The following is a 72,089-nucleotide window of genomic DNA, read 5'->3' on the forward strand; positions in this document are numbered from 1 at the left end:
TCTCTTGATCTTCTCCTTCTGGAAGACCACAAAATCCTTCTTGGCACTCCAACGGAACTTAAACTACTGTTCGTCTCAGTGTAAACCACGGGAAGCTCTCGGTCTCCAGCCCTCCTGGCACCATTAAACCTACCCACCGCAAAACCACCACCAGGAAGCCTCCAAATCGTGAGTCCAGCCGAGTTATCCTCATTGCCCATCAAAGCCTGCCCTGTAACATCCCCGCCCCTTCTTTCAACATCAGTAGGCAGTTCGTGCCGGCAAACAGGACAAGAGTTCTTCAACGACAGCCATGGAAGAATGCAATCTTGGTGAAAGATATGTTTGCAAGGAAGCTCCTGAGCTTCGTCCCCGAGCTCTAGCGCCTCCGTGCAAATTGCACAGTAGGAATCCGTGACGATGTGGTTATCAGTGATCGTAATTGTGGGTAATGATTCAATGGCCGACTTTGATGCCGGAGTGTTCTCGTAGCTCCTCCCACCACCCATAGGACTGTTTTCGATCTGCGTCAATTGATCAAGAAGCTCATCAAAGCCGGATCCCATGAGAAAATTTGACATGCTCTGGGGCAGCGGGCGGAGTCCCGTGCCTGCGCCATCATCATAGAAAAACTCAAAACTGTTGCTACCATCGTTGGAGTGCGAAGCGTCAACGTCGGCAACCGAGCCCCGGAGCACAATGACGGGATTGAACGGAGAGCCGTGGCCAACGGAGGCACGGCGGTTACGCCGAGACCCCAAATCGACACGGCGAGCGGTGGGGAAGGACTCATCGCTGGAGGAAGTTGTGCGGTTGCGGCGGAGAGCGCCGCTTGGAGCTCCGGTACGAGCCGGAAGAGCATTGCCGATCACTTCAAGGAATCCGCCGTGGCAGTCGGGGCATGAGATGGATTCACTGGGCGAAGCCCTAACGAAGCGGCTGCAGCTGTAGCACCAATACGACGTTGCCATCGCCGTCGGAATCGGAGAAGACATGGAAAATAAAGTGTAGGAGGTGGAGAGGAAGGGGATGATTCCCTAAATCTGGCACTAAAATGGCGAAACCCTAAGCCAAACTACAATGGAAAATCTAAAAAAAAAAACAAAAATTGTTGGAAATTTCAGCGGGGATTTCCGCTGTTTAACCAAAAGTTCTCGTAATTAAAGAAAAAAAAAAAACAAAATTAAGGGCAAGCCGGCGGGTTTCCCACGATCCGGTGAGCACGAAGAAGTGAGAGGAACATTACTCAGAGAATTTGGCCATGTCCAATGAGGAATGGAGAGGGTTTTATTGAGCTCTTCAACTGCGGAGCCGTCGCATGCGACTGCTTTCGTAAGAGAGTGCATTGTCGTTTATGTTATTTTGGAGGGAAAATTATCTAAATTTAATTATTATAACTTTTTTATTTATTAGGTTTATTTAAAAATAAATATAACATATGAGTTACTGAGTAAGCTCTGTTTATTCTTTTTTTTTTTATTTTTTGAATATTTTTTTTTGAATATAATTAATCAATATATGTAGAAACGAGACAGTCGAAGAGTTGCTGTTGGCATGTTTGCTACCGTATCAGAAATGGGAGGACTGCAGTGTCGCCTGATGTTTTGGTTTATTACTGAAATACCCTTAGTCCTTAAGACTTAGCCACATGGGTAATTATGCTTCGCGATGGTACTTGGACATTGCGAACCGGCCTAGGGACGGCAGTTTGAAAACAATTTCAGAGAGCAAATAATCAGAGAGTGCCTAACTTACGATAGATTATTCTGTGTAGATGTTGAATATAGATTTACATTCATATAACAATCAGAATGAGTCATATCAGTGATACCGATCGAGCCTGGTACTGAGCCGCGGGCTTAGTTATTCGAACGGAATTCAACTTCCGCATAGAATAATTTTTCCTAACTAACATAGCGGTGTAAGTGAGATAAGCCATGATAACCTAATGAGTCAAGTATGAGCTCGTCCTAATTCTACTCATAAGGTCACGAGTTAGCTTGTTTAAAAAATATTAATATAAAATGTATTTAAAATATATTAGCATTTTATATATATATAAGCAAGATTTCAAAATAAATTTGCCTCAAGAATTTTAAATTTATAAGATAGAGCCTTGCATATGGATATGTTTATTTTATATTCATATGTTCACATAAATCATCTTAGCCACTCACATTTGGATGGTGGTGCTTTCCTTTTATTGTTTTAGTGTACCTTTGAACTAACATAGTGTTGATTGATAAAGAAGACAAATTGAATAAATGATAATGCTAAAATAAATATATAGCAAAGTAGGATGGGTTGAAGCATAATTATATTAAAGAGGTTAATATAGAACAATGATACAAATTTTAGGTCATCATATTTATGAAAAAAAAAAATATCTACTATATATCAATCTTCTATAAATTTCATTGATTAAGAGAAGAATTGTATATTATCAACTAATGAAGGAATAATATAATTATATTGAGGCTTTGTTTGTGATAGCTTTCTTACGTTTTAGATATATGCTTTAATGCTTTAAGAAGCAGTAAGAAAGTTGTCCCAAGTAAAGTCTGAGTAAGATATCATCAAGATTTTATGTCATTCAGTGAAAAATTCAAGCGTGACCTAGCGATATGAGAAGAATTTTAAGAAATTTAGCATTTTGGCTCTCCTTCACAAAAGGATGATGCCTCTGCTCTTTTGAAATGACTTTACTAAGCATAATAATTTTGACCAAGGGGTTTCCTATCTTTCCTCCCTAATTAGTTGATTTTTATAAATTAAGAAATGGTTTGAAATTAAGAAAGTTGTAGCTAGTTGGAATCAAGGAGGAAGGTCCACAAATAATATAATTTTAAATTAAAAATTAAATAATAATGCAAGGCCTAATTAGTTAAAGAAAATGTATACTAATTAGTAGATGTAATTTAAAATTTAAAATTTTATACTAAATAATGCTCTTCCCTTAAAGCAAGGCTTAAACTAAGGGGGAGATATACCAATTATTAGAAGTAATTATAAAATTGAAATTAAATAATAATATATCATTTGATGCATAGCTTGAATTAAGAAAGAGTTGCACCAATGATGCATTATGGGATGCCATTTTAAATTTCAATTTTTAAATAGGATATGATTGGCCCTTTGAAGAAATTTATTGAATGTTTTTTGTTGTTGTAATTATTATATAATGACTATAAGTATGTAGTTGTATTTTAATAGAAAATAAGATGGGATGATATGATATTTAATACTTTGGATATTTTCTTAGGTGGTTCTTAGATGGCTTTTTTTTATATAAGAATATTGATGAGTTGTCCATAAAATATTATTTGTACCTTATTTCAATCATGAATGAATTATGCATTTCTCTTTCTTCTATAGATAGTTTTTTCCTAAAGTTCATAAAATTATTATCTTCACTCTTCGCGGATCTATTTCCTATAAATTTAGGCTTCACTTTCACCCTTATTCCATAATGACTAAGGCTTCGTTTGGGACGACTTTCTTACTACTTCTTAAAGCAGCTTTCTAGTAATTTTTGTACTAAAAAGTTGCTTTAAGAGGCAGTCAGAAAGCCGTCCCAAACGAGGCTTAAGAGTCTAAGATCCACTCCTAATGCGATCATCCCTCCACCCCTACTTCCAATCACTTTATTATTTTGATAATAGAGCTAAAATAGACCCATCTTATTGGAGGTGAAAGTCGTTTGCGACTTAGGTTTTGTTTTGGACAGCTTTCTTGCTGCTTTCTAAAGTAGCTTTCAAATATAAAAAAATTTAGTTCAAAAAACTTTTGTAATTAAAAATTACTTTAAAAAATAGTAAGAAAGTTATCTCAAACGAAGTCTTATTGTGTCACTCGTTACTTTGATGACATAGATGAAACCCTTTTTGAAAGATTATTATTAGATTCAAATTTTTTCTAGTGATAAAAAAAAAAAAAAAATTCACTAAACTTTCCCTAGTGGCTTCTTTTGCATTAATAATTTAATTTTTTCACCAATCACCCTTAAATAAATTAAGATATTTACATTCTCTTGTGTTTCTTCTTAATAGGGATATGATTTTAGCTCGAAGATTGAATACAACTTGAATATTGAATCAAATTTTGGTTTGAATCGATCCAGTTGAGATGAGAGTTGACATAGAATAATGAAGCAAGTTTTAAGCAACATATTTATGATGAAAGAGGGTTAAGCAATTATCATTATTATTTTAGTTTCCACAAAGTAAGAGAATATTTTAAATGATTCTCAAAAATGTTAAATTATGATTGAGAAGCAACAAAATTATCTTGAAATATCGTTAAGATTGGCTTCGTTTGGGATAGTTTTCTTACTACGTTCTAAAAAGTTTTTTAATGTGAAAATAATTTAAAAGTAGCGAAAAAAAAGGTCAAAAGTTGTCTCAAATGAAGCCTTTCTATGATTCTATCATTTAGGCCTAATCTCCTAATTTGGGACGGCTTTTTAACTGATTTCTAAAACAATTTTTTAGTATAAAATTTTTTTATTCGAGACATTTTTATGCTAGAAATATGTTTTAAAAATTAGTAAGAAAGCTATTCCAAACAAAGCCTTAGTGAAATAAATAAAAGCATGGTTTAACCTTGCTAGAGGAATTCCTACAAATTCTACATTTTTTTTCTACTCCACAATATGGACACCTCTCATCTTCTTGAATGGCAATTGTTGCATCATGGAGTATTCGCGTCGATAGAGAAATATAAAATTTAACGTCTTAACTTTGTATGAAAATCTGACGTGCAATCAGATAAGAGAGAGGGTGTAGCATTTATGAGACACCAAATTTTTTATGTGGAAAACCCTTGAAAACGAGAAAACCACGGAGCCTAGCCCAGTTTGAATGAATCCACTAATATTTGCAGTCGATTACAAATGAGGCCCTTCCTTAGGGGGGAAGGTCTTAGCTTGATGTACATTATATGTAGTACATGATGAGAATACAAAAAGTCACTGTTGACATGTTCGTTTGGTCGAAAAGACCGTAGTCGATGGGTGATGTAAGTCGGAAGGATCGTAGTCGGCGGGCGACGGAGGTCGGTAAGACCATTGTCTGACGATGGAGGTCAGAAGGATGGCGTTAGGGAGAAGTCCGACAATGGACAAAAATCCAGCATCAGATAGATGTCCGATGAAACTTCGATAACGGGCAGAAGTCTGACCTTGAGTAGAAATCTGATGACGAGCGGAGGTTAGGCGTCGAGTAGAAGTCTGACGTTAGTCAGCAACCGGGGAGAACTCTGACATTAGATGGTATTCAAGCAAAACTCCAGAGTTACTTGGATATCAGACAGAATTCTGGCGTCACTTGGAAATTGGGCGAAGTTTCGGCGTCACTTGAAAGTTGGACGGAACTCCGGTGTCACTTGAAAATCGGGCGGAACTCCGGCGGTGGTCGAGGAGTAGTTTCTTCCCTCCTCTTCTTCTCTTATCCTCCTCTCTTCTCTTCTTGCTTGGGTCCCCTCTTAAGAGAAATGAGGGGTTATTTATAATTTTGAGGATGGCATGACCCGTAAATAGGAGGAGGATCAAGGGCAAATGGGGAGTGATTTGGATAGACGGCCGATATTGAATCCCTTGATCATGGACCGTTCGTCAGACATTTGAATGTCTTAATAATATCGGAATTCAGCGATCTTGGGCTTGTTGGATTCGTCTAGTCAAGCCGCTCGATTCGACTATAAGCATGCCATGTTTGAAAACTGTTTGATAATCTAAATTGTGGATTGAACTTTCCAATAACGCTTCAGGTCTTAGATTCAGACACATTTGGGCTCAGATTGAGTTGAATTTGGTGTCGTTGGATTTGTATTTTCGAGACGCTCAGTTCAACTATAAGTTTACTAAAAACGGAGTACAAATGATCCCCGATTTAATTTTTGAAGTTTCCAACTTGATTTTTGCCTCGATATTCATGTCCAATCAAGATAATTTTTTTATGATATATCAGCAATATAAATCATGATTATTTTATCCAAGAGAGCTTTCTTTCCCTCATCCTAACTTGTTGGCATCTCATCTATGAAGAAAATGTTCAAACTTTAATAAATGCAATTTCAAATTTTAAATTTATAATTTCTAAATTAATGATCGTCACAAACATTTAATGACTAAACATCACATCAACCCACCATCAAATATTTAGCTCTCCTTAAAGAGAGTTTGAGGAGAAAGGTCCACAAATGATTTAATTTCAAATTAAACAATAATCTTTCTCTTGAACAAGGCTTAAATTAAGGAGAAGTTTTACAAATTATTAAAGATCATTTTAAATTTTAAATTAAACAATACATTGTCCTTTGAAGTAAAGGAGTACGTAGTTATATCAATTATTAGAGATAATTCTAATTTTTTAATTAAGCACAATCTCTCTCTCTCTCTCTCTTATAGCAAAGTTTAAATTAAGGAGTTATACAAATGATACATTATTGGAGATTATTTCAAATTTTAAATTTAAGGATGATATGGCCAATCCTATTGAGAAACTTATTTAGTTATCTTATTATTAAATTACCATGCAATGGCTATGTTGCAATATGCTCTGGCAAATATTTTAGGTAAAAATTGGTAGTTTTCTTCCATAAGAATTTTAGTGGGACGCAACTCACATTGGTGATCTGTTGTTTAAGAGCTTTGGCTACAACCAAGAGGTCTTGGGTATGAGACTTATGGATGTAACGTGTTTATGATTTTGTCTTAATTGGTCTAATTTATTCATTAATGTTGATAGCCTTATTTCCAACTCTGCTAATCTATTTCATACATATTTAAGTGAACTCCGTTCTTTATTCCACCATGAAAATGATCCACTTCAGTACCATCACTTAAGCAGATACGTGGAATAACTACAATCTACTCAAAATAAGACACTGAAAATTAGACTTAGGTTTCGTTTGGGATTACTTTTTTAAATTTTATACTAAAAGCTGCTTTAAGAAGCAATAAGCAGAGTTATTGCTTCTTAAAACAACTTTTTAATAAAAAAAAAATGTATACTAAAAAAGTTGTTTTAATAAGCAATAAGAAAATAGTCGTAGATGATACATTCATGCAATTATAAATATAATAATGCCAGCCATGCATTTAGATAAATATGCCAAACATGAGCCTTTGATGTTTGGTAACCATCACAAATAAAAGAAAGCTCCCTAATTGAGAGATATAATTAATAAAAAGTAGGGGTGTCAATATTTGACACGACATGAAAACCCGATCTGGATCCGACCCAAAAAATCCGGGTTGGACCCGACCCGATTTCAAAACGGGTCGGGTTCAGGTTCGCGTATTCGACCCGTTTGAACAAATGGGTTGAGTTCGGGTTGACCAGAAAACTCGTTTAATTTAAAAAATTTGGATTCACGCCCGCTGCCCCCGCCCGCGCTACCCGCGCCCCCCGCTGCTGCCCAGCGCCCGCTGCCCCGCGCTGCTGCCTCTGCCCTCACGTGTCGGGTCCGCCCCCTCGCCCGCCGTCCGCCCATCGCCGTTCCGACATTCTGGCGCCGACAGAACCCAAAACCGGATCGGGTCGGGTCAACCCGGCAACCCGCCGGGTCGGGTCCGGGTTCGGATTTCCGACCTGTTTGTCTACCCGGATCAGGTTATGGTCGACTTATTTGAACCCGGGTTAGTTCCGGGTTCAACCCAAACTCGACTCATGATCCGAAATTAACATCCCTAATAAAAAAGTAACATTAATTTGCATTTAGAGACCTTCGCAATATTAATTTCATCAGTCACTTGGAAGGAAGGCTCGTCATTTGGTTGTTTAAAGCATTTCGAATCAATAAATCTTCTTATTTTAAGACCAAAAAAAAAATGAAATAAAAAAATTAGAAAGCAGAAAGATGAAAAACTCATTACTCCTCCTGACTTCATCAATTGTCATTTCGAGGCGGAGGGAAAAAATATAATAATCTATCTAAATAAAAACTTTGTTCTCTTTCGTTAATAATATGTGCCTTACCTTGCGTACAGCAATTTCTCGAACAGTCTCCTCGGACGAAAATGGCTCTGTGTCGTCTGAAAATCAACTTTTGCAAATTCCACCTCGACTTTCTCTCTCCTCAAAAGATATTTTCGTTTTTATAAAAATTTTCTCTCTCTTCCAAATGACTGAAATCAGCTTTATAATTTTCAGATCGGCCCGGCCGATCGCCAAATCGTCCCAGGACGATCAGACCAAATTGGATCGTTCTGGACGGTTCCCAGAACTATTCTCAGGCCGACATTTTCTACAGTGCCAATCGTCCTGGACGATGTCCTCAATCGGCCTGGACGATATGTACAGAAAATCACCTGGAGCAAATCTGGGCACATTCTGGAGCAGATTCTCAACTGATCGTCCCAGGACGATCAAGATCGTCCTGGACGATCCTGGAGCAGATTTTTGATATTACATCAAACCACAATTTGAGTTACCAAACGGTCTCCGATTTTAACGAGATTATGCTCGAATCGAACAGCTCGATGAGACGAGTCCAACGAGCCCAAGATCATAGAATTCCGACATCATTAAGGCCTCCAAATGTCCAACGAACGGTGCACAATCGAAGGGTTCACTATCAGCCGTCCATTCAAACCACTCCCTATTCACCCTTGATCTCACACCTATTTACGGGCCATGCCACTACAGAAAATCTATAAATAGAGCCCTCATTCTTCACAAGAGAAAACTCAAGCAAGAAGAGAAGGAGGAAGAGGAGGAAGCTCCTCCTCGACGGCCGCCGGACCACCGCAGAAGTCCCGCCGAACCACCGCAAAAGTCCTGTCGGACCACCGCAGGAACCTCGCCGGACCACCGCAGGAACCTAGCCGGACCACCACCGAAGCATCGCCAGAGTTTCATTGCACCACTGCCTTAAGGTCCGACGTTCAATCCCTACGTCCTGTTGAAGACCCGACGTCCTGCTTAAGGCCCGACGTTCAGTCCCTACGTCCTGCTGAAGACTCGACGTCCCGCTTAAGGCCCGACGTTCAGTCCCTACGTCCCGCTGAAGACCCGACATCCTGCTTAAGGCCCGATGTTCAGACCCGACGTCCTACTCAAGGCCAGACCATCAACATCCGATCTTCCAAGTGACACTGGGTCTAACACCTGACTCCTTGTCTCCTTCCGCCTACTGTCCTTCTGATCCCTGTCGCCTACTACGGTTCGTCCGACCTCCATCACCAGACAACGGTCTTTCGGACTCTAGTCTCCTGCCGACTATGGTCCTCCCGACCTATGTCGCCTACTATGGTCACTCCAACCTCCATCACCAGACAACGGTCTTTCTAACCCCGGTCTCCTGTCGACTACGATCCTTTTGACCAAACAAACATGTATATGTAACTCCTACAATGTAATGCAATCTATACGATGTACCTTTGCTACATCAATCCAAGGCCTTCTCCCAAGGAAGTGCCTTATTTGTAATCAACTACAAATACTAGTGGATTCATTCAAACTTGGCCAGGCCCCGTGGTTTTTTCCCTTTTTAGGGGTTTTCCACGTAAAAACTCTGGTGTCTCTCATGAATGCTACACCCTCTCACTTATCTGCTTGTGTGCTGGATCTTCGTACAATGTTAAGACGTTAAACCATATATTTCTCTACCGCCGCGAATATTCCAGGACGCAACAATTTTATTTTTCTTAAGCAACATTGACAATAGCGACCAAATATGTTTGATGCTGTTAGGTTTTCTTTCTATCAATAAAATAAGTAAAATAGTTTGTCATCAAAGTCTTAAGGAAAATAAAGTAATATCAGCAGCTTAGATGGTTTCAAATTATACCATCAGACACTGGCTATCAACAACAACAGCAACAAACAGAGGGAAAAAAAAACTCTTAATGGCTCGTCATGAATGAGCTCAGATTTATTGACAACTAATTAAAAAAAAAAATTTCATATAATATTAAGAATGCGTCAATGTTGATGACATTAACTGCTGGAGAGATTTTTTAATTGATAATTAGGTCAATTTTAAGCCGGAACATTCACAGAGAAATTGGAATTTCAAGTGGCATCAGGGTTTTTATAGGAAAAATTCATAAAAGGGAAAAACTAGGAGGCTTGACATAGTTAAAATTATTAAACTAGTATTTGTTAATGATTATAAATGATATCATTCTTTTAAGGGAATGCATTGGTACATAACATATGACTTGATCCAAGTCGAAACCGTCCCATGCATGGGAGGGTAACCATCATTTATAGGTCATTTGCTTGTTGTTTTGATCATACTCTGAATTCAACGCAAATCCTAGTGCTGAACTTGGGAGTCAAAGTTGATATTGATGACATGCATCGATCTTATAAGTAACGACTTGCATTGACATTATTAGTGATGGTTGGTGATGAAGTTAGTAGATGACAAAGTAACCAAACAACATGTTATAAGATTACTGGTTGGAGGATTGTAGTTGAGTGAAGGCAATTTGAGGGCCTTAGCGGACAAGCGATAGAGATTTGAAGGATCGTAGTCGGGCCTGAGGATCACAATTATGAGACGGTAGTTTGAGGATTCTTATCAATTGACACTGGTGAGAGGATAGTAGTCAGCAAGCAATGGCAGTTGGAGGGTTGTAGTTGGAAGATGATGGAGGTCGGAATGACTATAGTTGGGTGACTGTTTTTGGAGGATTGTAGTTGAAGAGTGATAGAGGTCGAAAAGATCGTAGTTAGATGACAATGGTAGGATGACATTTATCTGAGGACTATAGTCGGGTGATAACATTCGAGGGCCGTCATCAAAGAGTGGCGATGGTTGGAGGGTTGTGGTGGTCAACTTGTGGAAGATCGACGACGACAGTTAGATGATGGCCTGGTAGTGGTGCTTCAGGATCCTTAAAGTCTCATATCTCTTTTGAATCTAAACACCAAGTCTAAGATCTCAACCCAAGCTCCTCCCCCTCCATGTAGAGAGTGAGCACCTATTTATAAATTTTTGAGATGACATGCCTATAAATATCGATAAAATCTGGAACACTCTATCAAACGACCTATATTGATTCTCTTGATTATAAAGCATTCATTCAACATTTAAGATTCATAATGATGCCATAATAAAATGATGCTGTGATAGTTGGATTCATCTCGTCAAGCCACTCGATTTGACTATAAACATGTCAAATTTGAAGAGCATTAGGTCATCTAATCAATATCCTGAAGTTTTGAACTACTTTTTAAGCCTTTAATTTGGGTTGATTCATGCTCAAAATGGAAACATTTTCATATCTTTGTGTTCATATTATCAATGTGTTCATTTTGACTATAAGTTTATTGAAATAACTATTCATTGTTCTAAGTTTAGAAGTTTTCAATTAAAATATGCTTCATGATTAATGTCTGCAGACCGGGATTTCTGCCGGCCTACTAATATCCATGAAATTAAAAACATTTTCATAAATTTAAATTATATTTGATTATTTTTAGTACTAAAATATATAAATAAGATAAAATTTTAAGTATATGCATATATTTGTAAAGTAGATAAACAATTGTATATATTGAGCCCTTATTGAATCAACTATAATATAGTTGACTCTTGTTCATGTTCAGTAAATTAAGTAGACTATCTGGAATTTTTTTTTTTAAAGCGCAGTTTCTGCGAATTTCTTGCAGGGTTTGCATAGTTTTAGAAGAACAAGCCTTACATATATTAATATGGTTTAGATATTATGATGATATACATATAAATATAAATATTTAAATATCTGATTTATAAATATTTTAGGGTATGGATGCAAATCCACCTTGAAATTTAGAGAACTTTAATGTATCCAATTGATGGGCAATATTTAACTAGTATACCACCCATATACAATTTTAATATCAAATATATCACTCCAATTCATACCATCTTATAAACTTTAATATTTCATTCAATGCACCCAAATTTGCTCTATGGATTGTAAAAATGTAATATTAATATTTTGGGTGTTAGATATGTAAATAGCATAAAATAAAGTGGTATGTATGTAAATCTCTCTTTTTTATGGCCGAAGCTAGTGTTTTTTTCTTTTCTTTTCTATTCTTTTTTTTATAATTAATTAATCAATTAATTTATATGGCCGTAGCTCGTGTGAGAAGAAGGATTGATTGGATTAGGGTTTAGGCCATATCAGTTCATATGAGTCTGGGATGGTTCAGGCCATTTGGCCCGAAGATCAATAAGCTCAAATATGCACAAATTTCGAGCCCTAATATGTTCCATTGGGTTCTCCTCAAGCTTCAAAATTGTTCATGAATGTTTTGAAAATTGCTCATGAATGTTTGATTTGTGTCAATTGAACTAGTTTGAGAGCCTGTTTTTTAAAGATTAAAATTTTATTTGAGACAACTTTCTTACTGTTTTACTTTTCATATCGTAATCATAATTTCTGTTAACCCATTGCTTTTTCATTACTTTCAAAAAAACTTTTGTATTAAAAGATTATTTTCTATAATAGCTTTGAAATTTTACTTACTCTACAACAACTGTACTAAAAGTAAGAAAGCTAAATAAAGGCTAGGGTAAATTGGATTGTATTATATTTCAATTTAGGATTCGTTTGGTAAGGAAGTAACTTTTGTAAAGATGATTGTAAAGTTATTGCAGACTAAATACATTTTTTTAACTGCTGTAAAAAGCAGCTTCCAAAAAAAAAAAAAAAATTTAAACAGAAAAAACAATAGTCTAATATAAATTGTGATTGCGGTCAGAAAAATAAAGTTGTGAGAAAATTATCCCAAATAAAATCTTAAACTTCGTTTGAGATGGTTTTCTTACTGCTTCTTAAAGCAGCTTTTAATACTAGAAAGCTGCTTTAAGAAATAGTAAGAAAGCCATCCCATAAGGTTTTGTTTGGGACGGCTTTTTTATTGTTTTCTAAAACTCCGTTTTAGTACAAAATTAAAAAATTTGTACTAAAACTCCGTTTTAGAAAGCAATAAAAAAACCGTCCCAAACGAATCCTTAATCTTGGTGAGATGACTCAAATTCTAGTTTTGCAGCTGATCAGATAAAAATTTCGATTATTTCAACTTACATTTCCAATAAGGTTAAAAGTCACAGAACTATATTTCAATTTTCTTCTCTAAAGCACATTTGATTTCTTACAGATGAAAAGTATATTTTAGAAATTAATAATCCTGTTTTCCCTTATTTAAAAATAAATCAACACTATTAAAAATATTTATGAATTAAGAAAAAAATACTAATTTATAAATGCATTCAACCAAATAATAAAATTCAGAATATTCATTTTTCAAGATATTTTCTAAATTTCAAGCACCCAAAATGAAATGAGTCTTTTACTAACTTATATGATTATCCACCATTTAATAGTTTTTTTTTATTTTTTTTATTTTTTATAATGGCCTTTCAGTGGACCCCATACACACTCATTAGATTTAGGCTTCATTTGAAATAATTTTTTTTAGTGATTGTCTTTCAATCCGCAATAACAATTTCGATTTAGCCATTATTTTTTTATTAATTAAAAAAAAAATGTATAAGGAACCCGCCTTCTACAATAACTTCGAAATATTTTCTTTACAACACTTTTACAAAATAGTAAGAAAACATCCGAAACGAAGCCTTAATGACGGCGGTTTTGTTTGTTGCGGCTTTCTTTCTTTCCTTCTATAAGAATTCGTTAACAGTTAAATTTGCGGCAATTTTACTTTGATTTTTCAAAGGCTATTCTTCTACGGAATTCATTTTAGTCAGTTGATTGAAATTTAGACTATTGACTCTTAATTGGACACAATGAAGAAAAATGATTCATGTGACAGATCCCAAATATAGTAGGATAAAAACTTGATGTGATTGTATTGATAGACTAGACTATTTATAAAAAAAAAATTCTTAAATTCAAGATCTTATATATACAATATGTGTGAGTGTATATTGAATTCAAGACTTTTACAAAATAGTAAGAAAACATCCGAAACGAAGCCTTAATGACGGCGATTTTGTTTGTTGCGGCTTTCTTTCTTTCCTTCTTTCCTTCTATAAGAATTCGTAAACAGTTAAATTTTCAGCAATTTTACTTTGATTTTTCAAAGGCTATTCTTCTACGAAATTCATTTTAGTCTGTTGATTGAAATTTAGACTATTGACCCTTAATTGAACACAATGGAGAAAAATGATTCATGTAACAGATCTTATACTACCAGAATTTATGAAGGATTCATTTGCCCGTTTTTTTTTTTTTTCTTTCTTTCTTTCTATAACAGAATTCTTGAAAAGTTGATTTCATATATTTCTATATTTGATTTTATTTTCAAAAGCTATTTTTCAATACAACTCATTTTAATTTGTTGGTTGAAAGTGTGTAAATCAAGATATCCTAAATTTGAGATTTTCCAATTAAATTTGCACAAAATCTATCAAAAAAAATTTTTTTTTTCAATCAGAATTCATGAGAAGTTGATTTTCATCAATTTCTATTTTGATTTTTCAAAGGCTATTTTTTAAGCTAAGATTGTAAATCAAGATGTCTTAAATTTGAAGCCTTGTACATATAATGTGCCTGAGTTTCCTATTTCATCAGTTACAGCTATAATGCATCTCAATCAGTAAAAGTTTCAATTTTTGCAATCTAGTTTGGAAAATTTTGACTAATTTTTGCCAAAAAGTTTACTGAAATCATAAACAATTATCAAAAGCTTCTCCTATAAAAAATTTCGATCAATTCCAAAAAAAAATCTCAATCTAAGCTTATTCAAAAGCATCAAAATGAATAAGTTTCAACTGATACTGAAAATTATAAACAAAATTATATCATTTTTTCTGCTACACAACACAATTAACGAGAGCAGCATCAAAGAGGAAGATTAAGGCCTTTGCCCACATCCACACCAATTATTTGCAGAATTCCTTTATGAAAAATCTGGAAAAAGGGGAGAATTTTATCTGAATTGGAATTGTTTCCTTATTAATCAAATCTTTCTCAGAAGCGAAATGAACTAACCAGTTCAACGAGGAAGGTCCCTACGAGGCCGATCATGCAAGCCCTAGAATTCCAAATCTCAGCAGTATTGGTGAATCCGAGAAAGGGTTCCGTGAGCTTTGGCTCAATCTTGGGAATCTCCACCTTCAAATCCCTAATTATATTTAAGAAAATAAAACAAGGAAAATCTGTCGGAGAAGCAGATCTTACTTACCCCAGCAGGGAGCTTTGCTGCCCGTACCCTGAATTTGCTTGACCTCTGGGTTTGGGTGCGAAGAAGACGAAGCTTCGCCTTGCCTTGAACATGGAGAAGCTTCTGGTTTGTGAACGAAGATGGTATGGTCACAAGCGTTGCCATCCCTTCGCAGTGTTTCTCTTTCGCCCGTTCTATGGCTATAATTTGTCTACTCTTTCACTTATCTTCTTTCTACTTCTCGGAGAAGGAATTTCCCTCTAAGAATGGAGAAATTATTGTGTATACAATCCGAACGCAGAGTAAGGTTCGGATGCTACGTATTTACTGCTTATTTTATTACGTATTTTTATACATAACTTTTTCTACGTATTTTTTGCGTATTTATTGTGTGTCATTACTCATTTGTGAGTATTATTTATTTGTTGCTTATTTGTCACGAAAAAATTATGTATCAAAAAATACACAGTAAAATAAGCAGTAAATATATAGCATCCGAGCCTTACTTTGCGTTCGGATTGCGTAGACAATAATTTCTCCTAAAAATGATGTCATATGTGTCTTTTGGATTAAGTTCTGCTGCTAGATTTGAAATATAATATACAAAAAATATTTATTTTTTTAATAAAAGTGTGTAAAATTATGATTTTGTTTGGGACGGCTTTCTTATTGGTTTTTAAAATAGTATTTTTGTACAAAAAATTAAATTTTTATATTAAAAAATTATTTTAAGAAGCATTAAGAAAATCATCCCAAACAAAGCTTATGTTATGTTACGTGCTAGAAAATTCACAACAGTAGAGTTACAAAAGTCATTTATCTTAGCATTTTTTGAAGATTCAACATATATGCAACTAAAAATATTTAAAGATATTATAATTTTACGTGAAAAATCTAGAAAGTGAAAATTTATGTGATCTGATACAACTAAAATGATTCTACTACATTATACATTATATGTTAAAATGATGTCCTTCCTCATAATTAGAATATATATTGAGGTATAGACTAAGTATAAGCTGTGTAGAATATATTATGTGGTAAATTGGGTGAGGAATGTGGCATATGAGCTACTTTAGGAGATTCTTTATTGAATATTTAGTAGCTCTCCTTTAAGGTGAGGAAACTAGAGACCATGAAGTTCAATATAAATCTTCATGGCAATATCAAAAATCATAGCTTGTGTTAAAAGCCTGATCAACCTTATAGATGAGACAAGCATCAATAATTTTAGTGACGGCAGATGATAAAGTCAGCAACCATCAATGTAGTTGGAAGATTGTGGCCTGACAATGATTGTTAGAGGATTGTAGGAAAGTTAATATGATCGGAGGAGATCCCCATGGAATGTGCGCTCTTTTTAAAAGATTGTTTGTTGTATATATATATATATATATTCTCTTGTAAGGAGAGGAAATTAGAGATTATAAAGTTCAATATAAAATCTTGGTGTTGATGTCGGAAAACATAGTTGATGTTTATGGTGTGCATTTGCCTTATAGATGATGGCGAGCATTGAAGCTTTTAATAATGGCTGACAACAAAGTCAGTGACCATAGATGAAGTTGAAGGACTGTAGTATGGGTGACAGTGGTCAGAGGACCATATGCGGGTGAATGTGATCGGAGGACGGAGGATCATAGGCTAGCTATGTTGATTGAGGAATTAAATTCTAATAATTGTGATTCGGAGGACGTAAAAGGATCAAAGTCGAGTGACGATAATTAAAGGATCATTGTTGGGTAATGATGATTGGAGTACCCTACTCAAGCAATAGTGGCTAGAGGACTGAGACCAGATAATAGAAATTTTATGGTGGTGAGCCAACAATGAAACCCAATGAATGATTCGATGGCAACGATCAGGTGATGGTTTGACAACGATGGTCCCAGGGTGAAGGTCCGGCAATGATCTAATGGTGATAGTCGTGCAGTCTCCCGATAACAACAATCAGGTGGTCTGATGGTGGCTGTCACACATTACACTCCTTCAAACGGCTCGTATCAATTTCCATGATCACAAGCAGTTCTTTTAGCATTTAGACGTCAAAATTAGCCTATTATGGGATTGTAAGAATCACCTCATCGAAACATTCATTATTGACTACATGCATGCTAGATTTGAAAATCATTTAATCCTCCAAATAATGTCTCAATATTTTCAATTACCCTTTTAGTACTTAATTTGGGCTCATTTGGAGTTAGGTTAGATCACTTTCAATATCAATATATTTGTTCCATTGAGACATTCAATTTAACTAAAAATTTATTGAAATCGAAATACAAATAATACAAATTTATTTTTGAAAGTTTTCGATTTAAATATACGTTGAGATTTGTATTCAATCAAATTGATTTTTAATAATGTATTAAATCTATATACATCATAATTCATTGTTAAAAGTTTTAGCTACTAATCAAGAAATCTTGAATTCGAATTTTGCATATGTTATGTATATTTGAATTTATCTTAATTGACCTAACTGTCCACACACACACAAAAAAACCCTTAACGAACAAGTGAGAAGTTGTGGATCTTAAACCCATAAACCACCTCAATTTCTAAAGTTCAGTACTGGAAAAAAAACATAAAAATAACCACATAACACCATTTTACATCATTGCAGAAGACAACTTATACCTTAAATACCAATAATCAGATTGAAAAAATACTAATTATAAAGCTTAGAATATGTCAAACATGATTAACAGATCGCTTACTTTTCTCGAATTCTCTTTTAAGATACCAAACTTTTTTGTGAGCTTTCAATGCCATAAACATTTCTCTGCAATCTTTCTGCATTAAAAGATCAATGGAAAACCCATAGAGTTCAGTGTCTTCCTCAAGCTCCTCAATGGAATCAAGTACTCCAATAGCTTCTGTGATAGTAAATGATTTGTTCAGTGCAACTGTGGCTTTGCTTCTAAGGGTAGCAGCATCAACTAATTGCTGAATCTGTGACTGAAGCATTTGAGCCTGAAGCATTTGAGCCTGAAGCATCTGAGGCACACCTGTTGCCTCAGACATTCCAGATTTGGGGCAAAAGTTTTTGCTTTTGTTCCCATTTCCATTAGAGGATGGTTGGGAGGCTCTCTTTGAGCCACTGTAAGATTGCCTAAGCTCGTTTACCATTTTGGCATCTCCAGATAAAGATTTGGTGCTTTCACAATCTTCGAAATCTTCGCGGTCTTCGTCGGTTGTGACAGGAGGTAAAGATTCAGAATTGGGAGCCCAAGCATTCTCGTCGCTCATGAACATCTTATCAAGCTTTTCTTCCATCTCAGGGTCGATGCCACTGTACCTGAACTTTTTGGCAGAGGGAAACTCCTAATACAAAAGCACTGGCTAATGTTCAGGAGATATGAAGTCATATCTTACAAGATGCATTTACAGTATTTAAACAAGTATGAAAGAAATTATACCTCCATTTTTTCTTTCCACCATTCATCAGAAGCATCAATGGTTTTCCGCTTTGAATTCCAACCAAATCCAGCGGCACCCTTCTTCAAATCCTTCCATAGCTTCCACTCTTTTTTCAGTTGATCCCATTTGTTTTTCAATTGAAGCCTGTCATAATCCCTACCAGTATATTCCTTGAAATTTTCAACCAAGTTGGTCCATCCAGCTTTGGTGAAATGCGTGTTGGGCCGGTTTCCAAGAGCTACTTCCCTCAAACAAAGGTCGCAAAACATCATTATGATTTCATATGACCAGATAGCTGATGGCCCAGCTTCACGGTTCTTTCCCATCTACCATTAGAACAAAAGAACAAAATATATTAGCAAACAAATAGTCTCAGTTTAATCAAGGCAGTATCCTATTGCTGCTTTGATTCTAGTCCTTAAAGAAAATGTTCTTTTCCCTCCGTCTCAGCGATGTAAACTAACATAAAAAATCTTAAAAACACAAGCAATGTCCAGCAAAATCCATTCAATACAACACTTTATCCCACTACGTGGGATCGGCTACATGAATCCTTTTTCTCCATTGTGTCCTTTTAAAAGTCAAATTCTCGTTTAAATCTAATAAAGAAAGGTTATTCCTAATATTTTCTAACCAAGTCTTTTTAGGTTTGCCTCTACCTTTCTTAACATAAGTCAAATCTAAAACCTCTACTTTCTTAACCGGGTCATCGGAAGGCCGCTGTTTTATGTTAACAATAAAAAATACTTCGCAAGTATGATAATGTCATAAATATATAAAAACTTTTGTCAATAAGGAATGAAGAATGCAGAACCAAAAGAACAAGAAAACAGAAAGAGAATATGTGCAAGTAGATGCCAAAGTCAGGCAAGAATGCCATTTTCATCTGCATTCACTAAAGCCGTAGAAGCATCAAAGCCAACAAAAGACAAGAAAATCAATCTCCTTCCAGCAGCCAAATGTGGAATGAGTTGGGATAACCAACTCAGAACCACTTCAGACCTACAATTGCTACCGTTGAAAATCGCTGATTGATACACTCATAGAATCTTAAGATAGCGAGAAATACATTTCACATGACAGCTTACAGAACTAAAATTAAAGGTAAAAATCATAATCAAGGCAAAACAAGAAAACTTACCTCTAATCAAAACTTCAAAAGATCAGCTAAAATCAAGATGAGATCCTCCAGGGCCACAACCAATGAGATTTACCTTCAGAGTTAACAGTGTTATGCAAAACTCTATTACAGTCAATAGGGTAGCCTTGGAACAGAATGATGCAGCATCTGGATCACAAGTGGGTATGGGACTCTATAGGCTAAACCAATTAAGGATACAAAAGTTAAACCCTTTCAGCTACCATATAGAATTATAGATCAAAATGCATGGATGGACGATGAAAACTCACCCAGGCTATGGCTCGAAAAGGCAGTCATCCAATACACAGTTCTAGCTGCAAATTTGCCCACCATGCAGTATAGCTGAATAGGGGCCCAAGGCTATGATCTGCTTAAGAGGTGGGGAAAAAAGAAGAAGAAAGAAACCAGTCAGAGTTCTAAATCACAGAAAAACTGCAGCTTTTTGGTGCATCTTACACCATTCATTGTACATGCAAAAAAAACAATTTATTTTGACTACTTGATATTCACTAGTTACTGCTCCCACCATCATCTCTACTGGCTTTTCTTTCTAATTAATTCACATTAAATTTATCTAGCCACTTTATTAGCGCATATTACACCCTTGATTCTATAAGAGCAAAATCAAGTTTATTTCCACTACTTTATATTCACGGGTGGCTATTCCCACAATCTTTCTAATGTGATAATTTCTTAAACATTTTCTTCCTACAATCGCCAAACATTCAAGTGCTCAATGCAAATATTTTTGCACAACTTCAAGCCAATGTTACATTTGGTCTACTTATTTATCTTCATATTAAATTTATATACTTATATTATTGGCACATTTTTTATCTTTTGTTGCTGATAACAATGTAAAAAATAAAAATCATTTTCCAGACGTCAGCTTGTTAGACAATTGAAACTTACTAATTTATTTCATTATAATGCAGATGACTATATATAGCATATAGGCAAATACAGCAGATAAAATTGGAAGGACATAATGAAGAAAAACAGGAGAATTTGCTAAATTATAAGAGTATATTATATAATAAAAATAAAATATTGAATAATTAGTAACTTCTAATATACTTAAATTTCTATGATAGCACTCCAACTCAAGTTGGAGCATACATATTAAAATGATACAACTTGCTGCAAAGATTGAAGAAATGGAGTGGTACCAGAGCCTTTGTAAAAAATATCTACAAAATGTTTTTGCTAAAGATATGGATGATGATCCTCTTTGACAGAACAGCAATTTTGATGAAGTGACAAGCTCGTATGAAACAACCCAACACACCTAACAACCGATGCAAGTGCAACCAAAAGACCAAGGTCTTCCACCTTAACCTCATCAATGATAACAAATGGAAACCTCAATAAGAATAGGGATATACTCCCCTTAACACCTCCAGCATCAATGTTCTATTGGCCACTCAAAATAATGAGAATGTTAATTGGCCTTGTCCACTCAAGACGTATCCTGTAAACCAAGACAAGTATTGTGGCTTGCCACAAAATCCTACAATCAGCTCAAAGAAGAGATCAAAAGGTTGATCTAACATGTAGCATCTCCACGGCATCCGCCAAGTCCTGCATGCTGATATTGGGATTAAATTATTAGGGGGCTGCCCCAATGATAATAATGATGCAACTAAACAACCTGTGGTAGGGGAAGTTGACACTATTGTTGAAGGTTGACATTGTTGTCAATGTCCTCTTCTACTCCAAATTTCTTAGCTTAGACCTACTTATAGATAAACTCCATCCAACTGCTGATCCCGTATATGCATTTGAAAATCATCAGTTTTAGGGTCGAAAAAACCATCATTTTGCCCGTCACATTCAATGAATTTCCTTGGCTAGCAACTCAATCCAGTTAATGTATTCCAAAGGTCTCAAGTTCAATTGATAGAGAAAAAAAACTTCAATGTAAATGTAGGAGGTAAGTGCGCATCCCTCATCGTCCCAAGACACTTCATTAACACAAACAGTATATTGGTTACACCTTTTGGTCCTTATTATGACTTAGAGTTCACGCTTTTGATAGTGGAATTGTTATTGTTTCTTCTAAATGATGTTAAGCACTCTACGAAGAATGGTCTAAGAACATTTTGGCTATGAGCCCGATACTTACCACGATAGCAAGTGGAGAATAGCAACTCAATTTTAAAAAAAAATTCTAAGAAAGAAGAAAAAATTCGACTGGTAGTAAGATATAAACATGGAGTAAAAGAAAAGTAGTTCAAAGGATACACGAGAGAATCTAAGTGATCTGAAAATAAAGCAGGCATCAACATAAATAATTGATCTAAAACTAAAGCAGGCATTAACATAAGGGCATCTCCAACCGACCTCCAAACGCTTGAATGGAGCTCCCGGCCAGCTCCAGCCGAACTGCAAAATTTCCGCTATATGGCTGCGGGTGAACAGTGGGACGCCAATATTGGCGTTGCACTGTTCATCTCCGCCATTTTTACCACTCTACCGAACTTGTCGCGGGAAAAAAAGAGGCGACGGTTAACTGCAAAAGGGTGAAAAACGCGTTCCATTGGAGATGAAATCACGGCATTTTGTAGTTTCCGGCATTTTGGAGTGAAAAATGAGATTTTCGGTTGGAGATGATCTAATAAGTTCATGCAGCCATTGGAAGAAAACTACCATAAAAAATTGACCCTCTTTCTAAACTAGATTACGTTTAGCTGAAAATTTTCAGAAAAACACGGAGCAGAGAACTTCCAGACACCAACTCCTGAAAAAAATTCAGGTTCCCAAGGTTTAAAGTTATAGCTCCTAACTTCCATTTGTAAAGAAGATATAACATAGCTCTCCACTACGAGAAGAGCTTTCAAAAGTTTCCTGGAAGAACAAACCTCTGAAATGAATACCGAAACTCAATACTAGAAACAAACCTCAAATCACACATACTTTATCAAATCAATAACCTTGTCATTAATTCAAACAAACAAAACGCTTTCTTTCATCTTAAAACGAATAAAACACCTAAAGCCTATAGGTGGAGAAAAGTAAAGGAAAGGGTTTCTGCTGAATGCACTACCAATTACATTTGCAGCGTAAATTCTCTCCCAAAAATTAGAAGAGAAAACTAGTCAGCACAAACTGAATCTGCTTCAATGAAACCAAAACTACGCATACAAACCCTAATTCTCTACCTTAAATAAATCAACCATCCTTCATCTAAATCCTGAGCGCAAAGATCTATCGAAAGCGGGTTCAACAATTCTAATGCCGGAGGAAACAGAAATAAATTCAGAAATCTCACCTCAAAACAATCACAAATCCTGAAAAAAGTACGAATCAGCATACCTTCGAATAACCGTCTCAAGAAAGAGCTTCCTCCCCGCGACAACCATTCTGACTTCTCGCAACCGAAGCGCCAAACAATTCCTCGTGCAAAAAGTAAGAACTCGAGCGTTCCCTCCGAAATAGAAAGAACAAAGCAAGAAGAAATGACCGAACGGGAAAGAGAAAAAACTCGCCTGGCGATCCGAGCCGGAGCGGACCGCCCCGCCCCACTCATGGCCGTTACAACTCTGTAACCGATGGCACCGGTTTTCCCACCCTGGAACCGGTCAAAACCCTAGGTAGACCGGCTAGTGAATCGCCGGTAACCATATCGCACTTTATCCTTTTCCTTTCCTTGATTCCTCGCTACTACTCCTGATACAGGCAACACCGCACTTAAAGAATGGGAGAAACCTATTCATATCGAGGCTTTTAGTATTATGAGATTTTTTAAAGAATTAGAAAAATATGCACTTTTAAATACATTAAGCCTTCTTAGGGTTTTGAAGAAGGGAACTGTTGCATGCTCGAACATTTACGGCGGTAGAGAGGAGTGTTTAATGTTCTAGTTTTATATGAATATCTAACACACACAAATAAAAAGAGGGGTACAACAATTGTAAGAGGCAACATTTTTTTTTTATGTGGAAAACTCTAAAAAGTGGAAAATCAGAGGGCCTTGCCCAGTTGAAAAGTTTCCACTTGCATCAATCATTGATTACAAATGATGTCATTCCTCAAAGAAAGGTGTTGGCACGACGTGTAAATATACATCAGGTAGAGTATATTGCATAGTTGGAGTTGTAAGAATCCAATGACATAACAGTTGATCTCAAGAGAACATTAGCATGGTTGTTTGGCTTGTAGGACTATAATTGGGTGACGAAGGTCGATGAGACCATAACTAGTTAGAGATGGAGGTCGAAAGAATCGTTGTCATGTAATGGTGATCGGAGGGACCATTGTCATGAGACTGTTGTCAGAGGGATTATTGTCATGCGATGAAGGTCAAAGGGACCATATTCGATAGGCAGCGAAGGGCAAAGGGACCGTTGTTATGTGAAGATGGCCAAGCAAAGGTCCAAATAACCATAGTTGGCAGGAAATAAAGGTCAAAATGACCATATTCGGACGACTGAGGTCAAATGATGGTAGTTGGTAGGTGATAGAGATTGGAAGAACCGTAGTTGACAGACGAGGGTCAAGCGGAGACTCGATGGTGGCATCCAAATAAATGTCTGATGGTGATAGTCAGGCAAAGGTCCAATAACTACAGTTGGGTTGCAAGGGTTCATCAGTGGTGTGCTTGGGTGAAGTTTTTACCCTTTTAAGATTTTCAATTTAGTAGAGATTTTGTTTATCACATTTGATCAGAGTTTTTTTTAGGTGTTGTTTGGTTAGAAGAAAAGTGAATGCATTGCATTTCTAATACATGGGTTTTGAACTTTTACATATTTGGTTGGATGAAAAGCAAATCTAAGGTAAAATAAAGTAAATGCAGTATATTTCATTCTAGCTTTATTTTGAGGTAAAGCATTCTCACCCAATTTTGAGCGAGAATGCTTTTCACCACTCGCTTGCTTGCTTCAACATCGTCCAAGGCCATCTTCTCCACTAGCTGACGCTACCTCCACCAGCCGCCGGCCACCACTAGCCACCACCACTGTAGCCACTGCCCGCCACCACCGCTGATCACTCGTAGCCCTACGACCATCACCACCCACCTCAAGCATAACCTTTTTACACTTTACATTGCATTAAATTTACTTCAAACCTAACAAAAAAAGTTAAGTCATGCATTTCTTTTACACTCATTCAAATAACTCCAAATTATTACTTTTACACCGCATTCATTTTACACGACATTTCTTTTGTACTGCATTCCCTTTTTAGGCAATCAAACAACCCCTTAGTTAGAAACATATTCACTACTAGCTTATCATCAAGGCTCTAGGGACTCTACTAATTGCCCTCATGTTTCTTTTTAGTGAAGAAAATTTTTAAAAAATCATTAAGAAATTGATAAATGTCAGTATTATAAAGATATTGTAGTGATTTAATTATAAGTCCAAATCACAAACCATCTTCGTCACAACATAGATATTGTAGAGACAAATCTTGAAGAATCATTATAAGTCCAAATATAAATCATTTTCATCATAACATAAATATTGTAGTGATTTAATTATACTAATTTTTTAGCACTAGTGCAAATCCTTAAGAAATTGACAAATGTCAGTACAAGTGAGGATTTCTGGACTGTTAGGTGCCTATTTTGCAAATTGATTTCACAAGACATTTTTAAATAAAATGAATTATTTTATAGATAATTTCCTATAATTTTTAGCCTCGAAAAGATTTCTATTAATTTTATATTGAAAAATTAATTAAATTATATAATTTTATTATTACTGTTTTATTTATAAATACCATATTCCATTAATGAATCCATTAAAGCCTTTTCTTTTTTCCATTCAATTTGGCTAACAGAGAGCTTGGTAAGAGAATTTAAAGAGAAGAGAGAGATTGGAATTTGGAAGCTATAAAGCAATTTTCATCCGTCGACTCTATTAGGAGATTTACTAGCCTCATTGTAATAAACTATTATCATATTTTTCTATTTCAATAATTTAGTCATTTTAAGCTTTTCAGATCAAATTTGTATTTTCATTATCGAAAAAGGAGAACTTTTTTTTTTTTGATAAAAATTTCACTACTTAATTCTTATATGTTATAGATGTTAATATTATGAATATTTTGAATATATTCTAAAAAGTATTCGCTATGTGATTTTAAAAAAGCTGCAATTTTTATCAATTTAAAAATTTATTTTGATATCTAAAAATAATGTTTTAGTTCAATTAAAGCTTCATAATATTATTATATACAATCCTTGACAATTTTATTAATTTATGAAAATATGAATTTATGTTAAGTAGGATTTTATGTTGCCTACCATTAAGATATTTTGGAACTTTCTGATTTAAGCTCAATTATGATTTATTTACTAATACATTAAAAATGAATGGGGATATGTTATTGAGTAATAGTTGATCGTTATTATTATTATAGTACTGTGATAATAATATGTATTTGTAAAAGACAAGTATAGATTGGTTATTCTGTACATGATGGTGGACCAACAGACTTTTCTTTAATTACAGTGATTATATGTTATCATCTACTGATAAAACAATATAACGATATAATGATTGGGAGTTCTAAGGTGTTATTATTGTGCAAATGGGTAAAGAGTGACAATTTTGTTTACTAAACCAACAATTACCTACTAATGATTACTAATTACAAAAAAATAGCATGCTAGCCAAAACTTCTTAGTTAATTTTTAGTATGATCATTAAAATGCATCTTATTGAGGTATTGTTCATTAGTATTTGAATTTATGGTTACTGCATGAATGTGTAGTTATTGCATTATTTTACTACTCCTACCACTGAACAATTACTATTACCGATATATACACTGCTATATATGTTATGATTGTACAAATCTTGAGTAGCGTACACGATTTTTGAGAAAATGAATACATATGTATATATATTGATGTTTTGATCAATAATTTTATTTTCATTGATAATTTTATTAATAAAAGAAGATAGATAGCTCTGGTGTTATTATTAAATGATAAAATAAAGAATTCTTTCAAATAAGATTCTAAGGCGTGACAGGTTGGATGGTGACAATCGGGCAACAACAATTGTATTATGGCTAGGGACAATGATTGTGACTTGTAGTGGTCATCGTTGAATATCAAGTAAAGCTCAAGAGTTCTTCATATATCAAATCTCCTTCTAATTTCAAGTATGTGACTACTTCATATGTACAATGAGGGTCCATTTATTGATTTAAGGATAATAAGTTGTGGCATTGCAAGATTTGAAATAAGAAATTAACTTTGAAGATGTGCTTTATAAAACAAAGTAACTATTAAAAAAAAGAAAAGAAAAGAAAAAAAAAAAGCAATGTTGGGAGTAAAAGAGGAGACAAGGAAGAGTAAAAGCTAAGATTTCATCAATTTCTTTAGAATTTTTGCTCTTTAAGAAGAAGGGAATTACTCTCTGATCTTTTAATTTATAAAATGTCTATCTTTTATAATGTTAAGAGATGATACATTCTAGAGAAAGAACTCATCATGTATAAAATCACAAGATGTTTTTAAATTTAACAGACATTGATGGCTGGTCTGCCAATGGCAGCTTGTGAGATTGGATAAGGAAGAAGGCAATAACTTTTTCAATGATTTCTCTTACCTGTTTTTATTGTTTTTTCTGTTCTTCATTTGTGTTAGTCTCTATGCTCTCTAATAGTTTTTCAGATTTAAAAACTGACAATAGCAATCAACATTATTAAACGTTAATGGATTACAGAAGGAAAATCATATAAAAAACAGAAAATTTGGCTTAATATTTGTCGCATTTTGAATGAAGATAAATAATAATTTAGCCCTTCTTCTACAGCTGCAAAGTCGTCTTTCAGTTTCAACGGAGGAAAGGATGCAGCTTTAACAAATAAATTTCACGGCGGAGCAAAGGATTTGAAGAAAAACCCATTCTCCTTCTCCTTCTCTACTTTTCATCGTCTCAATATGGATGGGGAAACCAACAACGCTGCAAACACGAAGTCTGAAGGTGAGTTCATTTCAGTTCCCCACTTCCTTTGCATTCCACTTCCATAACAAAGCCGATCATTCGATCTAATGCATACTTTTCATTGTGAAGGAGAAAGTTCAGTTCGACGTAGCTGGCCGGAACTGCTGGGGCTTACAGGTGAAGAGGCGAAGAAGAGGATCAAGGAAGAAAATCCAGCACTTGACCTACATGTTGTTGGTCCAGATGGCGTGGTGATTGCGGATTTTAGAACAAATCGTGTTTGGATCTGGGTGGACTCCGAAGGAAAGGTTAACCGCACACCCTCTATTGGGTAGATAGATCTGAACACGATCATTGATACCTGTTTTGTTTTGATCTCGATATATCTTATCGTATAAAAAAGATATCAGTTTGAAACGTTATGGTATATATGCTAAAAATCTGAACTATGCTGCGTTTGTGGTTGCTATGAAGCTTTCAATGAAAAAAAATTTCTGACGCAGAGTAAACTTATGCATATCTAAATCCTGAACTATGCTGCGTTTCTGGCCTTACTAGTTCTTTTAATTTTAGGTTTTGCTTTTATTTCTTTATGATTGTATTTAGGAGGGTTCTTTGGCTTGTTGATTTTCTTTTTCTTTTTGCTTGTAGCTCGCCGGATTAGTAATGAGTATTATATCCCTATTAAGGACTTGTAATTTTTCGTTGTATTAACATGTACGTCCGTGAGTGGGTTTTCTCCAAAAAAAAAAAAATCTACAAGAGAAGATATTATTGAGTCCGGATGTACCTTTTGTCCGGACTCCAATCACTTGAAAACATATAAATTTCCTTTCTCTTGTACACAGGATGTACTAGAATATTATCTCTTTTGTGGATATCAAAGGGAGATTCATTTTTATAAGAATATTTATTGGGATCATTAGATTAGCAAGAAAACGCTGAAAGAGCACAATGAGATGTTGCCTATTCTCAATCTCTTACCTTCAAATGCTAAGATATCTGCTATTCTCAAGAATCATGGTTGGCATTATGGACTCCCATTTACTCTTCTTCAGTATCGAAATGAAATTCCTGTTGATTTCCCAACTTCTGTTTGCTTGCTTTGGGATAATTCTAATGGCGGAAGTTATAGTGAATTCCAGGAATATTTTTACAGGCGTCTTATTTCTATATCTTGGCATCACTTTGTTTGGCACAAACGTTATGCCTTGCATTTTTCTTCCTTCTGCTGGATAGCATTAATGGGTGGTCTCAAGACTGTAGATGCTCTTCTTATGTGTGGGATTCCTATTGATCCAAATTATGTTTTATGCGACAATTGCAATGAGACAACAAATCAACTCTTCTTTGAATGCAATTCTTTGTTATTGTTAATTTAATGCCGAGCATGAGAAGTCAGCTCCTTAGACCAAACATTTATCAGGTTTTTGACAGCATTAGTGAACTACAAACATTAGTTAAAAATGCCATGCAATTCTATAATTTAATTGCATGATGCTCAGTTTACTATATTTGGAGAGAAAGAAATAATAGGAAATTTGGGAATTCTTATGCTTCATCATCAACTATCTGTTACAAAATTAAAAGTGCAGTTTTCACCAAAGTTAAGAAAAGGAAAAATGGAAGTGTTTTGTTGGATATGCGCTAACGAGGCACCTACTCGGTTGCTCCTCTTCTTCACGGTTTTACTCCTAATGGTTTTGACTATGGGTTGTTCTGCTATTGTGGTTGGCAATTTTTTTTTGGGCAAGGATGACCGGATTGCTTCATGATCGATCCCCCTTGGATGGCAAGGGATGGTCCCTCTTCGCTTGTCATCTTGGCCTATTGTTCACTCCGATTTCATGGCTTTCTTCTGCAGCCAGGGGATAGCTTCGTTTTGCAATTCTTTTATCGAGCCCGCCTTCCAACCATGAGTATTTCTTTATTTTTTGTGCTTTTAGATAATTTTGGGATGTGCAGTTTTTGGTTGCACATGAATTTTTTGTGTATTTTGTTGCATATTTTTTGACGGTTCTCCTCTTTGCTTTTCTCCCCTCTTCCTCTCTTACTGTTTGTTTCTCCTTCCAAACAATCTTTTTATTTCTTCTCTACACATGTAACGGGAATGAATGGGCCTTGCCCTTAACTTGTCCCCAAAAAAAAAATATAAGAATATTTCCTTCGATACAAGAACAAAGCATATTCTACTAAACTAGTATTCTATTAGTGGTTTGCTAAATGATTGGGATCTTGAAGATGTGCTACTCTTCTAGCAATCACCCCAGCCTTATTTTACTTCTAGGTTTCTCAAATAATTGTGATAATATGATAAAATATGCTGAGAAGTTGGAGAAATGATCTCTTCATGTAAACAACTAAAAAATTATCATGTCTTATGTCATCTTCAATATGATTTATTTTTTTCATTTTGGTTACTAATTTGGTCAATAAAATATCATGCAGATCTATATAGTTGAATGTAAGTCATCATGTTTTAGCTTACATTTATAATTTTTTACTGGAGATGGCCATATTTCATATTGTTGTTGAATGAAAATCATCATAATATTCCACTGTAATTTTTTTTGCTGATGATATAGTTTTGATTGGAAGATCGCTATAAAAAGAAAATAAAATCGAATAATAAAGAAAATATTTATAAGAAAAAAAAAAAGACTTGATCAACTTAATGAGATTGAGTATATCTTCTCTAATTTTCCTTCAAATATCTGTCCATATACCCCGCTCTTCTCTAATTTTCTGTCTTCCAAGAAGAGCAAGAAGCTCTTTCTTTCTCAAAAAAATCCCAACAAACTAGTATCAGAGCTTCTTGGAAGAGAGAGAGTGATGTGAAACCATGAATTGTTTGCGAGTATTAATAAGAAATTGATTCAGTAATGATAAATTTTAACTTAATGTTTCACCCAAGTAGATTCAAAGAGGACCTTAAGAAGGAAGCTATGTGTAGGTAATCAATCACAAGCTGAAGTTAAAGAATCCTTTAAAACAACAACCAAAATAAAGTAATGAAATGATTAGTTCAACATAATCCACCAGTTAACAAAGCGATGTTTTCACATTGAGTTCCATGAATCTCTCTCTTTAAAGGTTTGATAGAGAAGCAAAGCTAATACACCAAGCGATTCCACCACAAGAAGGAAGAAGCCTCAGGTAGTAGTCATTGGAGCGGTAGTCAAAGTCGGAGAAGTAGATGGATGGTTGACAACGTACCAACGACCCGGAAGGATGTGCTCTTCAATTGAAAGCGTCAATTGATACAGGATGCGGTCCTCGTATTCTTCCACCGAGTTGTCGAAGTCCGGACTGAAGTCGAAGAAAGAAGATTGTAGGATGTCGGTCCGTCCGTGAGACTCTTCTACGAACCAGTGATCAATCTCCAGATTAGCCATTCATAATTGCCTCGAGGGAGGGAGAAGAGAAGGTTGAGGGAGGGGAAGGAGAGAGGCGGCGGCTTGCAAGTGGTGGGGTTGGTTTGTCCGTGAGGGAGAAGGAGAGGGGCCGGGTGAGAGAGGGGCGGGTGAGGGCTAGGCCTTGAATGTCGGAGAGGGATTATTAGAAAATCTGAAATTAATTCAGATTTTTCTGAGAGGGGAGAGAGGGAACAATTTGAATTTCAAATTATTCCATAAAGGGTAAGGGGCGGCGGTTTAGCAGGGGATTAAGGAGCTTTAATGGGGGGTTTTGAATTAATTAGGAGAGAGATAAGCATGGTGAGGGGGATCGTCCATGTAGAGAGGGGAGGGAGAGATTTTTATATTTAATATGTGGGCCCCAAGGAAATAAATAGGGGATTTAATCAAATCTGAATTTATTCTCATATTTAATTAAATTTGGGAGGTTTCCTATCTTAGATTTAAGTATTAGGAAAGCATTTGAAATACAATTAATTAATTGAATTCCCGTTAAGAAACTTTCCTAATTAACAAAACCTATTTTAGGAAAGGGAATAATGAGCTTTTGAAATTTGAATTTCAAATTTATGGGCAATGGGAGGGGGGCCAGCGGCTGGACTTGTGAGAGGGGCAGTTGGGCCTTGGAGGCTAGCGACTGGGGTGGTGGTGGCCAGTGGTTGGGCGGGCCAAGGGAGGCCGGCAGTTGAGAGAGGGGAGTGGCGGTTTATGGGGGAAAAATGAAGCCACGAAGAGGGGAGCCCGGCGGGTGGTTGAGGGGAAATGTTATGGAGGAATAAGAGAAAGAAGAAATCGAAGAACCGTGAATCTCAGAATCCACCAAGGTTGACGGGTATTGCTCTCACCCACCTAGGATTTCTCCTCTCAAGAACTCAAAAAGAGATCAAGCAAGAAAGTGAAAATTTTATTCATAAGCATCATTAGAAAATAATACAATGACTATGCCTTAATATATAGGCCTCCAAAAACAAAAACATCAAAGACACATATGCCGAGCTACAACATATAATAAATCCCTCATAGGGGTACAAATGGAAACTGAAATATAAATAACATAAATAAAATAAAACATCATAAATAGAGACTATGAATCATAGCCTTCGATCTACGATTTCTCCGATGGTAAGTGTGACGAAATCTCATATGGATGTCCTCATCAGAGAGAGAGAGAGAGAGAGAGAGAGAGGATTAAAGAAACTGAAATCTTATTTCCTTTTGGGCATCTTACACGTTACAAACAAGATAAAATGCATCTAAGATGCAAGATAAAATACACCTAAGATAGAATCAACCTAAAATTGGATCAATATCTAACAATTTTCACCTGAGTCCGATTTTACAAAAGAAGAAAAGAAATATATTGTCCACAAAGAATAGCCCTGTTAGTCTTCCCCGTCAATTGCCTACACCGAACGATTACCGACTTCCACAAGAACTGCTCCGCCATCTTCTCGAGTCTCTTACTACCCGAGCCCTAGCCTAGCTCCACCTCCGCTCCCCTCCATCATCTGATCACTAAAACTTGCACCTGTTGCGATGTGTCTGGTCCTGCTTCTTCAAATATTGCATCAACATCATTAACTAGTCTTAGCATCAAGAAAACTGATGTTATAATTTGTTGTTCTTCAATCACGAACAACATTATCTACTGTTGCTCTGAATCGCGCAAAAAAATGTGCATTCAAGAAATGATCCGGCTCGGCACCCATGCTCACGAGGTAGGTTACTCGTTCCCGCAGATGTCTATCGTGCCTCTTGCCCGCGCTCCTCATTTGACTGCTCCTACTCTGATCCGCCACTTTGCATGTCCTGTGATCTTCCCGCACCCTACGCATCTGCTCTAGCTTTGCTCTACGAGATGCCTACGACTGATCCACGCGTGTGAGATCAAGCTGCACGCTCGACGCCTACGTGCTCGATTCCCGTGAGCATTCGTGCGTGCCCTGTGCACGTTCAAGCGACCCTCGCTAGTCCGCCCATGCTCCACGGCCTACGACTAGCCCACCGCCCCGACTTCCGCCAACAAGTTTTGATCGTGAACTTCCGAACCCGACACCAAACAGAGGCAGCCCGTATGACTCTAGTGACTAGGCCACAACAGTGATCAGCCTTGAGCATGAGACTCCCTGCAGCTTTGAATGCAACTCAAGTCTTGTGCAACCCGTCTCATTGCCTCCCGCTTGACAGCTCCCATATCCGAATGTAATCACACATGCAAATACCCACAAGTTGCGTTTGATCTGCCTCTGAAGCTACATGTACGTCCAATGTGCTCTGGAACTCGCTTCGACTCACGCAACACCAAGCTCTCGTGACTAGAAACTTCCTCCTCCACCTAGCTTTGATACCACTTGTTGTATCTTGGAGGAAGCTAGAGCTTCTTGGAAGAGAAGGAGAGGGAATGAAGAGCTGAAATCTTATTTTCTTTTGGGCATCTTATACACTACAAAGTCATCCTTATTTATAGGCTAAAACAAGATAAAATGCACCTAAGATACAATCTACCTAAAATTGGACCAATATCTAACAGGATGGACATTGTAAAATGCATATGAAGATATAAAATGCATTTTTGTGCAAATTATTGTTTCTGTACTCCTCTTTTTTAGATGGGAATTTTACATTTGTGATTATTTAACTTAGGAAATCTTCTTCTGACACTTCAAGTTTCATATACATTGCTCCTTGACCTCGCCACCTAGTTCTTATTGTTTAATCTGATTCAGATTTAACGCAGTTACAGAGAAGCTAATGTAACTACTATTGGATACTTTGTATGCTGATAAAATCAAATGCTACAACTCTCCCCTTGATTCGGATTACAGTGTTAGTTGATTCTTGGGGATGTTTGTTTTTGCAGTTGTAGTTTTTTTTTGTCTCAAAAAAAGTTAAGAGCAATTGTGAATATAATGTATAAATAGAGCATTTGATAACAATACAAAGGCTTCATGCAGTGAAGCACAGAAAAATTACATGCATCTAGACATGGAGTTGTACAAATTAATTAGTGCACCCTTACTCTACCAGAAAACACTGCATCCTTATAGTTTCCACAAAAGACAACTAGGAACTCTAGGCAATGTATGTGCAACTTCCATTATCACTCCTCGCAGTGGGATCAAAGTTCTTTGCCTGCGGATCAGTGCAACCTTCAGGGACAGGAATCTGCACTTGCTGAGCTCCTTTACCTGTGCCATAATTTTCAAATATGTAAGTAAGCACAAATAACTAGCACATGGCTAAGTACAACACTCATGAAATCAAGTCGCAAACCTCCGGCCAGTGCCCGAGGGTTTAAGAGCTAACCATAGAAAGAACCAGTCTTCATAGCATCTTCATTGGCATCCCCAAGCGCAGCTTCACTCAAATACTTGTCAGCCAGCTGCACCCTCTTCACATTCTCCTGCTCCTGGACCAGCATGTTTCCATACTCAAGCAGCTTCTCCAAGCTCATCTTAGGCTGCTCGAATATCGGAGGTCCCTCGCGGGAATTCACAAGCCTCTTCCCAACCCTGTCAACTCCAACATCCTCAATCCACTTTCTCACTTCATCATCATAGACTCTGGCCCTTAGTGCTCCAAAGAAATCTGCAAGCAAAAATGTTGATTAGTTATTTCCTACTAGCAAATATAACAAATGTTATGATGACTAACATTGTAAAGATATCTAAATCCTTTCTAGCAACTTATTTGACATCAACTACTTACCAATGGACTGGCCTGGGAAAGTGTCAACAAGCTTCACAATGTCTTCCTGAGCAATATTATCAGTTCTGAAGATGCCAATGCAGACACCAATTCTGTCTTCTCTAGTTGGTGCCCAGTAGAATTTCTCCATACGACCATCTCGAATAAGAGGGGCATACAAAGTGGAGAAATCATTACCAGTGACTATAATAGGAACTCTAGCATTCTCCTGCTTGTTATACAGTCCCGGGAGCTGAACATTCGTTGGGTTATCGGCGATATTCATGAGGGTGGCATTCACCATTTGGTTGTTAACAGTGTACTGGGTGGTGCCTCCCATCCTTCCTGCTCCTGCATCAAGATCATTGATGAAGAGGCAACACATTTTTCCCTTCTTGATGATCTCTGCAGCCTCGCGATATCTTTGTCTGATCAATTTTGCAGGCTCTCCTGCATTGCCGCTTTCGAGTTCTCCAGCGCTCATCATGATTGGGCTTGATGAGGTTGTGAAAAAGATAATTTAGCATAGCAGGAAATTAACAAGTGCGGGATAAATTTCCAGTTAAGGAAGTCAATTTTGGGCGAGTGCTTTTTTATCTATGGATTTTCATTGGGACTAGTGCAATGCAAGAGATCACAATCAAAATCTAAGTGTTAAAATGTATCTCATAAGAATTCTTTTCCCCAAGAGATCTGGTCTAATACGATAGAGAATGAACACATTCAAATCAACAAAGGGGGTGATTACTAACATGCAAGGACGGAACCAGCCTTAATTCTCAGGAGGTCAAGTGACAAATTTATAAAAAAATAAAAATATATATAAGACAAAATTCAAAACAAAATCTTGACAATTGATTGATAGCAACTTTCCATCTACAATAACTCAACATTCAATCTCTATTGTATAGTTAATTTTGGATCCGGAATTAAAGATTGGTTTCCATATTAATTTCTTTCTTTAATTGTTAGTTCTCAATCTATTTATGAACAACTTTTCATATTATATTTTACACAAAAGATGGGAATAAAATTCAATTATACAAGTTATCATTTTGTACTCTCATCTCTTCTCACTCTAATTTTCAGACTGTAGCTCCTGATATTTTTCATGCGTCTATCTTAACATTCAATTTTTTATCATGCTCAATTTGGTTATTAGTAAATTCTTTATTGCCAACTCCGCATGATGCTAAAATTGTCACAAGAAATTGTGCAATATATACTTCAACTAAAGCTCTTTTCCTCTCCATCATTTAAATACTAAAATTTGAAAACAATATGTCAAAAGTTAAAAGCTTTAACATCTATCATGCCAAACAATATTTTGGATTTAATGGTTCCAGGATTTACTGTATGATTTGCTAACAGCAGTAACGGCCAAATGACAGCTAAGCATAAAATAATTTGAATAAAATCAAATTGTCAATTTCTGAAAAGAGGTGAAAAAATAATTCATTTTGCAAATAATCGCTTTTCACAGACTTGTTTGTCAGTGTTATAAAAATTCAACATAATTGGATGAAAATAGCAGGAGGCCAAGAGACTTTCCAATTTTTAGAGGTGTAAATTGTGTGAAAAAAGGTTGATTGGAGGCAAAAAAATAAAATTCAATGGGGCAGATTACAAATAACCCTTACTATACTAAGAGGTACATAATTCCGCCCTTGTTAACATGCTCATATTTGCAAACCTTATTTAAGACCAAATGCATCCTATTTAGGGCTGTTAATTTAGCTTGATGTTTGAGAACACCACCTTTTTAACTTGCTAATTGGCTACAATCTTGGTCATTGGTTATGTAAAAGAGCCAAGCTTCAATGGAGTTCATCATATAGTCATCTACATAGATTATTGTTGTCTTATTGTTCAACTCTACAATAAATAAGCTTCAACTTGTAACATATTTGAAATTTAACTAACTAGAGTTTGATTCAGGTTCAGTGTGATATTTTAATCGAATAGTGCCTGCTGCTATTGACAACATACAAGATCAACATGGAACATACTGCCATCATTCTTGCTTGACTGGTATCAAACTTGAAAATATTCTAAGACAGAAAACTTACTTGATTCCCATCTTAGCAAATACAAGTTCACATTGGAAGGACTTTCCCTGACCTTTGCCTCCCCAAACGCCCAAAATGAGGGGTACCTGTTCATGATTTTCACTCATCAACTTCACCCAAAGCTGACAAATATTTTGATTAACACTTTATGAACCCTGATATCTAGTTAGCATACCTTGATATTAGGCAAAGTCATGAAATTCTTAGTGATGTGTACAACAAGCTTGTCCATGAAAGCTGGAGCTATGTAAAAACCATCCACTGTGTTGTCCAGATTGTACCTGAATCACATACACACAATGATAAGTTTTAAGTCATGGAAATAATAATCTCTGTGATAATATTTTGTACTTACTATAATAACCCCGTATTTTGACTTTTTCAATTTTTTTCTGGAAAACCGTCTCGAAATAGTATTTTGATTGTAATATTTTTCTTACACAAAATTCTTCGTAATTTTTGAGAATGAATACAGAAGTGTACATTAATATTTTAAATTATAGAATATGTTGTACTGTATAGATGATATGAGATAACTCTGATTGTTGTTTATTTAAATGAAAAATGAATAGTTATTTCAAATTAGATTCTGGGGCATCACACTTACGTGCGAAGACCTTTGCTGAGGTACTCATAGGAATTCATGACAGCAACATGGGTTCCATCTCCCATGGGAGCTTGGAAGAGGGAGTCTACCATCCCCTTTCCTCTGGTTATGTCCTGCTGGTCATCTGATTGATCATAGGCAAGCCCACCCCACCTGTCCTTCTGAGTCTGCTTCGTCTCGTCGAGGTCAGCAGCCAAGACCTTGAAGGTTCCAGCGGTGAGTCTCCCATGGATGATACTTTGGTTAACCTTCTTCAAGTTGTTGCCAAAGAAGGTTGAGCTCGGAGCTGAAGTTGCCGAGCCCGAGCCATGAAAGGTAAGCTGCAACTACAAAAGCAGAATCAAATTCTGAATATGAATCATTGAAACAATCAGTATGAACTGAAGCGATCAAAGCATGCCATGTATTATTCTATGCTTTCAACTTGAGATCTGAAACTCAAGAACCAAAAATATGTACAAGCACTCCTTGAAGCTCATAATAAAGAGGAATTTGCTTTTAAGAGAAGATCAGAAACTACTGAACCAAATGAAAGAAGAAGAAGAAGAAGAGAGGACAGTACTGGAACTCGGTTGACAGCTCCGATGGTCGAGACGGCGGTGGCCATAGCTGAAGGTGAGGGAAGAAGATCCTGTGGATTAAGCGCACCGAAGATATGGGAGGCTTATTTAAGAACAGTGTACTGAAGTTCTTGATAGGCTGGGTGGGAGTGTGGTTGGCTGTGTTTTTCACATTTGTGGCTGGATTTGGATGGTTTTAGCGGCCACACAATTTGGATTGGGTTTAAACACGTGGCTGTATCATGGTCGACCATTGTTGCTTATTGTAATTTATAATTGGCCTGAACAGTTGGACAAAAGGATGGCTCTGATTCATTTACTTCGAGTTCTTATCCACAGTGTTGTTCTCACGCTTCATCACCATAGAGAGAGACAATAAATTATACATATTTTAGTAAAAATGAGAGGCTGAAGCATTCGGATCTGCTACTGGCCTATATTTTATTCATTTTCTTAATTGCAAATAGACGTTTTCAGCCATTTTTTTTTTTTTCAAAATAGAAATCCTTACTGATAATGAAATCAAAAGACGCTAAGTCAAAAATTGTCCACTAATTTTTTTTTTATTTATCAAAATAGAAATCCTTACTGATAAGGAAATCAAAAATTGTCCACTAATAAAATGAATACATCTTCTACCATTTTTCCCTTCCCCAAAATATTAATAACACTAAATTTTAACACCAGATTAATATATAATTAATATAAAATGTGTGCACCACAATGTACCTTAGAAATGAAGGCATCTCTATTAGTTAGGTGTTGCTTTGATGCTGGAAATTTAAGTGAATTAAGTATTACTCTATTTTAAGGTCCTCATAGATTATGTCTAATTGTGAGGAAACCGTTTTGTAGTTTGTGCAAGGGGAAGACTCTGCAAGATACATCACTTAAGCAAAAATCAACATTATACTTTCTTTTAAGGCAACATGATTGTAATTAGGAGCATATTTGTTGTGATTGGTCCAGTTATAGGTTTGTGGTTCCTTAGGTGCATTTTATCCCTGTAGTTTGATTGTTTATAAATAGAGATGATTGTATTAGGTTTTAGATTGAAGCCATTAAGCACTAAAGATCAACATTGTTCTAACCTTTCTCCCTTTCCTCCCTCTCCCTCTCCCTCTCATCCAAGAAAGCTCTAGGAACTTCAACATCCTCCAAGAAAATCTAACAAGTGGTATCAGCGCTAAGTGGAGGTGGATGAAGGTTCTTAGATATATACATCAAGAAAATAATTTTGGAAGTTTGTAATTCATATATACATCATGATTCCCTACTGATCAAGATGATTTTTTTGTGATGTATCAAGTTCATTCAAGCTTTCTAATTGACAATTTAGTAAAGAATAAGCTTTTCTCGTTTACTGAGGTCTAATTTGGTTGAAATTCATAAAGTGTTTGCAACTGTACAATATCCTAAAGATTATATTTTTTTCAATGTTGTGCTCCTAGTAGAATCGCTGGCACTAGAACAAAGAGGAAGGAGGAAGAACAAGAATGAAATGGAGAAGATAGAAGCAGAGAAAACTTATCTTATTCATGTGTAAATGTTTAGTACATAAGTATAAATAGACAAAGACAGGTAGAGATACATGTGTACATTTATCATTGGATATCAAGAATGGTGTTTACATAAGTAATATAATTGTTTGTTATTACGGTCCATGAAATAAGGGTGTCTCCCAAAAAAGTGCAATAGTAAAAATGAAGTTTGAAACTTAGCAATCCAGATAATTAGGTTGCCCTAGTAAACCAAAAGCTGCAGGATGATTACAATGACGATCCTATTTTTGAGAATAAGTATGGACGTTAATAATCAAGAAAAAAAAGAAATAAATATAGACTTTGCTATTATGCAACAATATTAAAAGCATCTCCCTTGCCTGCAAAACTTGGAAGAGTATTCTTATTTATAGAAAATGGTTAACCATTTAAAGCTAAATTTAAAACATAAATTACAATAACAATGTCACAAATACTATAAATCTCCTATAAACTTACAGGAAAACACATAGAATATTCTAAAAATAAGGTCACTGATTGAAAAAAAGGTGTATATGATAATTTCTTTGTTTGGGAGCTAAGAGGAAATATGGAAGATCTATTATTGAGTTGTATATTAAATTTGGAGCAGAATGCTCTGGGGATCTATAAACAGTTGTCGAAAGGGGAAAAGGAATACTTTGCTAACAGCTCAAACTCCCTTTGTAGAGAGAGATAGTGAGAAACTTATTGGTGGAGGAACACTATATTATTTATGATGAGTAATAGCATAAATTTTTGTTACTAACAAAATAAATTTTTTGTTACTTCCATGTGAAATCTGATAATGTTGATCAATCGGATTATACTATTTCCTCGGACCTCAAGTTATTTTCTCGTGCTCATTGGGGGGTGCTAGAGGTTTACCCCCTGATTGGGTTTGGGTTCTTTGCTCTGGTGTTGCGTACCAGAGCGCCCCAACATTGTGTTCTCGAGCACCCCAGTTCTGATTGACAGAGAGAATAGCGTGGAAACGCTCTAGATTTAGTGTCACAGTGTTGCAAGTTTGAGCACTGCAACATCATAATAATAGAGACTTGAGCACCAAAACTCTCAAAACTAATGTTATAGCACTTTGAGGTTGATTGAACATTTTTTTTTCTTTTTTTACTCAAGGGTTGCATACCTTAGAGTTATTAACTTGACTTTTTCTTGCATTATGAGTAAGTTAAAATAGGAGAACTGTGAGAACGGTGTAAGAGAGAAGATAAACAAGGAAAAAATACGATAGAAGAGAGATATTTACTTATTTCTCCTTATTTTTATAGTGGATTTCTAGGTGTGGTGTGGCTCTGTGGTTTTTACTATTTTGAGTTTTTCCACATTAAATCCTGGCGTCCTTTTACTTTATCTTACTTTTTAATTTCTTTGTTTATTTCATCGCATTGTTTTACTTATATTGTATTTGGTCCAAGATTTAATACATTGTACTTTCTTTTAGTTAGTTTTCTTTGTAGCCTTTTATGATATATTGGTTAGTTTCTTGTGTAGCCTTTATTGTTACTATTTGTGCCTATATATAGACACCAATAGCTTGTAATAAGCATATATTAAAAAAAGTCAATAAAAAAGAAATCTATTTAGATTTCAATTCTCTCTCCCTCACTCCCCTCTCTTAAGAAGCATGTTGACCTCGTTTTTCGCTCGAGTTCCCTCGAGCACCTTTGATCGACTTGATTGAATTTTGTCGAGTCTAATTCGAGTTCGAATCGACTCGAATTGAGTCGAATTAGACTCGATCGTATTCAGTTAGGCTCGATTAATTGGCTTTGGTCGTGTCGAGCCCGATTCAATCTAAATCAATAATCTTTTTTTTTGAATTTAATTTTATAATCAATTTTTGTTGCGTCGAGCTCGATTCGATAAAATTATTGATTATTTTGGACTCAATTTCGTTCGATTAGTTTCGTCGCGCCGGCTCGAGCCAAATTCGACTCGAATTGAACCAAATTTGGGCTCGAGCTTAACTCAATCTTAGCCAATTTTAATCTGATTCAGCCCGATTCGACTCGATTAAGAGCCATTTGACTTTCCATTCGTTTTGAATTTCCTTCCTAAATCAAGGAATCGCCTCGACGGCCATGATCGAATGAAATATTTGTTTCAGCCCAAATCCCGCTTTCCAGTTGATTTTCTGCGATTAAGGCAGACGTCGAGCAGTGAGCAGGTCTTCTTCGGGCATAATCTCGGAAGCTGGAACACGAGATGAAGAGGCGGGCTTCTTCTTTCGGAAAAGGGGTTCGTTTTACCAGGAGGAAGGCTCTCACGCTCCAGGCTTCTTCCGGACTCCCTCTCTCTCTCGATCTGGCATTCTCTCCCTCTCTCTGGATCCCGAACCCCCTCTTCTCCCTCTCTCGTGCTCTCTGTCCCGAGCCGGCGCCCGGAAACAGCCAAGGCCGAAGCCTTGCTTTGTCCGACGACAGCTCCGCCGAGACCAGCAGCCACCCGAACTTCCTACTTCCGTCACCTTGGCCGACGCCAAGCCAGACAGCCGAACCGGAGCTCCCTGCCCTGTCCGACGGCTGTTCCAGCTTCCAGTCATCCCGAGCCCGAACGCCTAGGTGCCAGCCCCGCCTCCTCCGTCTCCCTCCATTCGCGTGACCAGCAACGAGAAGAAGGCTCATCGTCCACCCCAAAGCCCAACTCCGCTGTGAGTATTCTTCTGCTTCTTCTTTACCTACTCTTTCTTCCTCCTCTCCTTCCTTCTTCCTTCTTCCTTCTTCCTAGTCTTCTTCTCCTTCTCCTTTGCAAAAATCTGAGAATAAACTGTTTATTCTCTACCAAATCTGAGAGCAAAAATCGCTTTAGGCTATTCTTTTTGCCTTTATGTTTATGGCTTTTTGATGAAGTAATTGTCATATGAATTTTGATAAGACTTTGGTGAGTTATTTAGAGAGTTTTAGTTGAGATTTAGATGTGAACCATGACTCTTATGATAGCTTGTTTTACATGGTTTTACAAACTTTGCATATACGGTATTTGGTGAAATTCCTTTAAGGATTTTTTTTTTGAGATGTTTGGTGGGTAACTCATGGAGCATGTGAAACTTTATTTGGCCTTTCATGAGTCTATGCATCATTTTGTTTGTTAATTTATTTTTTTCCTCAAACAAAAAAAAAGAGCAATCAGAAGCTTCTCTAATTAGGTGTTTGGAGCTCTTTACTATCGAAATTTCCTTGTCAAGTTTTATTGAATCCTTTTCCTAAGCTTGGAATGATGACAAAACTTGGAAGGCCATGTTCTTTCTTTTACTAAAATATGCTTGTGAAGCTACTTAATCAAGTATTTGGTGAAGCGTCACTTGAAAAAGTGGCAAGGTTGTTTGGTTCGTAAGCTTCGAGTGACCAACACGTTAAGGATCATGCTTTCTTCTCTTGTTGGAAATGTTGATTCCTTGCTTCGAAATTTATTTCCTCGTATCTTCCACTTGATATGGAGTTTGATGTGGCATGCAAGCTTATGTGCTTGGAAAGGTTGAATATCTGTGTTGGAATCAATCCTTACATGGTACAAGAAATTTTGATCTAATTATGGCTATTGAAGCTTTGTCCCTTATAATGATAGAATAATAGCCTATAAAAAAATTCAAGATTGCTAAATACTTGTTTAGACAAATGGGTAGAACTAAAGCTCTTTTCTAGCCTTGAATGTTCATGAATGTTAAGCTTTCAACATTGTTTTTTTTTTTGTGGCATACCTCATATATTTTAGAACCTCATACATGAGTTAAGGAGTCATCGTCTTATGAGTTTTGGCATTGGTTTATACATGTTCCCTTTAAATATTGAGATTGTGTTACTACATGGCTTTGAGAGCTTGTGAGTGGTTTACATAGGAGGCTTATTTTGACTAAACAAAAAAATGTGGATAGAAGTTTTATGGTCAACTTTAGTTCTCTTGATTTCTAGTAGGAACCTTAATTTCCGATGTTGAGCTTTATGAAAATTTGCATGGTTGAGACTGCTATCATGTGTTGATTTATGTCGTTCGAGAAATAAGCAATGGGCTTATGAAAATTATATTTGAAATATGTTATACAATCTGACAAATTGAGAGGAGTCATACTATTTCTTCACACTAAATATGCATGCTAGGCATAAGTTTACTTAGTTACTTATTGGGAAACAATGAAGACTTTTCTTTTAAAAAAAAATATATGTATGGCAAGCAAGCATAGCTTTATCCTATTTTCATATTCGCACGAGTTATGGTAATTAAAAGTATTCCTAAGCTAAAGGAATAAGGAGTAGACATGCTTGATGGTATTTTGTTTATATTTCTAAGAGCCTCCTTAAAATTGTAAAAGGTAAAAGAGCTTGTTTATTTATAAAATTGTGACAATGCATAGAGTGGTTTCATGACTTGATTCGAGAGGTTTTATGAAGGGTTGGAGAGAGTTAAAATAAAAAAAGGTGCATAACTATTCCAAACCTACATTCCTACATGATTTGTATCTTAGTTGGTATTTGTAGCGGAAGCATGGATTGTTTAGAGTCGAGAGAATGGTATTTTAGCATTGTGTAAATGTTCGAATAAGTGCAGATTTTGCTGTCTTTAGAGTTCCAAACTGGTTTTGGAGATTTATAAGTGCAGATTTTGCTGTCTTTAGAGTTCCAAACTGCTTTTGGAGATTTGTAAGTGCAGATTTTGCTGTTTTTAGAGTTCCAAACTGCTTTTGGAGATTTATAAGTGCAGATTTTGCTTGTCTAGAGGTTCCAAATTGCTGTTGGAAACATGTTTATGCAATTTTTCGTTGGTTTTGAGGTGCCGAGCTATTTTGGTAACATGTTCTATGCAACTTTCTTCATGGTTTTTTTTGGATTTCAAATCGTTTTAAGGGGGGATGACATATAGATTTCTCACTGTTTTATGCTTCAAGCCATGTAAAAAAAAAATGAGATATTGGTATCCCTAGTACCATAAGCAATGAGAGATTTATTGTATAACTACACTTTGTTAATGCTTACTCAATATAAAAGATTTAGTGGTTTTTCTTAATTCTATTCGTGTATGTGTGGTATGTGAAGGAAAGTGTTAGTGCTTCAAGAATGATATTGGCATCATGAATCTTAGTTGAAGGACTTCACATATTTTGTTACATTCTATAGTCTTGCATGAGATGAGTTAGATAATTTTCCTATACTTTTCCCTAACAAGGTTTGTTAGGTGTTTTCATTTGGGAGAAAATAATAGTAGTTACTCATAATCCTTTTGCATAGTAGTGTTTAGAGAAGTAAAAAAAAAAAGCCTTCATGAGTTCCAAAGTCAAGTTGGTATTCTTGTATATTCATATTTTATCTTTGTTTCATGTCAATTTTATTAAATAAATGATTATTCGAATATGAGATGGTTAGTTTATATTGAAAGGTTTCTTAATCTTATTTTGGAAGAATGTGTAGCATGCTTAAGGGTATTTATATGTCTTTCTCTTAATGTTGGGTATTATTAGTTATCGCATAACATGTCTTTGAGAGTGTTTATGAATGATTTTGTGGTCGAAAACTTTTGTAAGTCGATTGGTGTCTAATGGCTTTGGGATTTGTTTTAAAGGATTTTATACGACGAATTTTGTGAACGCTTTCCAATGAGGGGTTTTATAAAGCTTCCTTGTTGGAAAGTTTTATACTTTCATACCCCACTCCAAATAAAGAGGAGAAGCACTTGATTATTAGGTATTTTGGTAGGGTTTTGTGTCAAAATAAAAAAAATAGTGATTTTGGTAGATAACTTTTATAGGATTTTGTGTGACACTTAGTTTAGAAGTTCTTATAAGTCATGTTGGATTTTCTTAGACTTGTGTAGTAGTGTCCCGTAGCGCCTTTTGAGAATGATTACGGTTTCTTCATTTGAGTTAGATTATTTTAATGTTTATTTCAAAAGTGAGTTGGTAGGATTTAAAACTATTTAGATTTCAATTCTCTCTCCCTCACTCCCCTCTCTTAAGAAGCACAAGGGGAAGAGCTTCTTCATCTCAACCAAGATCCTACAACTGGTATCAGAGCAAGGTGGACGTGGATGAAGATTTTCTTGTCTTATAAGAAACAACTCAAAAAATGGATAGAAGGGTCTCAGGAGAAGACCAATCAGAGAAAGTCACGAAGTACACTGATAAGGCTGTAGAGCGCAGGTCAAATGCGTGCAGGCTAAGCATGCAGGTAGAAGCACTGGCTAAGCACATGAGGAGGCGCTGGCATGCTTGTGAGAATAGTATGTGGGACAGTGCAGGCATACGTGAAGGAGCAACAAAAAATGCATGTGGGATGAGGCTTGCATGGGTGAAAGCACGCGGCGAGGAATAGGGATCACAAAGACACGTGAGGCATGCGATGCACGGGAGGTTTGCAAGAAGCGTGCATCGCGCAGAAACAATGCACAAGAGCACAGGGTGCGAGAGCAGACCACAGACACATGTTGAGTGTGCGAGCAAGGCGCAAGAGTTGCGTGGTGTTTGTTGTATGGGACACAATGTAGCAGGAGGAAGCCGTAGGTTGTGAACAGAATCGTAGACATACACAGGGAGGATGCACAGGGCAACTGAACATGGGCTCATTCCATGCTCATAAGGTGGAGAGGACGTTGGAGTTTGAATTGTGTAGATAAAGGTTGCAAAGGTGAATAACTACAAGGCTGCAATTTTTTTGTTGGCTCCAATACAATTTTTACAGTTGGATTCGGATGACAAACTAATTCTTGCTACAAGTCTTGATCATGTCGATGCAAAATGATAAATTGATCGGTGAAAATGAATTTGGATTATGGAGAATCAAGATGAAGACTCTTCTTGTTCATCAAGGAGCATTTGAGGCAATCTCTAGGGAAGATATGGCTGCTGTGACTAATATGGCAAGGGCTAGGAAAACTCAATTGAAGGCTCATAGTGCAATTCTTTTATCGCTCAGTGATGAAGTATTGAGGGTAACTGAAGAGGGTTTTTTCCATAGAAGTTTGGAAGAAATTGGAATCATTATATTTGAAGAGATCGTTGGCCATCCGATTATATCCAAAGAAAGCTCTATATACTATGCATATGGATGAAGGTAAAGATTTGAAAAAAAAAATTAAAAACACATCGATTAATTTAACAAAATTATCCTTGATCTTAAGAATGTAGATGTAAGAGTTGAAGAAGAATATCAAGGTATTATCCTCCTAAGTTATTCTCCAAAGTCATATGAAAATATAGTGGACACACTACTATATGGTAAGCAGACGTTGACCATGACTGAGGTGAAGTCGGTCTTGGGATCCAAACAATTGCAGCATAGGAATGAGGACAAAGATGAAAGTGTAAACAACATTCTAGTTGCAAGAGAAAGTCGCAAATTCAGAAAGAGTTGCTTTCACAGCCATAAAGAAGGACATTTAAAAAAAAATTGCCCGGATCTGCTGAAGAAAAAAGCAGTTAGGCCCAAGGATGATGCCAACGCAGTTGAGGTAGTAGATGGAGACATATGGAGTGCTCAAATATTTTGTAAATCTAAGGCCAAGGTGGAGTTTGTTGTGATTGGTCCAAGATTTACTACATTGTATTTTCTTTTAGTTAGTTTTCTTTGTAGCTTTTTATGATACATTGGTTTGTATCTTGGGTAGCCTTTGTTGTTACCATTTATGTCTATATATAGACACCAATAGCTTGTAATAAGCACATAGAAAAAAGCCAATCAATAAAAAATCTATTCAATTTTCAATTCTCTCTCCCTCTCCCTTTCCCTCTCTATCCCCTCTCTTAAGAAGCTCGAGAGGAAGAGCTTCTTCCTCTCATCCAAGATCCTACAACTTCCATCCCCAACATGTTTTATTTTTGTTAAATGCCAAAACCATGAATGGCCCTATGATGGTCAATAATTTTTTTTTTATTGTTGTGAAAAAAGGGTATCTGAGAGAACCTACAATACGGTTAGAGAATGCAATTAAAGAGAAAGAAGAAACCAGGGAAAGCTCTGTGTGAGGAAATGCATTTCTCATATCTTCTCTAAGTATAAGCATGGTACACTGTTTGTGTATATATAGAAGAGATGAGCCTGTGTGCACATGGTGCAGTGGCCTTATGATGGCGTGGCCGTTATATGCAGGAGACATCAGAGAAGTGGAAAGCAGAAATGATGTTGATTTGTGGTATGTTGTACCGCGCTGCATATAGTGTCTAACATCCCCCCTCAAATTAAGCATTCGAGGAGAGAATGTTTAATTTGGTTCTTAAATCTTGAAACCGTTGGACCGGTAGCGGTTTTTTGAGGATGTCGGCTGGTTGATCAGTAGAGCTAATGTGCCGAATTTGAATTTCCTTGTTGTTGATGTGCTGTCTGATAAATTGATAATCAATTTCTATATGCTTGGTGCGTGCATGAAAGATCGGATTGAGAGCCAAAGCCAGAGCATAGGTGTTATCACAGTGGAGGGATGTTGGTGTGGTTTGCGGAATATGGAAGTCGGCTAGGAGACGGCGAAGCCAGATGATATCAGAAGTGGCAGATGCAAAAGCTCTGTATTCCGCCTCAGTGGAGGACTTAGCCACTGTAATTTGCTTTTTGACACACCAAGATATTAGGCTTTTCTCGAGAAAGATGCAGAATCCAGTTATGGATTTTCTATCAATGGAGTCACTTGCCCAATCAGCATCAGAGTAAGCAGTTAGATGAAGAGAACCAGCAGTCAGGGGTAGCCCAAATTGAAGTGTTCCCTGTATATACCGAAGGAGACGTTTGAGGGCTGTATAATCTGCATTAGTTGGATGATGCATATGTTGGCTGATACTATTTACCGCAAAGGCTATATCTGGTCTAGTAATCGTAAGATAATTCAAAGATCCAGCAAGACGCCTGTAGTGAGTTGGATCATGAAACGGAAGAGTAGCCTCCGAAGTGGTAGACGGTTTGGGAACCATTGGTGTTGCAACAGGCTTACTATTCTGCAGTCCAGCCGAGTGAATGATGTCAATAGCATATTGGGATTGAGTGAGGAGTAAGCCAGAGGAATGCTTCTGAACCTGAATTCCCAAGAAGTTGCTTATTTCTCCCAGCTGTTTGAGAGAGAAATCATGATGAAGTTTAGTAATGAGCTGATGTATGATGGTGGGATTGTTGCCAGTAATTAAAAGATCATCAACGTATATGAGAAGATAGATTTTAGATTCATCCCGAGAGAAGCATAAGAGTGACGGGTCAGCCTTGCTAAAGGAGAAGCCAAAGTTGAGGAGAGTTTGTTGTACCATTCCCTCGGGGCTTGTTTAAGGCCATAGAGAGCTTTGTGCAGCTTGCAAACAAAGTGTGGGTTGTCTCGATCGACAAAGCCAAGAGGCTGAACCATGTATACCTCATCATGTAAGTCTCCATGAAGGAAGGCATTGGAGATGTCGAATTGAAGAACTGGCCACTTGAACTGAAGAGATATTAGAAGAAGTACCCATATTGTTGGCATTTTAGCCACTGGGCTGAATGTCTCACCAAAGTTGATTCCAAATTCTTGACCGAAACCTTGAGCTACCAGTCGTGCTTTGTAGCGTTCGACATCGCCATTCGGTTTGTGTTTGATACGAAAAGTCCATCTGCAGCCTAACACTTTGGTGTGTGGAGGGGAAGGTACCAAAGACCATGTACCTTGCTTTTGTAAGGCAAGGAACTCCTCAGACATGGCAGCTCTCCAATGAGAATGTTTGACAGCTTGAGAGTGGGAGGAGGGTAGTTGAGTTGGAGATGGGACGGTGAGAAGATCAAAGATGATTTTCGGGCGATGAATACCATCCTTAAGCCGGGTTTGCATAGGATGATTGGAAGTGGTGGTGGGACGGGAGTTAGGTGGAGGAGGTGGAGATATGGAGTTTTGTGGAGAGGATTGGCTAGATAGTGGTGAGTTCTGTCTTAGTGGGGAGATTGGAGGTGGATTTGAATTTGTTGGAGTTGGAGCTGAATTGGATGAGTGAATGATTGAAGTGGTTGGAAGGAGAAGATATGGGGAGTGTGTTTGATCAGAGATCGTATAGGAGGAGGGTGAGGAACTGGTGGAGGATGAGGAGAGATATGGAAAGGAGGTTTCATGAAAAATGACGTGGCGAGAGACATAAAGTTTATTGGTTTTAAGATTAAGGCAACGGTAACCTTTGTGAGATGGTGAGTATCCGAGAAAGAGGCATGGTTGGGAGCGTGGATGAAATTTGGACGGTGTTGTGGGATTAAACCAAGGGAAACAGAGGAAGCCAAAGGTTCTAAGATAGGAGTAGTTGGGTGGAAGATTGTAGAGAAGCTGATAAGGTATTTTATTATTGCAGTCCTTGGAAGGCAATCTGTTTATAAGGTAGTTGGATGTGAGTAAGGCTTCATCCCAGTAGAGATGAGGAAGATGAGCTTGATGAATGAGTGTGCGAGTCGTTTCCAAGAGATGACGGTGCTTGCGTTCCGCCATGCCATTTTGCTCTGGAGTGTAGGGGCAACTAAATTGATGATGTATGCTATGTTCCATGAGGTATGATCGGAATGCAGTGCTGGTGAATTCACCACCTGCGTCTGAGTGGAATTGTTTGATATTTTTGTTGAATTGTCTAAGAATTAATTTGTGAAATTGTTTAAACTTAGAAAGAGTTTCAGCTTTGGTATGCATGAGATATATCCAAGTAAAGCGAGTATGATCATCAATAAAAATAACATAGAATCGATAGCCATTTGTAGACGATAGAGGTGCTGGACCCCAAACATCAGAATGTATTAGATTAAAGGATTCGGTTACACGAGATATTGAGGAAGAGAAAGGTAACTTATGGCTTTTTTCCATATTACATGACTCACAAACATAAGAAGAAAGAGGACTACATATTGACGGGAAGAGACTAGTTGTTGTTGGGTGTGCGGGTTTGGGTGCCCAAGACGGGAATGCCATATTGTAGAGTTGGACGAAGACGTGTGCAGAGTGACTGGAAGCTTGGATGAGGTGGAAGAAACCAAGTAGAGACCGTTATGGTTGGGTCCACGAATGAGAATTTGATTGTAAGTAAGATCCTTGATGACAAAGCCATGCGAATCAAATGAAATGGAGCAGTTATTATCGGAAGCAAGTTTATGAATGGAGATTAAATTGTGAGAAAGCAGAGGAACATGGAGTAGATTGCGAAGAAGGAGCTTACGATTGGAGTCAGGGAGAGGAAGTAAACCTTGACCGGTGTGATGGATTGGAAGAGAGCTACCATTGGCTGTAGAGATGGTTTCGGTGCCATTGTAAGGAGATGAAAGCTGCAGGTTGGTGAGATCAGGGGTGAGATGGGTTGATGCACCAGAGTCCAGCACCCACTCATTGTGAGAGGTGGGATTCGAACTAGTCAGAAGCGCGGTTTGAGGAGCATTGGTGGTGATGCTGTAGTTTGCGTTAAACTGATGCCAACAGGAGGAGGCAATATGGCCTGGTTTGCTACAAATCTGGCAGATTGGCCTGGTAGTGTCACTGTGGGTTGTTGAGTTGTTTGGCCTGAAGGGAGCTCCACGACCGCGAGATCCACGGTAGGAAGAGCGACCACGAGAGGAGCCTCCGCGGTTGGTGAAAAGAGCTGTATAATCAGTCAGAGAGCTGGAATCGCGATGAAGATCAGTCTGCATATGAATCTCTTTGCTGCACAATAGATTGTAGATGACGTCGAGACTCAGAGGAAGCTGGCTGGTTCGCACGGAGGTCTTAAATGGATTGTAAGATGGCGGAAGACCATTTAAGATATGGAGGATGATTTCCTCAGGATCTAATACAGATCCAGCGGCGGCAATATTGTTGACGAGGGATTTGATTTTGGCCGGGTACTGCATCATATTTAAGTCCTTCATTTGAATGTGATACAGTTTGTTTTTGAGCTGGATCTCGCAGGAGCGGTTGGTGGGTTGAAGGCACAGCTCCAGAGTAAGCCAACTCTCTCTGGCAGTGGAGAGAGTGAGAATGTATGGAAGGAATGCCGGAGAAATCATCGAGAGAAGGGCGGAAACCAGATTTTGATCAATCAGGTTCCATAGACGAATCTCGTTGGCGTTGTTTGCAGTAGCAGTGATAGTAGGTTTGACGCTGTCGCCGGTAAGATGGCCTTCGTATCCGTTGGCAGAGAAGAGTTGGAAAATCTGCAATCGCCAGATGGAATAGTTGTCACTGGTGAGTTGGTTGGAGATGATGAGTTTGAGGTTGTTCATCAGGAACTTGAGAGAAGGGGGAATAACAAGCTCGATCATGGTTGGAGTTATCGCAGTAGTGGGAGGCGATGCTTCCGTAGAATACTGTGTTGGTGAAGAATCAGTCATGATTCAAAAAGAGAGGCTTCTTCTCATAGAAGGCTCTGATACCATGAGAGAACCTGCAATACGGTTAGAGAATGCAAAGAGAAAGAAGAAAGCAGGGAAAACTCTGTGTGAGGAAATGCATTTCTCATATCATCTCTGAATCAAGCATGGTACACAGTTTATGTATATATAGAAGAGATGTGCCTGTGTGCACATGGTGCAGTGGCCTTATGATGGTGTGGCCGTTATATGCAGGAGACAACGGAGAAGTGAAAAGCAGAAATGATGTTGATTTGTGGTATGTTGTACCGCGCTGCATATAGTGTTTAACAACATGGACATAGAGTGGATAGAGCCTTGGAATCTTAAGGAGATATAATTATTATTGTAGAGAGAAATCTTAGTTAGCCATACCATTTAGCTTGACAGAGATGAAGAGTATTTATGCTTTAATTCTCAACAACATTAAGAGAGATCTAACTTTTGCACTCATGAGTTTTAACTATCATAGGTCAAAAATCACATAGATATAGGAATTTTATTTTAAGACTTAGTTGATGGCTTTCATTAGCACACCTTTGAGTTTCTACTGAGATGGTAATTTTGGTAATTCATATAAAAAGTACTAGAGTGAACTTGGGGTAATCCTATACTCTGGAAATGAGACTCTACTTATTACTTTATTACTTGACACAATACGACACTTGTGTAGAATTAGAGTTTATACACAAAATATCTAATTTTTAAGTGAGTAGCGATCAAGTTTTTAACGTTATTGCTTTGGATATTGTATAATTATCTTTTTCATTACATAAGATTATTCAATTTAATCTTATCATCTTATTTGTTTATCCTATTTTATATTGGTACTGTAGTTTATTATTATAATTATAATGTATTATTGCAATGCTATTTTTTCAAATTGTGTTGTTGCATGTATAGTAAAGACCAAGTAGGTGTAGTCTTGTTTGATCATGAGATAGAAAAAATAATTAAAATTAAAAAAATATAAAAAAATTGTAAAAAGACTTTTAGATCACTAACCTAGTGAAGTACAGAATCAACCATAACCATTTAGAGAGTATGTAAATCCCATGGTAAAAGGCATTCATCAAAACATCAATAGACCCAATATCCAAGTCAATAAATTTGAGAAAAACTCTATTATAATTCAAATAGTATAATATTATCAATTTAGGGGAACTCTTATAAAGGATCCCAACTTGTATATAGCTAGTTTCATAGAGATATACACAACATTTAAATATAACTGGGTCTTTGATGAGACCATTAGACTTACATTATTTTCATTCTCCTTAAGGGACAAGGCTAAGATGTGGTTAACCTCCTTACCCCAAGGCTCAATTACCACGTGGAATGATTTAGCTTATAGGTTTCTAGCTAAGTATTTCCCTCCATCAAAAAGTTATAGAACTTATAAATAATATCACATCATTCACTCAATTAGGTAGAGAATCAATATATAAAGCTTGGGAGGCATTTAAGGAACTACTAAGGAGGTGCCCACACCATGTCTTGCCCGATTGGCTTATCATCTAAACCTTCTATAAGGGACTTATAGAATCTCTTAGAGCTATCATTGATGTTGTTGCTGGAAGTTCTTTGATTTCTAAACCCTTCGATGAAGCATATACTTTGACTAAAATAATGGCCACCAATAATTTCCAATGACATTTTGAGAGAGTGAACCTTAAGAAAGTAGGTAGTGTGTAAGAATCTAATGCCTTACCTATTTTGACTACTCCTGTAGCTACTATCTCTATGAAATTGAATAATAGTGGAGTTAGTACATCTCAGGAAACACCTATGTTAGTAAAGGAGAATTTATGGAGCATCTAGTTACCAAAATATCTCTGAAGATGAAACTTTACATGTTATTAACAATAGACAAAATAATTCTTATTCTAACAATTATAATTTAAGTTGAAAAAACCACTTCAATTTTTAATGGAGTAATATTCCTATTGGTGGTAGTCATTGGAATCCTAACTAACACAGCCTTGTAGGAAACTGGAACTTACCTCAATAGATTTATGTAATTCTAAGCCTAATTATCCTCTTAGATTTAATGTTAATAATCAAATTAAGAATAAGTGGCCTTCTCTAGAAGATCAAGTTTGGTAAATTGAGGGGACCCAATTACATAATTAAGTTGCTATAATATGGAACATTAAAAATCAATTAGGGGAGTTAGCTAGTTCCATAAATAATAGACTTTAAGGAGCCTTGCCTAGCAATATAGAGTTAAATCATAAGGAGGTAAGGAGTATTGCAAATCTATTTAGTTAAGGAGTAGTAGAGAGTTAGAAGTAGTGGTTAGGAATAAAGATAGACTTGAGGATGATATACCTATAGAAGAACGTGTAGAAACCACCAATCTTAAAGAACAATCTCAACTTGATAAGGAAATAGAAAACCCCATTAGAGAGGTTATTGTGAGGACACTACCACTATTTCCTCAAAGGTTTTTGAAGAAAAATTTAGATAGGTGGTTCTCAAAATTTTTATACGTGTTTAAATAATTATCTATTATCATTCCATTTAGTAAGCTTTAGAAGAGATGCCTACCTATTCTAAGTTCATGAAAGACATCTAGAGTAAGAAGAAAAAACTAAGAGTCTTTAAATTTGTTACCCTAACTAAGTAATATAGTGTAGCCCTACAAAAGAAACTCCTTCAAAAGATTAAGGACCTAGATAGTTATCCTATTTTATGGGAGGGTATTATATGACTTAGAAATAATCATAAAGTTTATGCCCTTGTCCATATTTAAGAGACTTGATTAAGGAGAAATCCAACCTATCACTGTTACCCTTCCAATAGGAGACCCTTCATTCTCTTATCCAAGACAAATGATAGAGGATGTCTTAGTCAAGTGGATTAACCTTCAATGTTGACTTTGTTATCTTAGAAATATAGATAAACATGGATATACCTATTATCTTGGGTAGACATTTCTTTACCATTAGGAAGGATATAATTAATGTATAGATGGGAGAGTTGACCATGAGGGTTTAGGACCAAGAAGTTACTTTTAGTGTCTATAATTTGAAGAAGTTTCCTAAGAATCATAGTGAGGATTTTCATATATTGGATTTAGTTAATGATTTTGCAGAGTATTTTGTGGAAGAATTATTGATTGATAATTCTTTGGAAAGTTATTGTGTTAGGATGACATGGGAGAGGTAGATAGAAATTTTTCTCATGTGGTTAGTGAAGTTTACAAAGCATTTAGGGAGTGATATGAGATATTATATACATCATCTTTAGGGAAGACCATAAAACCATCTATTATAGAAGTACCTATTTAAGAGTTAAAAGGATTGCCTACCGACTTGAAGTATGCCATCTTAACAGAGGAGTCAGTCTTACCTATCAATATTTATGTTGAGCTAGGAGAAGATCAAGAAGATAAGTAGATTAAAGTTCTTAGTACTTATAAGAAAGATTTTGGTTGCACCATTAAAGATATTAATGGAATTAGTCCATCCTTATGCATTTATAAGATTTTGATGGAAAAAACTCCTTTCTAAAAGCTAAACCATATAGAAGACTGAACCTTGCAATGAAGGAAGTTGTGAAGAAGAAGATTATAAAATGGTTTGATGCTGGTATTTCCTATCTCATTTTATCCAATTCATTGTATCCCAAAGAAAGAAGGCTCCATTGGAGTGGCCAATGAGAAAAAAAAAATTGATACCCACTGGGATCATCATAGGTTGGATAATATGTATAGATTATAGAAAACTAAATAAATCTCTAAGGAAGGACCATTTTTCTTTTCCCTTTATTAATTAGATTTTAGATAAGTTAGTAGGGCACCCTTTTTACTACTTAGATGGTAATTCTAGTTATCATCAAATTCATATAGCACCAAAAGACCAAGACAAAACTATATTCACCAATCTTTTTAGTATATTTTAATTTAGGAGAATGTCTTTTGGATTATGTAAGACCCTTATAATTTCAACAAGGAATGAGATCTATCTTCTTGAATTTAATAGAGCATGACATTGAAAATTTTATGGATAAATTTTTTGTCTTCAGAATAACATTTTTTGTTTATTTATATAATTTAGAACTCATGTTGAAGGGATGTAAGGAAATTAACCTAGTTCTCAATCGGGAAAAAAGCCAATTGATGATTTTGGAAAGCATTATCCTTAGACATAAAATATCTAAGAGGGGTATGGAGGTTCACAAGGTGAAGATCCGGGTGAATGAGAATTTTCAACTCCTACTTCTACAAAGATAGCCAAAAATTTCTAGGTCGTGCCAATTTTATAGTAGATTTATTAAAGATTTTTCGTATAATTATAAAACTCTTATGTCATTTAATTGAGAAGGATGTTCAATTTAAATTCAATTCAAAAACTTTAACTCCATTTAAAAAACTTAAGAAGTGCTTACTAGCTACACCTATCATCATTTCACCTAATTGGTCTTTAAATTTTGACTTGATGTGTGATGCTAGTAACTATACCATTTGAGAAGCTTTAGGATAAAAACTAAACAAAAAAATTTCATGTTAAATAGTAAGCTAGTAGATTATTGAGCAATATACAAATTAATTATATGACAACTTAGAAATAATTACTAGTAATAATATTTGCATTTGAAAAATTCAATTCATATTTAATCTACACCAAAGTTATTATTTTCACTAATCACACTTCTATCAAATACTTGAAAAAAGATGCAAATTGATTATATGGATTTTATTGATTCAGGAATTTAATGAAGAAATTTTAGATAAAAAAATGTTCTTAGAATTAAGTGGTTGAAATTTGCTTTATATTAAAGAGGCAGGATTCCAAACATAATAACTTTGAAATAAATGAAGTATTCCTTGATGAAAAGTTATTTGTATTGCATTTATTGTGCCTACTTTGGTCTACTAATATTGTGAACTATACTATGAGTGGAGTGATCTCATTTGATATGTCAAATACACAAAAATGCAAAATTTAGTATGATGCAAAATGTTCTTTTTTAGGATGAATCAGACTTGTTTAAAAATGGCAAAGATCAAATCACTAGGAAGTCGGTCTCTAAAGAGGAGATTGAAACCATCATATTTTAGTGCTATGACTCAGAGTATAGAGAGAATTTTGGAGAATTTAAATATGTTATTAAGATCCTTTAGATTGGATTTTACTAGCATGCCTTTTTAAGATGTGCAAATGCATATCAAAAGATGTGATAGATGTTAAAGGTTAAATAAAATGCCCCTTAACTACATGCAACAAGTTGAAAAGGTTCATTTTATTCAATGTTTTGGAAGTCAATATATACTAATAAAAGTTGACTATGTCTCCAAGTGGATTAAGAGAGTGGCAACACAAAAAATTGATGCTTACATAATGATTATCTATATATATATATATATATATAAGATTTTGAGTACATGGAGACATTATTAGAAGTCATTTTTATAATAAAAGAGTGGAGACTTAATTTTGAAATATGGAATTAAACATAAAAAAAAAATTGCTTATCATCCCCAAACTAATGGCCAAGCCAAAATTAGTAATAGGGGGATCAAAAGAATTATATAAAAGACTATGAGTCCAAATAGGAAGGATTGGGCATTGAGATTGGGTGAAGCACATGGAGCTTACAAGACGGCATTTAAAACCCTAATTAGAACATTTCCCTATAAGTTGTTCTTTGGAAAAGCTTTTCACTTACCTTTAGAGTTAGGGCATAAATCTTATTGGATGGTGAAAGAATTAAATTATAATATTAAGGATGCTGAGGAGAAAGATTAAATGAATATAATGATTTAGAAAAAAATTAGAAATGCTGCTTATGGAAATGCCAAGTTATATAAGGAACAAATAAAAAAGTGGCATGATTATTTGCTCATTAGGAAGAAACTAGAGCTTTGACAAGAAGCGTTTTTATAGAATTTAAAATTAAAATTATTTCCATGAAAGTTTGTCCACGTGGTCAGGATAATTCAATGTTATCAAGGTGTATTCTTAGGAAACTTTTAATATTAAAGAAGTCATACCACGCAAATTTTAAAAGTTAATGATGAGATATTGATGCCATACTTAGGAGAGAAAATAGATTGCCTTATGAGTTCGATGGAGTTGGCTCATAGGCATAATCTGGATGAAGATCTGGATGAAGATTATAAATTTAATGCTACTTAGAAGGCAACCCAAATGATTGTATATGTTTGTTATTTTAATCAGGATAGATTATGTGTGAATGATGTTTTTAATTACAATTAGAAGTTAATTTGGTTAGGCATAATTTATGACCTATAGAAGTTGTGAAGTGTGTGATAGAATTTGTCTTGTGTGTTAAACATGTAAGGAAAAATAAGCCTAAGTGATGTAGTGCAAAATCCTAAGCATTGTAATGCTATTTCAATTTTAAAAAAATAGTGTTGTAGTGTCGTAGCACCAAATTAACCCCAAAGAATCACGGCATGATTATATTGAGATCTTGGGTTTTTAGAAAGAAATTGTGCATCACAAGGAAAACGTAAATGTCATAACACCCAATTAAATTTATTATTTCGGTACTTGAAGAATAATAGCAATGGTATCTTCAAGCACCACAATACTATCATGTATTAAGCATCACAATGGTAGGACATTTAAAAGCCTGTTATATCATGTTTCAAAGCATAATGTTTAGTTCCATCTGACTTCACCGTTGTAGTGCTTATACAATTTTTAACCAAGCTAATCAAACATCACAACACCACCAAGTTGAGAGCCATTATGGCAGTCATTTTATATAAGTAATGTTAGCTTATTTATTTCATTTAACTTATAAGTCTCCTTTCTAGTGTTTATTTTCAAGTGAGTTCTCCCATCCAAATCAATTCAAATGGCCCCTAAACTAACTACAAGTAAGAAGAGATCAAGATCGACCACTTATATTACTAGAAAATTCATTAATGATGCTCTATAAGAGAGATGCAACAACCTGATTGTCCATAAAACTCTCGTCCTAGAGAGAGCCTTTCTTAACACAAGAGGAGTGGTAGAAACTCTTATTGTCAAAACCTACAATGGAAGAGCATATATATTGATAAGTCAACCCAACCTACTATTATCCTTGTCCTGTAAAATTTGTTTTACCAACTCAATCAAGCTTCATAATGATGTTATGTTTAATAGAAGTAAATGGGTAATATTCATCCATGTAGCCATCAACTAAGCCTTCCATGTAATGCCTACTCAATTTGTGCATAGTTACACTTGTTATGACCCAATCTAATAAGAGAATTGAAGAGAAATTTTTGTATTCATGTCTTCTACATTGGTCTATGAGTGTTTTAGATGTTTGTAAATGTCTGAATATATTGTGAAGTGGGTCCCTAGGGTCTATACACATGCATCTGAAATCTAGAAATATTCATATGAGCGTTGTGACATTAGAGTTTTAGTGTTACGACACTGAGCTCTCCAACAAATTTATTGAAAATTAACTAATATTGTGGTGCTAGGGTCGAGTGCTAGGGTGGCAGGTCAAATTTTCATAAAATTTATAAATCTATTATGTTTTATTTTAATCAAAATTTATATGACCCCCTTCAACCAACTAGAGAGAGGGGGAGAGATTTTAGTGAGAGAAACTTAGGTTTAAGCATCTCCAATTCATTTTCTACTATCGACCAATATCAAAAATCATCTGCATCGAGGTATGTTACATTCCACATATCTAAGTTTTCAATAATACAAAAAATTTAAAAAATTTTATGATTTAATTTATAATTTTGTAGTGTAAATATGAGGAAAATTTTATAGTAGAAAAACTTTTATCGAGTAACATTCTATATGTCATAGATATAACTGTTCTGGACATTTAGGTATTTTTTTTTGGAAATTTTATACTAGTAGTTTAAAAAGTGCATTATTTTATTTAATTAAAAAATAGTTATGATCCCAAAAAAATATTAGAGTATAATTAAAGCTTTGAAATAACATTCTAAATGTTCCCTGGTAATATCTAATATATGCTAAGTATTGGGAGTCATAAGGGCTTATTTTTGGATATGCTAGAATAAAGAGTCATAAGGGCCTATTTTTTATGAGTGGTATAAATGATTCAGGGAAATCTATTATTTTTTATCATAATATATTTAAGTACTTATCTATTTACTTTCCCTTTATTATCATTTAAAATTTTGATAACTATAAGAATTATTCTATTTAGTATGGTAAATTATTATTAACTGTTTCTAAAACATAATTGAATGCTTAATAAGTTAAATATTTGAAATTTTAGATCATGGCTCACCATTGCGCTTTGTTCTTCCTTGGTGATTCTTGGGCAATTTTGGGCTTGCATTCGGAAGCGTGCTATCATTCCTTTAGCAATCTGGTTTGGCTTCATGTTTTTTGTTTGTAATCATTGGTATTCATTCGATCCTTTGATGATTTTCATTTGAGGTTTTCTTTAAGCTTTTTAGCTTCGAGAGATGACGAATCTGTTGTGTCATCTATCCCCCCGATAGCTTCCATCCCTGACGGTCGTTCTCGGTCCTTCAATGATGTCATTTATGGTTCTTCTTCTTCTGCTCCTAAGCTGAACTTTGTGCACGCCTCGTTCAAGAGCTGCCTGGCTCTTATGTTCGATGGATCAGTGGTGTCCCAGTTAGCCGCTCCATTTTCTATTACACTTATTGGTAAATTTCTTTTGCGTTGGCCAAATTTGGACATTATCCAGAAATATTTTGTGGGCTTGAAACTGTTGGGTGCTTTCATGTTGGTTTGTTGGATCCTCATCATGTTGCGATCCAATTAACGAATGTTCTTATTTATAGTTGCATCTTTACTTGAAGGTCATACTATATTCAATATTGTCAAATGCGTCTTCTCAAATGGACACCAAACTTTGATGTGAGGGAAGAATCACCTATTGCACCTGTCTGGATTTCATTCCCTTACTTGAGACTTCAATTTTTTTTTAATTCGCAATTCCTGTTTGGTCTTGTGAATTTTTGGGAGACATTTACAAATAGATCAAGCCACTGCTTCTATCTCTCATCCTTCTGTGGCTCGTGCTCCTGTGGAACTTGATGTTTTTAAGAAACATCCGAGTGAAGTTTGGATAGGTTCTGAGCTGAATGGTTACGTCAAAAAAGTGAAAGTTGAAAATCTACCTATTTTTTGCTCTCACTGTAAAATGCATGGCCATGGTGTTAATGAATGTTTTAGGTTGCATCCTCAACTTTGTAAAGATAAAGTTGTGTCTAAACAATCTCTACGAAAAGATGGTACTCTTATTGAGAGTTATAATTTTCATTATGCTGAGATTGAAGGAAATATTTACAAGTTGGGTGATGCTCCTTTTCCTGTGCCTTTACTTGTGCTTATTGACCCTACCCCAGCCCCCCCCCCCCCCCCCCCCCCCCTTCCCCCCCCCCCCCCCCCCCCCCCACGTCCTCATATCTTCTCGGATCCTACCATTATGGATGTTCCTACCAGTGTGCAGGTTAATGCTTTTAGTACATTGGCTTGTTGTCCTAATAATTATCATAACTCGGAGAACCAAGGACTAACTAACTCTCTTTCTCTAAATATTGCTAACTCTAACTTGCCAGTTATGGATTATTTATTGAGTACTAACAAATCCTCTAATGTTGATGGTGCTCCCTGTAATGTTCATGAACAGGGTAATGTGTTTAGAAATGAAAGGAAAATAGAGATAAAAATTTGGGGCCTAATGAAAAGGCTTTGATTGAAAAAGAAAATGTTGAACTTGGACTGAATAGTATTGCTATTGAGGATGAAGAATTGGAGAAAGTTGAGCTTCCACAAAAGGGTAAGGAAATATATTTGATTATTGATTGTAAGTCTCCCTCTACCTCTCAACATAACTATGATGCTCTTACTAATACTAATGAATTACAAGTACTCTGCTAAAGATGAAAATAATATTAGTTTTATTAAAGATCAAAGTAAGCACAGTAGGAAGAGCAAGAACATTATTTCACAATTAGGTAAAACTAATCTTTGTCTTATAGTGAGAGAAAATAACGAGTTTTCAATGAAGCAGTCAGGGCTTTTCGCTTCCTGCTTTTGGTAATGCAAACAAGATGTTCGATCAAGATCTCAGGCTAAGGTTTAAATCTGCTAAACCTTTGGTGATAAGAGAGGGAGGCTGCCACTCCCTGATGAAGCAAAAAGAATGCGTTGGCAAAGGTAAAAAAATTGTGGAAGATGAAACTGAAGATCGCGATGTAGAAATCTATCCAATGATAGATAGAGTATCACGCGATAATCTTTGAAGGGAGAACTCTGAAGATAGATCGTTAGCTGTTGAGAATTCAAAATCTGATTATATCAAGATGATGACAATGGAGGAGATCTCGTCGGTAGAAGAAGGACATCTTGATTCAGATTTACTGAAAGTCAGTTCAACTGAAGTTGAAGCAAATCAAGCAAAAGGAGATTGGGAAAATGTTCGAGTCTGTGACTCAGCAGTACTGGGAAATTGCAAAATAATGGAAGATTTGAATCCTGTAATGCCTCAACCAAATAACAGGGCATTGACCTATGCTTGGAACATGAAGCCAAACTTCAAAGTTATCGATTTTGATTATAAAGAGAATTTTGATGAGGAAGGATTAGTGAAACTTCATCAACAAAGTATAACAGAGAATACAAAAAAACTACTGAAGTCTTTGGTAGTTAAGGTGTTTGGCGATGGAATCCCTTATCATGTCATAGGAACGGAGTTAAGAAGATAGTGGAATCAATATGGCAAGTTTCATATGACATTTCTAGGAGGAGGATGGGCCTTACGTGCATTTGAATATATGGAGGCAATGATTTCTATCCTAAACAATGGACCTTGGTATGTGAATGGTTGCATAATTGGACTAGATAAATGGTCCCCAGACTTCCATTCATCTTCATTGAGAGGTTTAACGGCTTCGGTATGGATTGGACTGCCCAACCTCCCATTACAAAGCCGGGATAAAATCAATGTTTGTTGAATTGCTTCGAAGGTCGGATCTCATTTTTTGATCAACGATAACATGTTCTAATGGGGAAGGTGCGAGATTGCTAGAATTTGTGTCAAAATCAAGTTGGATGGTAAACTACCATTGGGTGTATGGGTAGAAGGAGCCACTGGTAAATTCTACCATAAAATCACTTATGAAAAAATGCCAAATATATGCTACGTGGGAAAATTGGTCATTATGACAAATTTTGCCCAGAAATGGTGATGGAATCTTCCCTGGTTCATAAGGGAAAAAAAGTCTCTATGAAAGATGGAGCAGCAAACTCAAATGAATATCCAAAAGATTCAATATTAAAAGAAGATTCAAACAAAGGCAAAGAAGATAGCTATGGTCCATGGATACATGTTGACTATGGGAGGAAGAGAGGGAAAAAGTTCAGATTTCAGAACAAATGGGTTAATGAGGTAGCAGATAAATTCAGAAGTCAATAAGAAGACTGACGATATGATTATAGAGAAGAATTTATGCAACTCCAACCAGTTTGAATCCTTAAACAATATGGAGGATTAAGGTGAAATAATCAGCAACATTGAAGAGGCTCATGATATGAAAGACAAATCAGAAAATATCTTGGGTTGTAGAGATAATGAAGAAATAATGGAAAGTGAAGATTTGGAAGACAGGACCTTGCAGCAAGATGATGGTTCTAACAAAGTGAAGAAGAAAGGGACTAAACAATTAAAAAGTTTAGGTCCTATAAAATTGAATCTAAGAAGTAGAAAATTGGAAGGTTAGACTAAAGGAAGGGCGGGGAACCTTTTCCCCTTTGATCACTAAATGTCTTCAATTGGATTTTGGAATTGCAGAGGAGCTAGTAAATTAAAAGCTTCTCTTTATGTAAGGGAGTTCACTAAAGATTATGGTTTGTTTTTTCTTGGTTTAATAGAAACTAAAATGACTGAAGTTGATAAGAAATTAATCAGTCTGATGGTTGTTGAAGGTTGGGATTATTTTCATTATCCCTCTAAAGGTCTCTCTGGAGGCATTATGGTGTTGTGGAAACAAAGCTTGGCTACTTTCAACATGTTGGAAGCTTCTTCCCAAATGGTTGTTGGGGATCTTAGTGTGATGAACAAAGGAACTTGGAGAATTTCTATGGTTTATGGCAACAAGGATGTTTATAAGCGAAGAACTTTATGGGAAAGGCTTGAGATTCATATGATCAAAGACTTCCCTATGATCATAGGGGGGGGGGGACTTTAATTGCTTATTGACTAAAGAGGGAAAAAAAGGTGGAAGAAATTTGTTTGTAGTTTGGGTCCTATGGAGATGAAGGCTTTTATCTCTAACAATGATTGCATGAAGTGGCTTGTGTTGGTCCTAAGTTTACATGGAGCAACAATAAAAAAGGGCCGGAAAAAAATTCTTGAAAAGCTGGATAGGTGCCTAATTAATTCAGCTACTTTCAATACATCTCACATGTTACTGGTGAGACACTTGGCAAGGTTGGCATCAGATCACTGTTCGATTTTGTTAAATTTGTTGGAGTTGAATCCCCCAAGTAAGAAAGCTATCAGATTTGAAGAGGTTTGGATTTGATTTTCGGCCTCTACAACAATTGTTAGGGAATCCTGGAAGAGGAAGGCTCAAGGTGATCCAGCACAAGCTCTAAACCAGAAATTTAAAAGGTCCTTAAGGGATCTCTACTATTGGAGCAAAGCAAAGTTTAAAGCATTAAACATCTCTAAAGAAGAATTAAAAATTAAAATCCTAAGATTACATGAATTGGAGGCTGAGGTCGGTATTCTTTGTATGGAAGATCAATGGATCCTTAAAGCCAAAATAGATGAACTAAATTCTGTTTTGGCTAGAATTAAATCATGGTGGAAACAAAGAGAAAAAATCAAATGGCTGGTGGAAGGAGATTCAAATTCCATATTTTTCTAAGCATATGCTAGTGCTAGAAGAAACACAAACTACATTCACAAATTGAAAGATGAACATGGAATACTTGTTGAAGATCAAAAGGAGGAAGAAGATGTTCTGTTTCAGTATTTCTGCAAAAACTGGGATTCCAAAAACTGTAATTTGAATGGATGGCCGAGTCCCGTGAAGGCTTTAAAGGAAGAAGATAAATTTTTGCTGAGCAAGGAGTTCTCATTTGAAGACTTGGAGAAAGTCATAAAGGAGCTTGGATGTAATATTGCACCGGGACATAATGGCATGTCTTACTCCTTTTTTAAGCACTATTGGCATATCATCAAGAATGATTTATGGAAAGCTATAGAACATTTTTTCAAATATGGAAAAATGAATGAGAATTGGAAGTATAGTAACATTGTCTTGATTCCCCAAAAAAAAAAAATCCTTTAACTCCTTCCAACTATAGACCTATAAGCCTATGTAACTCGTTCTATAAGATAGTGGCAAAGATTCTTCTTAACATACTCTTGTTAGTTATTCCTAAATTAATAACGGAGGAGCAAGTTGCATTCATGAGAGGAAGATCTATATCAGACCATGTACTAGTAGCTCAAGAAGTTTTTCACAAACTTAGACATTCCAAAGCATCCAAGGGATTAGTCTTATTCAAGATAGATATGGAACAAGCTTATGATTCCATGGGTTGGCCTACTATGATCAAAATTTTGGAATACTTTGAATTCCCTAACATTTATGCAAATATTATTGTGGAATGTGTTACTGGTCCTAAATTTTCTCTTCTTGTTAATGGTTTCTATTCTAATTGGATATAAGAACAATGTGGTTTTCGGCAAGGTTGCCCACTTTCTCCCTTTTTATTTGTCATGTGTGATCAACTTCTTTCTAATGCCTTTTACATAAAGGAAGAACGGTAGGGATTGGTATTTCTTCTAATGGTCCCAAGGTTTCTCATCTTTTGTATGCCGACGATATTCTTATTTTCTTTGAAGCCAATCTTAAATCAGTAAAAGATGTTAATGATATCCTCATGGATTATTGTGGATGGACAGGGCAAAGGATTAATCTACTAAAATCAGGAATTCTTTTTGGGAAATCAGTGAAGACAAGGAGAAGGAAGAAAATCTATAAGATCATGCAATTTAAAGAAGTACAAGAGTTCTCTTACTTGGGAACTAAAGTAACCTTGAGAAGATTTACAAAATCAAATTTCCAGTTCATAATAGATAAAGCTTTAAGCATGTTAAATGTTTGGGGAGGGAAGCTTATCTCATTAACCAGAAAAATCACTTTGGTCAAATCTATATTACTTTCTTTTCCAACCTATCGTTATACTCTTTCTTTGGTTCCTAAGAAGGTGTTACAGGAAGTTGACAGGATTTGCAGGAATTTCATTTGGAAAAAACGTGATGGTGGTGCCAGTCTCCATTATGCTAATTGGGAATTGATGTGCAAACCATGGAAATGGGGAGAACTTGGTATCAATTCTTGCAGTGAGAAAGTTGGTCCACTTAGAACCAAACTAGCTTGGAGATATATTCAAGAAAAAGAGTCCATCATGCACAAGATTCTCTATCCAAAATATGGTCAAATTTTGGATGAATTTTAAGTTAATAACAGAGGTTTGAATTCTTGGAAACTGATTTGCAATGGAGGGAAATTTTTGAAACCAATAATTAGATGGAGAATATGCAATGTCAAATCTATTAGTGTTCTAAAAGACACTTGGATTCTGGATAAATGTTTGATGAACCGACCTATATTTATAAATTCATTAATTGAAAACAGCATCTCAGTAGACAGATTTATCATCAATGGGAATTTGAACATCATGGAGCTGAAGAAAATTTTTGGGGATGAAATGGTGTATCTAATCTCCTCAATGGAGATTCAAACTGATATCGGAGAAGACAGAATAGAGCTCATTCATAATATCTCTGAAAAAATGATAGCAGCCTTAGCTTCTGAAGCTATGGAACCCGAAAATTTTGGATGTAATACTCTGATTTGGTTCGGTAAGGCTAAACTAAATCCTAGAGTAAAATTATTTTGGTGGAGGATATTCAATAATGCATTACCAACAAATAATTTTCTATGCTACAGAAAATTACTAGGATTTGACAAATGTCCTAGAGGTTGTGAAATGGTATAAGATCTAGACCACATAGTATATGGATGCAGGAATTTACTTGAGGTGGTTGAAATTCTGAACAGATGGGGATTTGGGATCCCTAGCTTCTGTTCCTTGGAAAATTGCTATAGATGGCTTGATAAACAATGCATATGGATGATAAATTTCTTTTGTAATACGATTTATATATCATGGAAAGCAAGGAATCAATTCGTACATGAGATGAAGGCTCCTAGTCCGTGAATAACAACTTCTGAGGCTGTTAGCTATACTGCAAGTTTCAAATTCTATACCTACTCAAGCTCAGGCTTCGAGGATGCTAATCAACCATCTAGGTTGTTTAATTCTTGGCACCCTCCTCCAGCTAATTGGATCAAAGTCAACATAGACGCTGCACTACATGACTCCTATAAGGCAGGCATAGGAGGAGTATTTAGAGATCATCATGGCATATTACTATTGGCTTTTGATAATAAACTCATTCATTGGGATTCTGCTGCATTAGAACTTCAAGCTATCACTTCTTTAAAGCATATGATTAAAGAATGGATGTTGGAGTACAAAGGCTTGATTATTGAAGGAGATTACAAGAACGTAATCAATCTTATCAAGGAAGAAGTGGATGCAGGTAATAATAATGCTATAGATCTTTCTTTTATAAAAGATTTTAATTATGTTATCTTTAATTGTGTTGATAGGGAGAGAAATAAGTTAGCAGATCTTTATGCTAATTATTCTTGTTTTAATTCTTTTCTTTGGGATGATGAAACTTGGAACAATATCCCTCCTTCCTTTATTAAATTGTTAGAGGAGGAGTTAGATATTAGTAAGTTGTAATTTGCTTTCAGTTTTTTTATTATAGCATTTTTGCTTTCTAAAAAAAAAAAAAAAAAAAAGGTAGAACTACCATTCACAAACTAGTCGTTAGCTTTGTTTTTTATGTTGAAATCGATTGTTTGGGCAGTTAGGGATATTGGGTGTTCTTCTTCTCGTTTGCAGGTGAAGAATTTATGTCACATTGATGATATTTCTATTCTTGTGCTACTTGAATTGCTTGTCAATGTTTCTAATTTACTTAGTACTACTAGTATTTTAGGTTTTAAGCATGCTATTTCTAATTGTGCTAAAAAAATTTGGTTTTTTTAGAAAGATCTGATTCATATTGATATTCTTGGTAATTTTACTCAAGTGTTGCATTGTAGTATTAAAGTTTTAAATCTTAATTGTTGTTCTTCCTTCATTTATGCAGCTTCTTCTCGTGGGAATAGGAAAATTCTCTAGGAGAAATTATCTACCTTTCATAACATTTATCAATTACCTTGGTTGGTGGGTGGTCATTTTAACACTATCTCTAATCCTTCGGAGCATATTGGGGGGGGGGGTCCTCTTCTATTTTTCATTCAATGGAAGATTTTAATAATATGATTATGGATTGTAATCTCATTGACATTGGATTTTTTGATAATAAGTTTACTTGGAACCGGGGTCAATTATGGCAAAGGCTTGATTGTATTTTATTTAATGATAACTGGCATAACTCCTTTAGTTTTATTTCTATTGAGCATCTTAGTCATACTCTTTCTGATCACTCTCATTTATTCCTTGCTCTTAATACTAGACAAGTGAATTCTTTTCCTTAATTTAGATTTCAAAATATGTGGCTTCAGTATGATTCTTTTTTGAGTGTTGTTCAGGAAAATTGGAATGCTCCGTTGCATCCTGATAACTCTATTTTGGGCATGAATAGACTTTGTCTTAAGTTAAAATGACTTAAACAGTTTTTAAATTTGTGGAACCATAATGTTTTTAAAAATATTTTTACTAATATTTTAAATACTGAAGAGGCTATTAATAATATTGAGTTTAACTGTCAAATCTCTCCTTCTGATGCTAATTTTGCTTTACTTAGAGAAGCTAAGGTTAGTTTCCTTAAACTCCATGCCCAAGAGGAAACCTTTTTGAAATAAAAAGCTACTTCTAAGCATATGGTGGAAGGTGATAATAATATGAAGTATTTTCATGCTTCGGTCAAAAGGAAACATGCCTCAAATGCCATTAATAAAATCAAGTGTGAAGATGGTTCTGTTACTGAGAATGCTGAGGAAATTTCCTTGTTGGTTATTCAACACTTTCTGGATAGGCTCAACAAGGTTTTTATCCCTAGTGATATTGATAACCTTGTTATTATCCCCAATCTCATTTCTTTGGAGGTTAATGATTTTCTTTCTAAAATTCCCTCTTTAGATGAATTAAAAGATATTATTTTTGATATGAATGGTAACTCTGTTGCTGGTCCGGATGGGTTTACTACCAATTTTTTTCAAAAAGCTTGGGGTATTATTAAGGATGATCTTTATGCTACGGTTATGGATTTTTTGTTTGTCATACTATGCCTAAATTTATTTCTTCTACTTCTATTGTTCTTATCCCTAATAATAATGATACTAGTAATTGGAATGATTTTAGACTGATTAGTCTTTGCACTTTTTTAAGTAAATTACTTTCCAAAATTTTTATGACTCGATTAACTACTTTTCTTCCTAAGATTATTTCTCTTTTCCAAATGGGTTTTATTAGAGGTCATGCCATCTCTGATAATATTTTGATGGCCCAAAAATTTTGTCATGATTTGGATGTTAAGGTGAGGGGTGGTAATTCTATCCTCAAGCTTGATATCTCCAAAGTTTATGATAATATTAGTTGGCAATTTATTTATAACATGTTGCAATTATTTGATTTTAACTTGGTTTTCACTAACGTTATTAGAAATTGCATTAAAGGATCATTTTTCTCTATTATTATCAATGGTAAGAGTTATTGTTTATTTAAATCTTCTCATGAATTAAGGCAAGGAGACTCTATGTCTCCTACTCTTTTTATTAATGCGATTGATTATCTTTCTAGAAGCCTTGCTAACCTTTTTGAAAATCACCCAAATTTTTATTTCAGGACTAGGGGGGTTCCTATATCTCACTTATGTTTTGCTGATGATTTTATCATTTTTATGAATGCTTCTCATAATAAGATTAATATGCATATGGATTTCTTTTATTATTTTCAAACTATTAGTGGCCTGTCTTTAAAGAATCAGAAATATTATTTCATTATTTACAATAATAAACATAATGATCGTATATTAGCTATTAAAGACCTTACTGGGTTTGTGCAAGGCCAATTACCCATCAAGTATCTTGGTATTCCTCTTTTTAAATATAGAAAAAAATCCTTTTTGTTTGATGATTTAATTACCTCTATGCATAATAAGCTTCAGTGTTGGGATTCTAATTTTCTGAGCTTTGGAGGTAGGCTTACTCTCATTAGAAGTGTCCTTTGTTCTCTCGTAGTCTACTATTTCCAAACTTTGCTTCCTACAAAAATGGTGTGTAATAGCATTGATAAAATCCTTAACAAGGTCTTTTGGAAAGGCACTAATAGTAACAGCTAAATTGCTTGGGCTTCCTGGGATAAGTGTTGTGGGGCTTTAAAAGAGGGCGTCCTTGGTTGCAAAAGCATGGCTTAATCTTGGTTTGTTAATTCTAATGCCCAATCCAAAACCAAAAAGAGGGCGTCCTTGGATGGAAAGGAACAATTCTCCTTTTAATGGCATTAGAATGGACTCTCAGAGGGTTATTAAGAATGTGAAAGATAAATTGCTCAGTTTGGCTTATGTTAACTTGATTTCTATTAAAAGTTTCAAAAACTATTTTAGGTTACTTCTGACTTAGGTATCAGGTTGGAGGCCACTTTGGTTCCCTCCCTTCCTCATTCAGTTTCTTGGGCTAAACCGGCTGTGGGTTAAACCGGCTGTGGGTTGTTTCAAGCTGGATGTCGGTATAGCTAATGTGCTTAACAACATGGGGTGTGGTGGTATCATTAGAGATTGCAATGGTAATGTTACTCTTGCCTTTGTGGGCCCTTTCTTTAATGGTAATCCTCTTATGGCTCTCCTTACTTTGGTGTTTTATGGGTTGAGAAGTTGCATGTCCTTTGATATTACCAATATGGTATTAAGATTGAGCCCTCGTATAACATTCAGTACATTTTTAATGAGGACTCTATTTATAACTCTAAGGTTTTTTATCTTATTAGGGATATTAAACATTCTATGGTATTTATCTCTGTTTATATTTCTCATGTGCTTAAGGAAGGCAATGCTTGTGCTATTTGGTTAGCTCATTTTGGTGCTAGGATTGATTATTTCATGGACTTCATGGAAGCCAATGTCCCCATTCCTTTAAAAGGCCTCTTAAGATTGGATAAAATTTGCTTACCTTATGTTAGAAGTTAATGTGGTCCCTGTTTGTGTTTATGTTATGTGCGTTTGGCCTTTTTATGCTGGTTATTTTTGGTTTGTGGATTTTATCCTTCTTTTGGGATTGTTCTAGTAATTAGTCTTGTTGGGTTCCTTGTTCTTTTTTTTTTCTATTATGGTGGCTTTCATCTGGTTCTGTGTTGGGTTCCTCGGGCTGAGCAATGATTGTATGCTCTTCTTGATGGGTATCCTATTTGTTGCTCTCCTTCCTCAGGTTTTGGTTTTGTAGGAGTCTGCTGGCTGTGGGTGTTTTTGGTTTACATATTTCTGGAGGTGGTTGTTGCCTGGCCTGCGGGAGGGCATTATTTTGCTGAGGCATTATTGGGTGGATGATTCTTTTCTGGTTGCTAGCTATGTTCTCTTTTGTTGTTTGTTCCTTTTACGTGGTGTTTTTTGGCTGTGCAGTGGGTTTTGGACTGGGCATCTGGGTGAGTTGTACTGGTTTTCCTTGTCATACTGTGTCTGTTGGAACTTTTCTGTTCAGTTGATGGTTATTTCTGTCTAGTTCTTCCTAGTTTTTTAGGGGGAGGTGGTACTGGTTTGGTCCTTTAGCCTGGATGAAGAGGCATAAGTAATTACCTTGTGATGTTGGCATGTTCCATTCTTCCCTGAGCTCTTTATGCCCGAGCCCCTCTGGTGTTAACTGTACTTCATTTGGTTTGGTTATATTCTTTTGTTCCACACCAATCTTTTTTGGTGTGCGCTAGGTTCCTTTTTAAGTTGTTGTGTGCTGTGGTTGGTATGGTTCTACTTCTACCCATGGCTTGCTCTCTAGGATGGCTTTATTTCTCTGAGAGTTTGGTTGTGGAGCTAGTTTTACATCTATATGGATGTGGTATATTGTTATATTATAATGCATTCATTCTATAATTGTGACTTTGTTTTGAATATCCATTGGTTTTATGTTGCTAGCTCAGAGGCCTATATTTATTTTGGGAGGATTATGGTTTAATTTTTTAGTAGGGATATAACTGACTGTAACATGAATCACGGGTGGTATTTTCATCCTTTGACTTGTTATTTGTTTTTGTGTATATTTTTTTGTGCC

At 35.9% G+C, this 72,089-nt stretch overlaps 4 protein-coding genes and 1 non-coding gene across 11 annotated transcripts in view; all 5 read right to left on the reverse strand.

Annotated features, from left to right (window-relative positions):
• The window catches only part of LOC110108452 (E3 ubiquitin-protein ligase RDUF2-like), a 1,773-nt gene extending 456 nt beyond the window's left edge, over nt 1-1,317 (reverse strand). Inside the window, exon 1 of the mRNA XM_020839097.2 lies at nt 1-1,317. This exon is cut by the window's left edge and continues 456 nt beyond it. Coding sequence (XP_020694756.1) covers nt 1-974 — 974 coding nt within the window. The 5' untranslated portion in view covers nt 975-1,317.
• Nucleotides 1,318-14,663: 13,346 nt separating this feature from the next.
• Nucleotides 14,664-15,343, reverse strand: LOC110108446 (light-harvesting complex-like protein OHP1, chloroplastic). 2 transcript variants are annotated; one of them, XM_020839083.2, is made up of 3 exons: nt 15,132-15,343; nt 14,939-15,061; nt 14,664-14,857 (listed from the first exon to the last, which is right to left on the reverse strand). In XM_020839083.2, exons 1-3 carry the CDS (start codon nt 15,273-15,275, stop codon nt 14,789-14,791), a joined length of 336 nt encoding a protein of 111 aa, XP_020694742.1. In that variant the 5' UTR covers nt 15,276-15,343; the 3' UTR covers nt 14,664-14,788. The 2 variants fall into 2 exon arrangements, with proteins under 2 accessions (XP_020694742.1, XP_020694743.1); XM_020839084.2 differs by having other exon boundaries at nt 14,939-15,071; nt 15,132-15,273.
• Nucleotides 15,344-17,704: 2,361 nt separating this feature from the next.
• LOC110108415 (L10-interacting MYB domain-containing protein) lies at nt 17,705-23,284 on the reverse strand. Of its 3 annotated transcripts, XM_020839044.2 has the most exons (5): nt 22,990-23,282; nt 19,944-20,041; nt 19,675-19,853; nt 18,533-18,859; nt 17,705-18,437 (listed from the first exon to the last, which is right to left on the reverse strand). In XM_020839044.2, exons 4-5 carry the CDS (start codon nt 18,857-18,859, stop codon nt 17,805-17,807), a joined length of 960 nt encoding a protein of 319 aa, XP_020694703.1. In that variant the 5' UTR covers nt 19,675-19,853; nt 19,944-20,041; nt 22,990-23,282; the 3' UTR covers nt 17,705-17,804. The 3 variants fall into 3 exon arrangements, with proteins under 3 accessions (XP_020694703.1, XP_028555082.1, XP_020694704.1); XM_028699249.1 differs by lacking the exon at nt 19,675-19,853 and having other exon boundaries at nt 22,990-23,284; XM_020839045.2 differs by lacking the exons at nt 19,675-19,853; nt 19,944-20,041 and having other exon boundaries at nt 22,990-23,284.
• A 10,598-nt stretch (nt 23,285-33,882) lies between these two features.
• LOC110108437 (ribulose bisphosphate carboxylase/oxygenase activase, chloroplastic) lies at nt 33,883-38,079 on the reverse strand. Of its 4 annotated transcripts, none has more exons than XM_020839068.2 (7): nt 37,920-38,079; nt 37,358-37,677; nt 36,926-37,031; nt 36,751-36,836; nt 34,703-35,175; nt 34,301-34,582; nt 33,883-34,182 (listed from the first exon to the last, which is right to left on the reverse strand). In XM_020839068.2, exons 1-7 carry the CDS (start codon nt 37,962-37,964, stop codon nt 34,067-34,069), a joined length of 1,428 nt encoding a protein of 475 aa, XP_020694727.1. In that variant the 5' UTR covers nt 37,965-38,079; the 3' UTR covers nt 33,883-34,066. The 4 variants fall into 4 exon arrangements, with proteins under 4 accessions (XP_020694727.1, XP_020694729.1, XP_020694726.1 ...); XM_020839070.2 differs by having other exon boundaries at nt 34,268-34,582; XM_020839067.2 differs by having other exon boundaries at nt 37,358-37,683; nt 37,920-38,076.
• A 15,049-nt stretch (nt 38,080-53,128) lies between these two features.
• LOC114580745 lies at nt 53,129-53,235 on the reverse strand. Its single transcript, XR_003702299.1, has one exon. It is a non-coding gene; the product is annotated as a small nucleolar RNA R71 (small nucleolar RNA).
• Nucleotides 53,236-72,089: the final 18,854 nt, after the last annotated feature.

This window comes from Dendrobium catenatum, unplaced genomic scaffold (genome assembly GCF_001605985.2).
Source record: "Dendrobium catenatum unplaced genomic scaffold, ASM160598v2 fragScaff_scaffold_1221, whole genome shotgun sequence".
NCBI classification, from domain to species: Eukaryota; Viridiplantae; Streptophyta; class Magnoliopsida; order Asparagales; family Orchidaceae; genus Dendrobium; species Dendrobium catenatum.

Coding starts and splice junctions, on each gene's coding strand:
- LOC110108437 (XM_020839067.2), bottom strand. CDS start 37,964: ATGGCCACCGCCGTCTCGACCATCGGAGCTGTCAACCGAGTTCCA. Junction 35,176..36,750: donor TTTGCTAAGATGGGAATCAA/GTAAGTTTTCTG, acceptor AACCTCATCAAG/CCCAATCATGATGAGCGCTG. Junction 34,583..34,702: donor TTTCCCAGGCCAGTCCATTG/GTAAGTAGTTGA, acceptor TTTTGCTTGCAG/ATTTCTTTGGAGCACTAAGG.
- LOC110108415 (XM_020839045.2), bottom strand. CDS start 18,859: ATGGGAAAGAACCGTGAAGCTGGGCCATCAGCTATCTGGTCATATGAA. Junction 18,438..18,532: donor GGTGGAAAGAAAAAATGGAG/GTATAATTTCTT, acceptor CTTTTGTATTAG/GAGTTTCCCTCTGCCAAAAA.
- LOC110108446 (XM_020839083.2), bottom strand. CDS start 15,275: ATGGCAACGCTTGTGACCATACCATCTTCGTTCACAAACCAGAAGCTT. Junction 15,062..15,131: donor CAGCAAAGCTCCCTGCTGGG/GTAAGTAAGATC, acceptor AGGGATTTGAAG/GTGGAGATTCCCAAGATTGA. Junction 14,858..14,938: donor GGACCTTCCTCGTTGAACTG/GTTAGTTCATTT, acceptor CCCTTTTTCCAG/ATTTTTCATAAAGGAATTCT.